At 36.4% G+C, this 72089-nt stretch overlaps 1 protein-coding gene across 1 annotated transcript; it reads right to left on the reverse strand.

The window, feature by feature from the left end:
* Positions 1 to 36760: 36760 nt before the first annotated feature.
* LOC114685848 (protein FAM131B-like) lies at positions 36761 to 37959 on the reverse strand. Its single transcript, XM_037211063.1, is given in 2 exon segments — positions 36761 to 36975; positions 36978 to 37959. Coding segments are annotated over 2 exon segments (1080 nt in total). The 5' UTR covers positions 37900 to 37959; the 3' UTR covers positions 36761 to 36817.
* Positions 37960 to 72089: the final 34130 nt, after the last annotated feature.

Genomic DNA, 72089 nt, shown 5'->3' on the forward strand with positions numbered 1-72089 from the left:
CATAACTGAGAAAATTATCTCACTAAAAACAGCTGGGGTCAAGTTTGTAATTCATTTTCTTGATTAACAATTGACGTCAATGAGTCCAGCACCCTAGGGGTAGTATAAATTTCTGCACAGAGTTTCCTGAATGGTAAAAGAATGCAGACTAAATGAACTGTGAGGAAAGTCAGTGAGCTGTATTCTCCGATGTCCTCTGCATCAGATCCTGCATCCAGGTTCCTGCCTTTAATATGAGTTCTGACTTCCCTTTGTGTTAGCACACAATCTGAGAGTTGTAAGATGAAATAAATCTGTACTTCCCCTTGTTGCTTTTGGCCATGGTCTTTATCATAGCAATAGAAACCTAACTAAGATAACCTACATCCTCAAAGGGCAAAAAAAAATCTTATATATTTCTGAAGGATATCTAAAAGAATAGTAGAAATTCCAGGTACTCTCAATAGTTGGTTAAGAAACCATGAGAAACAAAAAATCAGAATAGTGAAAGTAGCAGATACAGCCATTAATAAACATTAGCCAGACATTATTATTAAGATATCATGAGATAAATATAAAACTAAAGCAGTAAAAACTTTACTAATCACAAAATAGAAAAAAGCCCTGAATACTTTATGAAATAGATGGAAGATTTTAAAATAAGGAACAGGAAACTTGAATACAGACCAGTGGAAAGTACTCCTTTACAGCACAGAGTGAAGAACTCTAATAAATTACTCTTTTAATCACCCCAGTAGGATACTATCAGCTTTGTATTGTAAGTGGAGAGAGAAGATAAAAATTTCATGAAAATAAGATGGATGCGCAGCTCTATTTAGACTAAGAGAAACGGTCAATTTTCTAAATGTTTGGTAAGGTAAAAAAACAAACAAAAAGATAAGAAAAAGAAAGCAAGAGAATAGTTACTAATAAGATTTGAGACATATCAGGGCTACAAACTAGAGAGAAGAATTGCATTTTACAACTAGAGATTGTGACAAAAATCATCATTGGCTTGGCAGCAATGTATACTTAACCAAAACAGTTAAAAGTGTAAGTTTTGTACACAGAACTACAGTGTGTGTGCGTGTGTGTGTTGTGTTTGAACTTACTTAAAGATATAATGCAGTTCTTCTGGGTTCATCTTCAGGATGAAAGGAACATTCAATGAAATTGTGGATGCAAAAAGAAAAACTCTTCCTGAAATGTTTTACAGTTCGCTCTGTATAGTAAAGGGTTTATGGATTGACTATCATGTGCCTTAGCAAAGATAGAGAATAGCATCATTATGCAGGGAAAGTAAATTTTATAATAGAATTGCCGTGTTGTCTCTTTAAGTCCTACTTCTGTAAAGGTCACTATCCAAGAATACACCAGAGCTATGCCAGGAAATGTGCCAAGGGAAGCAATTGCTGGGAACTGAAGAAGTACACCTTAAGACAGTCACCTGTTTCTAACATTCCTGCCATCAAAACAAAAAAGGGAAACATGTTCCTCATGGGTCAATCTATCAGGATAATAATAACATCATTAAGGGTCAGTTTGTCATCTCAACAAGATGAGAATGAGATTATTAGTATTACATAACTTCACTTACAACCTTATATGGTAAGGAGTTGTGGCATTATAAGGGAAAAAGAACTGATATGTCTTGTTGTGAAAGAGGTAAAGTCTATTGTGCTCTTGATAAATGGTTCAGAAAAAAAAAGCATGCATAAATTGAGTGCATGACCTAGAGATGTTTAATTGCTTAAAACTATGTAAATGTTTACAATTTTAATTTATGTACAATGTATTGAGACATGTTGAAATATTTAATTTTGTTGTATTATATACTGGAGAAAAAAATTATTTTCTTATTTAGAATAAAATAATTACTTGTTTTTTTTTTGAGCCCATCAACTAATTTAGTATACATAAAATACAATATAATTAATAAAAATGACCAGAAAAGGGCTTTACAAAAATCACATGCATATATTAAAAATACCAAATATAAAGATATCATCTTAGTTCATTTTAATGGCTTATAAATTGTTAGTCATTGGACTGTTTATCTTCTGGGGAATATTTTGTGGAAAATCATCCTAAGAAAAATTTTAAATGACACCCCTCAAATTAACACTAAAATGGAAATCAATATAAGAATGAGCTATGAAATAAATTTGACACCTGGTCTATGGTTCTTTCCCTTATATTTGGGGATTCCAAAATAAATATCAGAACAAGATATACTCCCCTTGTAAATAAGAAAACATGATTAAAGAATAGAAATATAAGTTCTTATCAATAAATGCACTTGGACAAGAAATGACTTTTCTGTCTGCCCACCTTATTGCTAACAAATATACAGTTTAGTGTTTATAGACTACAGACAATAGGAAAATGAAAAACAGTCAAGTTCATGGGATAAATAATACAGAACGTCAAGTTTATTTGACTTTCAAATACACACAAAGCAAAATTTCCCTTTCTTACTTATGATAATGTGAGAAAGAACAAAAACCCTGCTTCTGATGGCTTTTGTCTCCACATAAAAATGCTAAGTTAAATGTTTTTAAGATGTTCAATCCCTCCAATAATTCCTGAAGTTTGATGTTTGTTGTTCTGAAATGATTTATGATTAATGTGGTTCTATTTGTTAAATCATTGTAGAGTACTATAGCCGTGCTCGATTAACATCTAAACCAAAAATTATCATTGTAAATACAATACAGACAGACTATTTGAGAAAAAAAAGATGATCAGTTTATCAGATAAATAGAATTCACACAACAAAACGATTGCGTATTGTACGTGTAGATGTTTATGTCACTACATACCCATGCATTGGTATTTATTTGTGCACATGTCTGTGCATGCATGTGATTGCCAGAGTTTAACTTCAGGTTTCATTCCTCAGGAGCTATCAACTTTAATTTTTGAAGAAGAGTCTCTCATTAAATCATGGGACTCACTGATTGAAGTAGGCTATACAGCTATTGTGTTCTGGGAATCTGTCTATTCCATCTTCCCAGTAACTGGATCACAAGCAAGCTCAACCACTTCTGCATTTTAGTGGACCCTAAGAGTAAACTTGGTTCTTGTATTTGCAAGTCAAGTATTTTAATATCTAAGCTATCTTTTTAGCCATCCATGATTCTTTTAAAATGAAAATGTTTATACATTGAAATAGTCATTAATGGCTTTTTGTCATTTTGAATATGTGCTGTACACCTGTCCATCTGCCTGAGTATATGAATGAGTGATCTGTGTGTGGTGAGTGTGTATGTGGCAGGGGGTAAGGACAACATCAGATTTTTTTGTTTTGTTTTGTTTTGTTGTTCTATTGCTTTTCACATTATTTATTGAAACATTGGAGCAAAGTCTCTAGTTATATCTGTAGCTCACTGAGTTGGCCATCCTTCTTGACCAGCAAGCTCCAAGGGTCTGTCTGCCTGTCTCATTCCTGCCCCCATCACTGGGATTACAGGCATGGCCACAACTAACTAACAGGTGAGAGCTGGGAATTTTCAGACAATTCGTGTTTGCCTAGCAAGACTATTACTAACTGAGTCATTTCTCCAATCTTATCAAGGAACTTTCTAAATAAAGTGAGAAATATATTCTAATACATACATATAATTCTACAATATACCTATGTATCTAATATGTATGATAAAACTATAAATAATCTGCTTACTGCTGAATCTTGAATCAAGATGTTTGATCTGACAACTGCTTTCAAAACTTTACTAGACCTCATAGCTAAAACAAAATAAAATAGCATATGTACAGTGATTGAAAGAAGGAATTTAAAATCTCTCTGCAAAATTTTTCAAAATTAGTAAGAAAATTTAACAATATTTTAGAATCAAGTCTGTCACTTGAAAATAATTACAACTCTACACTCTAAGAACTTTTATAATTAATATGATTATTTTAATATAATAATATATTATAATAAAAAATAAAATGATAAAGAAGTCATTGATATCAGCATTACTATACAAATACTTGAAAAATAGTGTAAAGTTTTTCATAAGATCTATCCTGGTAAGAAAAAAATATTAAAAGGAATTAAGCAAAATTAATAATATAAAAATATTATTAAATAATATTTAAATAAAATTACTCTTAGAATAAAGCTTTCAAATTTTGCCTATTATCAGTTCTTAACATAATATCTATAGGTTTAACATAAAATCTATAAAACGTAGGTTCAGAAGTATAATATTTTGCTTATATTATAATACAATGTATGAAAATCCATATGTCTAAAGAGCCAATAAAATGAGATTTCTGGATTGTAGTAACTAAACTACTATGAAGTTGGTATAGAAATGACAATAAGATTGATTTATAGAAAATGGATCCAAAGAGACCAGAGATCCAAACCAGACCTCTACAATACATCAAACAAATATAATGGGGCACAAATAAGTTTTAACAAATGCTAATACAAAACATATTTACCTTTACAATAAAGTAAGTACCTTATATTCTTTATCAAAAATCAAAAGAATTTGTTCAGGAATTATTCATAGATTCAAATATAAAGCAAATATCATAAAAGATACTACAACAAAACATTGTATTTTCATAACCTGCAGGTGGGGAATCATAGACAGAACATAAAAACTATTAAAACAAAATAAACTAAAGAAATAACCTAATAAATGGGCTCATTAAGCAGAGAAATTTGGAATTAAAAATTTAAGACTGTACAGATAAAAATAAAATATGTGTGATACACATTTGACATATTATTTCCATAGAGAACTGATTAACTATAATAGCAATATTAAAAAAAATGTGAGGTGGAGGAAGGGGTTGTAGGAGCCAGAGGGTCAAGGATGATAGACTACCGCCCACAGAGACAACTAAGCAGGGCTCATAGGGGCTCACAGAGACTGAAGTAGCCATCAAAGTGCCTGCAGGAGTCTGTTCCAAGTCGTGTGTGTGTGTGTGTGTGTGTGTGTGTGTGTGTGTGTGTGTGTGTATTTTGTAGTTGTTTAACTTGGTGTTTTTGTGAGACTCCTAACAGTGATAGTGTCTCTGACTCTTTTGCCTGCTCATGGGACCCTTTTCTTCCTACTAGATTGCCTTGGTATGATGGTATGTCCCTAGACTTATTGCATCTTGTTATGCAGGATTAGGTTGATATCCCTATGAGGGAAACCTGATCTTTTCTGAAGGGAAACAGAGGATCAGTGAGTCTGGGGGAGAGGGGAGGTGTGTGTATTGGGGCAACAAGGATGAGTGGAGAGAGGGGAGACTGCAGTCATGGTGTATTGTATGAGAAAAGTATATATATAATCTCTGTAGATTATTGTCACAGTTCTAGAGGTGGTGGGACCTGGGAGAATGGAGCCTAAAAATGAGGTGGATTAAAGTCTTATGCAATATCCAACTTTATTCAGAACATCAGACAATTTATACTCTGTGGGTTAAGAGGAGTCACATGGGTAAAGTGTACAATCACAAGGAAAAGCCATACCTGGCAGACAAGCTACAGTGGTAAAAAGCATGTTTTTTTTGATAGAGGCATGTAAATAAATAATAATAGTCAGAATAGGGAGTTGTAATCTGAAGGAAACTCACTCTGCTACACCTGGGAGGGGCACAAAAGCATCACTTCTGAATGATTCCACATTTCTGAAGAAATTAAAGTAACAAGACTCTTGTCTTGATTTCTTGGAGTTTTCTTACAAGCATTCAGAATTCTCCTTAACAAGACTCTATTTTGGGGCCTTGTTCAGACAATTAAGAGCATCCTGCGTTCTTCCTTCATGTACTCTTCATGTTTAACTTAATTAAACATAAAAATCTGAAAAATGACTTCAGCAAGAGAGATGGAGAAGAAAAATATCTACTAACTTTTTTTAAAAGTCTATGTTCTAATTATTCTAAACCAATTCACTTACCAAAATATATTAAAATGGTTTTATGAAAAAGAAATGAAATCATCAAAGTGTAACATTCATGCTAATGGAAAACACTTGCTTCATAGAGCGTGTATGTCCTCCAGTGATGACTAATAGGAGAATGGATGAAAAGACAGTGGTGTAAACATAAAATAAAGGTGTACCTACTTGTAATTTAGTGAAATGAAAAAGAGTCATGAAGAAATAAAAGTCAAGTCATCAATTGAAAAATACCATAACAACTAAATAATAATTCATTAAATAGTATAAGTAAAGCTAAAATACAAAATATTATATATCTAATATGACCACAACTTCAATTTTCATATAGGCAAAAGCTGCCTAAGCTGGAAATTATTCATAGCACATTTCCTTAGAGAGATAGGTTTCCTAAATGCAGGCTAATTAAAAATTCTTTTAGATTTATATGTCTGAACAGCAGTTGATTTAACACATATAAATGGCAAATCTCATAAAAAGTTAAGATAAGTTTCTAGAATTTCACTTCAGAAAAACATCCAGATATCAAACTACAAAGAAACATAAAATTCTAGCTGATAATGTTCATTCTGATGTTTGCGGTAATTTTTACTGAGCCCTTCTGCTTGTGCTGCAACAAAAAGGATCGATGGATGTATAACAGTCTGAGTAGGCAAAGACATTATAGAGTGATGACAAGATAAAATACCACAGTTTCTTAACAGCAGATTTATTGATAATCAGTGAAAACATTTTCAGGAACATTTTTACATATTATAACAAAATAAAAATAATAAAACAAGAGTGGCAAGATTCTAAAATGAAAATTGATATTATATCCAAGAACATAAGTAAATAGTAGTATATTCATTATTGTAATTCATTATTGCAATTTATATATTTCAGATTGATTCTGAATTTCATTAAACCTGTATGTGTAACAATCCTTCAATTAGAAGAGTATATACTTTTCAGTAGTCACAAATAGAACAATTGTAGTTCACATATTAACATGAATGGATCAGAATATTAAGCAAAAAGCACAAGATTACAATTCTTCTAAAGACAGTAGAAGAGAAAATCTCAGGATTTATCCACACACACATTCTTTCCTTCCATGGTGTGCAATGAACTGTTTTGCTCTCCTATGTCTTGTTATGAGGATAAGGCTTCTGCCTTAGCACTCACCTAAGACCAATGGAGCATGCAAACCCTAGACAACATTTCTGTAACTAGGAATGGAAATAAGTCTTTAATCAAAAGAAAAAACACAACAGTAATGACAACAAAATTCATATTATTGAAAAGTGTGCATGTCCAAAACAACCAAATGTTTTGTAAATTAAGAAAATAAAATGAAAAATTCTCACTGTGAAATATGCCAGTATAGATATGAAGTTCCAAGCTATGTGTTGGTAAACTGAAATTTCAAAATACATATTTAAAAACAACAAAAATAAAACAAAGAAACAAAATACACTGTAGAAAAATATAAATGAGCATTCCAAAATCCACAAGGAAAGAGAAACCCTGTTGACACAAACCCATAAAGGTGAAGAGCCATTTCATCAAAGTGTTTTATTTAATCCTCCCCCTTGTTGTGACGAGATACCTGACAAGAGCAGCTTAAGGAAGGATTGGTTCGTTGTGGCCAAGGGTTCAGGGGAAGTCAATCAAGGCATGTAAGGCACGAGAACAGGAGTTTAGCTGGTCACAGTGCATCCACATTTAGGAAGTGCACAGAGAAAACACTGTGCTCCAGCAGTTTTACTTTTTTATGCACTCTGAGCTCCTATCCCATAGAATGGTGACACATACATTTTGTGTGGATCTACTTACCTTAAACTCAGCTAGAAAATCCTTGACGAAGTGTCCAGGAATTTGTCTACAAGTAGATGCTACAACCTGTCAAGTTGGCAATAGTTGTAAAACACCACGGTAGTTAACAAAGAACACAGTGTTCAACATAATTTATCATAGGCAATTTCAAATTAAAACGCTGATAAGATATCCTCTTATGCAAATGAGAATGACTAACTTCCATACTGACAGCTGCAATTATTGGTGATGACAAGGAGCTATGGGATGTTGCTTTTTCTGGTAGAAGTACAGAAAGGGATCCTATTTTGAAAAGAGTTTAGCAGTTTCTAGCAAAGCTAAAAAAATCACATGCCTTAGTGTTTATATCAGGTCAATTATTTTACTCAAATTTCCTGCACATGAGTGTCTAAACCCTAAATGAGGAACAAACTAAGTTCATTTCAATAGACAAATGGTGACACTGTGATAAACCTATAATGTGGATTGTTACTAATCTCTTGAATCAAGGCATGGGAAGACACAGAAGAGTGCTTTTGACAGATAATAAAGCTTGCCTTTATAACTATAGTGTGATGCTTTGTTTGGTACCTTTATGCATGGAGGATTTATTAACATTGTCTACTTAGATTGTTCGTCATCTCAAGTTGGTATCACTTCTTTGAAAGAATCATGCAAAATTCTCTTTTATAGCTATTTTAAAACAGAAATACAATATCATTTATTGTGATATGCCCTTGTGTAAAAGAACATAAAGAGGTTTATTTCCAACCAGTGTAATATGTAAGAGGAGAGGAGCAGTAAGTACATTAAGAGAGAAAATGGTCATAGGCTGCTACATTCAGGTGGTCATGATTAATAACAGAGATAAGAAAATCTGGCCATAGTGACCACTGAAATGATATGATAGAGTCTTGTGACTTTTCTTTTACCAAATTCACATAATCATCAGAATCACAAACAAATAGCAGTTGCTGGTATTTTTAATATAGCTAATAGTCTTCCAAATGTCCAGGATTATAAAAGGTGAAGCAGAAGGGAGGACAGGTACTGTATAGAGTTTGGAATGTGGACTCAGAGAAAACATACCGGGTGCCAAATATCAAAAGGACGTATAGGTTCTTAATAAGGTTTGAACTGCAGTAATGATGTCATCAGTGTTAGCAAAGCAATACTGAGAATAGCACCATATCAAAACTTCAACAACAAAGCAAACGAGAGGGAGTAGGACCAGAGTTTCTTTGCATTACTGTGTATCTCATACAAATATGAATTTTTCTGAGTAAAATGGACTTTCAAATAAATAGAAGTATTATGATTCTTAGAGGAACCAAGTCCAAGTGTTTTGCAAACATCCTCTTTGTGTCTAAACTTTGTCATGATATCCTTTTCACTTTTTTTTAAACTCATGACCAAAAGTACTCATTTGATATTCCCACTGTTAATAATTACTTTTGCTGATTTAGTAAGTTGCCAAAGTTAGTGGTTTGAAATAACACATACATTATTTTACAGAAATAGATCAAAATTCTTTTTATTTCATTCAATGTTAGAAGATGGTTTACTACAGCCATGGTGAAGTGATCACTAGGAGAACTCAGTTCACTATGCAATTCTTCACATGGTTACTTAAAGCTCTGTAGCACTGGTCAGAGCATATCATTTCTATTCTATGAACAAATTCCATGGTCAATACATTTCTTGCAAATATGGTACTCATACTACATGTTACTCATCCTATATGTGCCATTTTACCTTGCAGCCACATCGTTCTGAGTATCATTCCAACTATCAAATATCTTCTGTGTTTGACCTCCTGTCTCACACCACCTTGCTACCTCCAGTCAGAATATTTCCATTTTCATATTATCACTTAGATGTTATCCAACATTCCATTTTTGCAAGTAAATCCATATGATGAATTTGGGGAATTAGGATGAAATATTGTCCAGAAATTGTGATTCTCAATTTCCAGTACATAAGTAAAGATGGGCATGGAATGGCTAACATGAAATGTTACATTGCTCGCCTTGTAGTGTAATTGCTCCAGGTTTGCAAATTACAATTATTAATATACTCAAGCGTTCATGCTCTTGGTTAGGGTTTCCATTGCTATGAAAAGACACTATGATCATGGCAACTCTTATAAAGAAGAATATTTAATTGGGTGGCATAAAGTTTCAGAAGTTTAGTATTGGTAGAAATATTAAGGCAACTCCACTTAGTTAAAAGGGAGGTTTATTAGGGGGTTTTACTTACAGGAAGTAAAGGCTACAGGGTCCAGGAGAGGTGAAGTGCAGTCCAACAGGGTTCTCCGGAGAACTCTGCTTGGTCTACCATTCAACCTCCAGGATCACCAGGAGCCAAGTGAGTTGGCACATCTGGAACTCGAGTCTTAAGGGCTCCCATCTTGGTTCCGCCTCAGGGGCAGGTCATAGGCCTCAGGGGCAGTCCATAGGTAGGTGTGACAGTTACTGGAAGCCTCAATGGGGGTAGTACTTCCAGGTCAAAGCTGGAAGAGCTGCCCACTACAGTTTAGTCTGTTATCATCATGGCAGGACATAGCAGAGTGCAGACAGAGAAATGTTGGAGAGAGGGAGCTGAGAATCTCATATTTTGATCCACAGGCAACAGGAAGTGAACTGAGATTCTGTGTGTGGCTTGAACATATATGAGACCCCAAAGCCTGCCTCCACAGTAACACACTTCTTCCAACAGTGCCATACATACTCCAACAAAGCCACACCTCCCAACAGTGCCATTCTCTATGAGCTTACTGGGGCCAATTACATTCAAACTACCACACTCAACGTAGATCCTGCTTTGTGTCTCATTATTATGTTATTTGCACCTACCCACACTCTAAGCAATATTTAAGCCCATGTATCTATAGGCTGTTATATTTTTCTGTGATTATATTTGTAATAATTACAATAGAACAAGCCATATTTTAATATTCAGTAAACTAATGAAGTACTTTATTATAATATTTATTATTTCTCTTTAGAAAATTATTCACATTTTCACATATACATTCATGTTTATTTATAGGCTAGGAATAATATAATAATAAATATAATTTCTTTTGTGAGTGATTGTTGGACTGCATGGCTTATAATTAGATTTTTTTCTTTCCTGTTATTTAGTCATAGTCAAATTACATAAACCCTTCACATTTTAAATACCTTCTCTCTAAATGCTCAGAGAAATGGTAATTAGTCAAACTAATCTTGTTAGGGTGTATTTTAAATTACATTTAAAACTCTTAGAATAGAGGCCACTTTTTTATACATTACAGAACTACAATGTAGGCAGTGAAACTAATTTCTTTTTTCTTATAAGCTTGCCATTTGACTTCCAGTAGTTGATAGATGGACCTTTTATTGAATTCTAACCTTGCCAAAGTAGTTACTTTAATAATTAAAAATAACTTGTTCCAAGTAGAATTTGATTTGTATATTTTCCTATAGATATGTTTTCAGCCCAAAGAAATTTTTAGAACATATGTTTTGATATCTCTTTTATTATCTTTTATTTTTTAAAGTAAATTTTAAATGTTATTACATGCTACTAATACTACTTTTTATTATTACACTAGTCTAATTATGAAGCATGTCCATTTTGATATCTACTTATTTTAAGAACAGTAATATGAACATAATTTTACAAAAAAATGTTAAGAATCTAAGAAAATAATAGCAAGTAATTTGAAATGTCTCTAAATGATCAAAAAATAAATAATCTCAACCTATGCTCATGTAGTCAACCTGAATTAAATGCAGGTGCAAGCAGACACACAGAAAGTCAAAATTTAGGAGGGAACTTGTCAGAAAGAATGGGTTTGTTGAGGGGGGAAAGAATAAGACAAGATAATGGGGGATTAGTAAAGCAGCATTATGTATGTGTATGAAGGTAGGAATGTTTTATTTCTTACATAAAACTACAAATACATGAATTAAAATTTCATATTATATGAAAATAAGAATGCACATGCACACACACATGTGCACATACACACACGTGCACACACACGTGCACACACACACACATATTACACTCTTTCCAACTCAAAGTCACAAATTAAAGGTCATAAATATAAAACAGGAAGTGTTGGTTATATAATGAAGTTTCATAATTTTTATCTACAAATACATGAATTTGACAAATATTTACTCAGTATCTTTCTTACCATTGTGGGATAAAATATAGGCAGAACTATGGTTACTTCTAAGTAACTGACTGCATTAGTTGCATAGAAAGAAACAGGTGATAGTTTGTAAATGAGAAAATAAAAATAGTACAATTATTTAAAGTAACAAAAAAATCAAGGGCTTATACTCTATTAAAGTTAATCATCAATGACACCCAATAATTGGTGATTAGTTATAAAAAATCACAAATCAATTGTTAATTTGCTGGGGTGAAATAATAAACAAATATAGAGTGGATGAGAATCATGCAATATATCCAGCATTTAAGTAAAATTTTGTATAAACTAATATAACTGGTTTTATGCATTCAAAAATACATATCAGAACACTGAGACAGGTAGTAAAAATAAAACATATATCAGATAAAATTCTTTAAAATTAGAAAAAATTCTAGTAAAATTAAAACACTAGAAATTGTCCAGAAATTTTTGCGGGCATATTATGAAAATCAGAAACCATAAATTCGTGTATAATTTATAGAGCACATACTTAAGGACTAGGTGTGAAGAACTGGCTATTTTTTGCCACTGTACAATAATGGTAGTAAACAATTTAAATTTGTATTTTGTTAAAAGACACACAAAAATAATTTCATTAACATTTTTCCAAAAGAAGGATCAGGAACTTTTGGGCAATGCCATTGATAAAATGTCAAGAAGAATACCAGTCAAATATTCATATCCACAAGTTACTTTAGGTAACATACAGGCTGAGATGGTTCCTCTGTTATATAAACCAAATTAAAAATGCCCAAATATACCAGATTTTATTTGACTGTTTACAAGGTGTACCCATACGCATTTCAGGAAGGTAAATCTGCTTATTGTTTTTGGGGAAGCCCAGCAGCATTGTTACCATAGAACCACTGTGGTGAAATTGATGGCATTAGTTACTATACTAACAAGTAAACTTAAGAAAGCAACTACTATTTATTTAAGGTGCATGCACTAAGCAGCCCTTTAAATATTTACTGAGTCACACACTACCATAATCTCCATTTCAGAGACCTGGAACCTGATTCACCAGCATCTAAAAATGTTTTTCCTAAAGTCATTGAGTTGTAAGTGACAGACATAAAATCTTAATCTAGACATCCCACCCAAAAGGTAAGAGTATGTTAAATCAAGAACCGTAACATGAGTCATGAAAGTACAGCTTTGTACATAAACCTGAATTGAACAGATACAACCAAGATGTTTACCATCATTTAAAATGATTGTTTCATAATATCTGAAATTTAGGTGTTTTTTTTTTTTAACATTTTTTCCTTTTATTTTATTTTATTTTACAATGCCATTCAGTTCTACATATCAGCCACAGATTCCCTTGTTCTCCCCGCCCCTCCTGCCTCCCTCCCCTTCCCTTCAGCCCACCCTCAATTCCCACCTTTTCCAGGGCAAAGCCTCCCCCAAGGATTGAGATCAACCTGGTAGACTCAGTCCAGGCAGGTCCAGTCCCCTCCTCCCAGATTGAGCCAAGCGTCCCTGCATAAGCCCCAGGTTTCAACAAGCCAACTCATGCAATAAGCACAGGACCTGGTACCACTGCCTAGATGCCTCCCAAACAGATCAAGCCAATCAACTGTCTCACCTATTCAGAGGGCCTGATCCAGTTGGGGGCCCCTCAGCCTTTGGTTCATAGTTCATGTGTTTCCGTTTATTTGGCTATTTGTCCCTGTGCTTTATCCCAACTTGGTTTCAACATTTCTCGCTCATATAAACCCTCCTCTTTGTAAGTAATTAGACTCCCGGTGCTCTACCCGGGGCCTAGCCATGGATCTCTGCATCCAGATTCCTCAGTCCTTGGATGGGGTTTCTGGCATGACTATTAGGGTGTTTGGTCATCCCATCACCAGAGTAGGTCAGTTCCGGCTGTCTCTCAACCATTGCCAGCAGTCTATTGTGGGGGGTATCTTTGTGGGATTTCTGTGGGACTCTCTAGCACTTTGTTTCTTCCTTTTCTCATGTGGTCTTCATTTACCATGGTCTCCTATTCCTTGTTCTCCCTCTCTGTTCTTGATCCAGCTGGGATCTCCCGCTCCCACAGGCTCTCTTTCCCTCGACCCTTGCCCTTCATTACTCCTACTCACGTCCAGGTTGTTCATGTAGATTTCAGCCATTTCTCCATCATTGGGCGATCCTCGTGTCTTTCTTGGTGTCCTGTTTTCCAGGTAGCCTCCCTGGTGATGTGAGTAGCAGTCCAGTCATCCTTGTTCCACATCTAGTATCCTCCTATGAGTGACTACATACCATATTTGTCTTTTTGAATCTGGGTTACCTCATCACCAGAACCTAGCCCACCTCCAACATCTAGACCTGAACATCACAGAAATTTATGTTTTGATACAAGTTAGTTTATTCTAAATGTTTGTAGTATGAGATTCCAGTACTCTTTTAAAAGTGTGACCATTTTCGGGATTTAAATGTAGGAATGTGAATATTCCCAGAAGGCTCCAGACACAAGGAACTGTCACACTTCATCTGCTAAGGTAATGAGGGAATTAAGAGATTTTTTTTTTGGAGAACAATGAACATATTAATTAAAATACATGATATATATTGTATGTTATATACTACATATAAAAGCCCTAACTTATTTGCCTTAAACTATATGTTACTTTATAGCACAAGTGCTTCATGGCAGATATTGATTATAGAGAATGGATTGTAATGTAAATAGAACTGTGAATTTTCAACATAAAAAATTACTTTTGAATATTCATAATGATCTTTTATATAAGCAAAAATAGCTTATGTAGAAAAAATATTACTAAGTAAAAATAGTAGCTTACACTATACAGGTGCTGGGAACTGAATCATAGTCTTCTATAATAGAAGTGAATGCTTTTAAATGCAGCCTTATCTCCAGACCTACAAAATCCAGAAGAATTTTAACAATGGAGAGAGTGTGTCCAAAAGGATAAAATGTAGGGTTGGCAATATGGTATAGTGTCAAAGACACATGTCACCAAGCCTGATGACACAAGCTGATAACCAGAAGCTACATGGAAGGAAAAGAAAAAATGTTCTCAGACCTCCACACATGAGCAATGACACATTTACTCATTTATTCATACACATATGCAAATACACACATATCTTATCTATACATATATGTATCTATATGTGTAGTATATACACATGTATATGTATATATGTATAGTGTGTGTGTGTGTGTGTGTGTATGTGTGTGTGTATACTAGGTACAGAAAATTTTGGTCAGAATAGGTTTATACACTTTAGACATTCAAGCTTTACAGGTTGGAAAATTTGTCATGACCAGAAGGAACCTAAGGGGTACAAGATGTAAATAGAATGTTATGCTGGAGCCATGACAATAGAATAGAAAAATGATATTAGATAATGATGCTAATCAATAAGCTATTGATTATAAGAATTATAACATTATATATTTGATACTGAGAAGAGAAACTGTTTTGAGTTCTTGCAAATATTTGTATTATCTTTACAATCTCCCATAAGAATAACCATATCAACAATTACAGACTTTATTATATGCAACTCATAACTAAATATAATATTTTAATCCTGGAATATATATGTTTATGATCGTGGTGGTTTGAATAAGAATGGATCAAATAGGTTCACAGATTTGAATGCTTGTTCATCAGGCAGTAGCACTATTTAAAGGTGTGGCCTTGATGGTTGAAGTGTGTCACTGGAGGTGGGATTTGAGATTTCAAAGGCCCAGCTAGATCCAGTCTTTCTCTCTTCCTTCTTCCTGTGAATCCAGATGTAGAATTCTTAGGTTCTTCTCCAGCATCATGTCTGCCTGCATGCAGCCATGCTTCTCGCCATGCAGATAATGGATTATACCTCTGAAACTGTAAGCAAGCACCAATTAAATGTTTTCCTTTATAAGCACTTCTGTGATCATGGTGTTGCTTTACTGAAGTAGAACACCAGCTAAGACAATGATATTACCTATGAAATCATTGGTAGAGGATATTGAATTATATTGGTATGTTTTAAAATATACATGTCCTCTCTGATAGGGAAATACTTTAACTAAATGAATAATTGCTTATGACTTGAACTAGAGTCAAGAAAAACAATGACTAGTTTGACAAAACAACTTCAGAGAAGATCTAGTTATGTAGCAAATATCTCCTAAGTGTAGAAACGAGGAGGTTGATGTTCAGAGTGGCAGGGAGAGCTCTTTAATTCTATACAATGCCCCTTAAGGGTTGTTTGTGAGAAAACAAAGAGTTGCATTTGTGTTTAAAAGGCTGGGTTTTTACACACACACACACACACACACACACACACACACACACACACACACACAAATACAATAATCAACACAGTATCTTTCCCCATGAAACATCCTTTAGATACTTATAGATATATTCTTAAATATCTATGTATATTTGAATGTATATATATATGTATGTATATATATATATGGCATGAATATGTGTGACATTTTCATAGGAAATAGGAGAAAATTAATAGTAAACACATTGGTTTGCATGTATATTAATTTTCTATCCTCTATCATCCAGTTCTTTAAAGCACTTATAATATTGAAATGATAATAGTTTTAGTTTGATATGTTAGAATGATAAAATTATTTTAGTTGCTAATTTTAGAGCTAGTTGCTTTAAAAATAAATATTATCATTTTGCCAAATAAGTACAAGAAAGGATTTTTAGTAACTTAATCATCAAGAAATGATAAATGTCTGATAATGCATGCTTATTCTAACTTGAATAATACGTAATATATACAGGCATTTATACACTACATATTACTGAATAAAAAAGAATGACTATTATGTAAATTAACAAAGGAACAATAGTAATTTGTGGGGCAAGGAAATTCATACCATCAAGATCTCAAAATTAAGTGTTTAGTCAATATACAAATGCAGTCTTTGTCAGGACACTGAAGAAATAATTGTTTTTTAAGAAAAAATGTTTTTTATGGAAAATTTGTTTCTAGATTACAAAGCAACAACTATTGAACATTAAACTTCAAGTAAACTTAAACAATTCTGATGAATTTATGTTTATCACATCTTTTGTATATTTTACATATCCAAATATATGATTCATTGATGCTTGCAATTCATTGTACCAGTAAATTTGAAATGCTTTTCTGAATATATATCCATGCCCATAATGCATAAATAAATAAATAAATAAATAAATAAATAAATAAATAAATAAATAAGCTATTATTTATAATAGATATTTTGTATTCATTTTCAACTTAAGGGTTTCTTTTTTACTTTATTTGAATCTGGAAAATTGGGACCTCATGCAGATTATATGCTGAATTAGACAGTCAAAGAGGCATATAACACTCATCATACAAAAATGTGTCTATTTAATAACCATTAAGAGTTCTTAACTTAGCCCATCATCTGGTATACTACATCCTTTCTCTGAATTAACTCATTCAAAGGCTTCTTCAACAGGAAAGCTTTTAGACTAATCAAAAGGATTCATGGAAGACTATTTAATCAACTGTGACTTTGGAAGTCAGAAGTCAGAAATGGCATCAAATCCCAACTTTATAAACGTGCTAAATATTGAATAAACCTGAATTTATAAATGCAGCTTCTTTTTGTCTCATCTGTGAAGTATGACTGCCAATGATTTTTCAATAGTCTTGCTTCTTCCAGGGAATTCAATCACAGGACCCTTCAGACATTCCTACAGTAATGTATATGTGGCACTGAACTGAGCTCTAACAGACACTAACCCAAAATGATGTTCAAAAATGAAAAGATCCACTCATTACAAAACACAAAAATATCCCCTAGGTCATCCTTCATTCTATTTTTCTTCCACAACTGAATTTCACAACCCAGGATAAACTTCAAATACACTCATTATAAACTGTAAGTGGCAGAAACCTCTACCACCAGCAATTGTTCATGAAGCTGTGTGTGTAGCTTTCTATTATGCAAGCTTCTCACAGCTTTAAATCATGTGGTCTGTTTACAAGATCAAGAAACACATTCATATTTTATTTGAATATGTCTATTTTTGTTTTATTTTTTCATAGCTCCTGGCATAACCCGAGATGCACAACCATGTGTAAGGATATTTTTAGGGTTGAATAAGAAAACAAAAATAAAGATTTTTGGCACTTCAACACTCAACAGAGACACTGAGCTTTCATACATATGATAGCTATAAGCATTTTGGATAGAAAGAATCAATTGCTCATACAAATAAGGAAAGATAACATTTTTTTTCTATACTTGACATTTGAGCTAGCAAGAGAACTTTGTCTTTTATAACTTCTTTAGATTTTAAAGGTTGAAGTACAGAAAGTATGCAACCTTGAGAATTTCTCTTAAACGTAACAAAAACCCAGAGAGTGTTAGGTATGTGAACAACAAAAAAGCTCAGGTCCTGAAATAAAATGATGACATGGTGGGCATGGATCATATGAGTTGAGAGAAGAAGTTCAAGAGATTAATCTAACATGTCAAAGTGTGGTAGAAATTAACATAAAGCAAACAAGATGCTGTTGAAGCATCCTAGTAATTGGTATCTGTGTTCAGAATACCTGAAATGATGTTTTTGATGATTCTGGAATTCAACAACTGAAGAAACACACCTTAATAAAACTGAAAGCACATTGAAAACAGAGTAAGATTTTCTTCATAAAGATACGTTGCAATAGAAATATTTCATCTAACTAGAAAATATGTGTTTTCCAAAGCCAGTAGTTATGGCCACAGTTTGAGAGAATGTCTTTGTCTGTTTGTTTGTTTCTTGCTTTTGTTTTTATTTTCATGAAAGTTTCATTACATGAAATAATGTAATCTTTATTAAAATAGTTTATCCTGAATTCTGTAGTAGTAAAAATATCTAAATCATGATTACACAACTAAATTAAGGTTTTAAAGTAAAAATATAGTCATGAAACCTAATTTTTAATATATGACAGAAATATGGTCACACAATAATGAATTAATGTAGAAGATTGTTTTAACTGCATTTGAGGAGTTTTATTGAATGTTGGCTGAAATACAGAAAATTCCCCATAGAAAAAGAAACTAGAAATCTAGTGGAGGATAAAATAAATAAAACAATAAATAAAATTTATAAAGCAGGAAAAACTTGAGGGAAATAGTTGTCCATGTACAACAAAGAATAATCCAGTCCTACTGGAGTTAAAAATGTCTGTGTAAGTTATATAGAATATTGATCAAAATGCTAGTTTGGAAAATAACAGAGTTTTACTACACACTTTAATTTCTGGATGCAGATTCGCTGCTCTTGACAGGTCAAGAGCATCTTGGACATTATGTATTTTTCATGTCCAAGAAGGAATTTTCATAAGTTCCCCCCCCCTTACATGATCAGCTGTAGACTAACCAGTCTGATATATGTCATTACCATTATGTGTGTCACACACAAGATAATGTTTTCAGGCCCTGTCTTAATTGTCTTGCCTACAAAATAACAAGTAATAATCATATTTACCTCTTACAAGTGTAGGGTGAGAAAAGAACCATGTTCTGTGTCTCACTTTCAACCCTTCCCCAGTTAGGTTGTTTTTTGGATTCTTATGATTGATGGTAAAATTCATCTAATTGCACTGACTGCTAGCATGTGGGAAATTGTCTAACCATCTGTTTTATGCTCTGCAATTCAGTATAACAAAATGATACCTTTTGTAAGTACACTGCAGTGTTTCTGAATTGATGCCAGCAATGTTACCCATGATCATAGCATTTGGCTTATATGAGCTCTCTGCATGTCACTATTGTTCAATTGGTATTGGTAAAAGACTTTTTTCAAAGTTGAAGATTTTATTTATCTGTATGAGTGTTTCTGCCTACATGTATGTCTCTGTGCCACTGGCATGTGAGTGCTGGAATTTGAATCCAGATCCTCTGCAGTAGTAAACACATGCTTTTAAACTGCTGAACCATTTTTATAGCACTTTATTGGAGGCTGCCACTTTGTCCAAATGGCTGTGTAATTTGTCTTATTGAAGCTTTGCAACTTCATAAGGTCCCATTTATTAATTGTTGTTCTTAAAGTCTGGATGATTTATAGATTAATAGAAATGGGCTGAGTTTAGATTTAAGAGCTAGCTAGCAAGAAAATTGAGTCATAGGCCATGGCCATACAATTCATAATTGATATAAGTCTCTGTGTGTTTACTTGGGTCTGAGCAGCTGCAAGACTGGGCAAGACACAGAAAAAAATATCCAGCTACAAACAAGTTTGGGACTATTCTTTCCTTTCTTTTTTAACAGGTTCAGTGTATCTATTGTTCTGTTGAGGTCTTTGATTCATTTGGACTTGAGTTTATACAGGAGGATAAGCATCTATTTGTATTCTTCTACATGGAGCCATTTTTTATGACCAGCACGATTTGTTGAAGATGGAATTTTTTCAGTGTTTATTTCTGGTTTCTTTATCAAAAATTGGGTATCCATAGATGTGTGAGTTTTATGACTGGATCTGCAATATGATTCCATTGATAAACATGTCTGTTTTATGCCAATATCATACTGTTTTAATTACAACAGGTTTGTAGAACAACTTGAGTTCAGGAATAGTGAGACCTCCTGTAGTTCTTTTATTTTTCAGGATGTCATTTTATAATGACATTTTTTTTGCCTGTTAAAAATAAAAGAGACTATTGGCATCTGATTTTTAATAGAGAATCCAGAAATGCACAATGGAAAAAGAAAGCATCTTCAACAAATGGTGGTGGTCTAACTGGATGTCAGCATGTAGGTAATGCAAATTGATCCATATCTATTACCCTGCACAAAACTCAAGTCCAAGTGGATTAAAGATCTCAGCATAAAACCAGATACATTGAACCTGACAGAAGAGAAAGCCAGGAATAGCCTTTAACTTATTGGCACAGGAGACAACTTCCTGAACAGAACACCATTAGCCCAGGTATGAAGAACAACAATTAATAAATGGGACCTCATGAAACTGAAAAGCTTCTGTAAGCCAAAGGACCAAAGTGGATTCTACAATATGGCAGAGGCTTTTCACCAACCTCACATCTGACAGGGTGCTAAGATGCAAAATATGTAAAGACCTCAAGAAGTTAGACATCAACAAACTAAATAATCCACTTAAAAATGGAGTATAGATCTAAACAGAGAATTCTCAACAGAAGAATGTCAAGTGGCTGAGAAGCACATAAAGAAATGTTCAACATCCTTAGCCACTTAAACCTCCCTGAACCCTGCTGGGGACCAACTGCTCCAATGTATGATCACATGGGGATCATTTCTTATTCAAACCACCACATATACCAGTTGTGCTAGATAAGCAAAACCAATTTCTGAACTGAGCTTAAATACAGCAACTAATGGAATACTTTTTAGATGGATTTTTCAAGTCAAAGTATTATTTTTATAAAGATCTTCCAAAAACTTTTGTAGCTCTGATCCTTTGGTGAATAATATATTGTGGTTTCAATATGGCTTTCATTTTAACTTGTCTTGTTGAACTACTAAGCCCCTGAAAATAATGGTTGATATAGAATGACTCACAATAACAGGAGTTATAAATGAGAGAATCTACCAACTTTGGTGTCTTTAGATATCTCCCATTCACCTTTAGCAAATGAGATAAGTCTATCTACAAAGAGGGCTGAGGTGTCAAAATGTAGCAGCAGTTCTTTTGCTTTACCAACTTTTTACTTGTTTCTTGAGCAGTTCAACTAGTCTTAAGATTTACTTATCTAGCACAATTAGTATACATGGTGGCTTGCATGTGAGCAGTTGATCCCCAGTTGGTGGCAGTGTTTAGAGAGATGTAGTCCCCACAGTCTTGTAGGCATAAGTGCATCACTGGAGACTGGCTCTGGGATTAAAACCCTTATGAGAGCAAGGAAAGAGATGCCTTGATAGAGGGAGACATTATGTGGTTAGGGAGAAACCTGGTGCTAGGGACATTCCCAGGGATCCACAAACATGACCCCAGCTAACAAGACTCCTAGCAACAGTGGAGAGGGTGCCTGAACTGGCCTTCCCCTGTACTCAGATTGGTGACTACCTTAATTGTCATCATAGAACCTTCATCCAGTAACTGATGGAAGCAGATGCAGAGATCCAAACACTGGGCTGAGCTCCTGGAGAGCACTGGAGAGAGAAAGGAGGTATTATATGAGCAAGGGCTTCAAGATATTGATGGGGAAAACCACAGAGACAGGTGACCTGAACTAGTGGGAGCTCACAGACTCAGGACTGACAGCTGGGGATCCCGCATGGGACCGAATTAGGCCCTCTGAATGTGGGTGACATTTGGGTGGTTTGATCTGTTTGTGGGGCCCCTGGCAGTGGGACCAGGTGCATGAATTGGGTTTTTGGAGCCCATTCTCTATAGCGGGATATCTTGCTGAGCCTTGATGCAGGAGGGAAGGGCTAAGCCCTGCCTCAATTTGGTATGCCAGACTTTGTTTCCTACTCAAGGGAGTCCCTAATCCCTCTGAGGAGTGGATGGGGGGTCAGGATGGGGAGAGGGTGGGGTGAACTGGGGTTAGTATGTAAAATGAAAAAAATATATAAATAAGAAAGGAAAAATGATAAATCAAAATAAATAAATAAACAAACAAATAAATGAATAAAACACATGTCCCTTTTGCACTTCAGTCTCTTTTGATTATCCTGGGTTTCAGAATTTCACTCCCTAGCTTTAGCTCTTGTTTCCATGCCTGTCACTTGTTGCTGTTGCCTCTCTGCCTTGTGGGAATCTCATTTCTCTGAAAATACAGAGCAAAGTTGTTTTTGGTCATGGTGTTTTTCATAACAACAGAAAAGAAATACAGTAGTCAAAATATCATTTTTACCAAAATGCCATAATAATTCTCTGACATTAGGCCATAAATATATTGATTAGTATTTCTTTCAAAGTAAATATTAATATAGAGCATAATAAAATTCAAAGACTACATTTTTTATGGCATGAAGCTAACATTGTATATGATATGGATAACATCTATAACTTATTTTTGGCAATTAAGTTTTGAAATTTTATTTCAAACTATGAAATAATTAGGACTCACTAGAAATTAAGTACTTTATTCAAGAGATATTTTTCATCTATAGTTCCTTTTAATAGATCTTAAATTTCTTCCCTGACCTTTGAAAAAAAATGCCTGAAGTATTCTGTTATTTTTAGTTCAATTATGAGGCAGAACTGATAGGCAGCGTGTTCAATCATATAAATACAGAGGGTGAATCACTGATTGTCAGAAATAGCCATTCTAGAGAACAATAAAACAAAACAATTGAGATTCCTAAGCTAATAAAACTGTCACATGTTATTAAGTTAATGGCAGTATAGATAAAAGTACTTCTTATTGATTTCTATTTTAATCCTTAAGCTCATTATTGTATATTAAAATGTCACATCAACATGCTCATCTGCTTTGTGTGAAATCCTGGAGTTACTGATCATTTAACAATGCCTCTAAGAACCTATTTCTGAATATGCATTTTACATATTAATAAAGAAGGTAAAATATTCAGAAAATCTTTTATGAGACAAGTATTGTCTAAAGTTTGACTTGAGCTTTAAAAATTTATCGGTAGATATCAAAATGATGGTTCATAGTTTGTTGGAATATTAGGGATTCATTCCACTGTGATACTGGCCATTTGCTCACTAAAATGAGACAGAAAAGCTACTTTGCAATTATTGAATAGTATCTTATGATCTAGACTAAATCATCTATATTAATGGAGTTTGCAATTGCCTTAGTGAATATTGATTCACTCATATACAATCAATTTGAATTAAGTAATTGATATTCTGCACACACACACACACACACACACACACACACAGAGAGAGAGAGAGAGAGAGAGAGAGAGAGAGAGAGAGAGAGAGAGATTAAGAGAGTGGCTGGTGGCTGTATCTAGGATACCAGAATTCCTTTGTAGAATTTCAGTGTGGAAATATAAACATGTGATGCTGTATGTTTTAGAATAGAAAAATAAATTCACTGATGTATGATATAAAAAGGAAGAGCCACTGAAATTTTGAATAAACTAAAAATGTATATTATAAAATACAATTAAACTATTGTTTATATTTTGTACTATTGAAAATAGTTTTGTTTCATACATTCTGATAATGGTGTTGCCTCCCACAACTTCAGATTCTCCCCACTGCAGGGCCTGTGGATGTATCTGAATGGCATTGCTTAATATGAACTAGGTCCTATATTAGAATGGCAGAATTGGAAACAAAAGAGAACAGATAAAATCGAACTTATTTATGTTAATTGCTATACTTTTAATGTTTAATGTCTGTCCTTTTGCAACAATCATTATTCAAATGATGATTATTGATGTTACTCAAGTATAGATGGAAGGAATTTACTGAACTACAGTTTTAGGACTTAAAGTGTTACTGGGCAGGAAAGTCTTTAGAGAATAGTGGAGGACTGGATGTCTCTGGGGAGAAGAAATGCTGACCCGGTGGTGGGTGTATGGCATTATCCTTCAACCCTAACTACTCCTGGTCTTATTTCTATATGATTTCAGTTCCTAGAAAAGAAATGTATTGATGTCTTTATCCTTTGAGAGGTAGTAACAAGATAGACACAAAGAGTTGAAATCAGAAACATGGTACTATTCTGAAACTGGGGGCAGAGTAAAGTCAAGTCTTACTCAGAATTAGAGTCAGTGATTTGGGACACATTTTGTTAATATGTGGGAATATAAAAATTGTATTGTTAAGGCTTGAGCAACTTTATCATGTCCTTTACTGTGAAGTAAATATACTAATTTAATGTCACTAAAATGAGTGGACATTTCTTCACAATTTCTACTTTTGTGTATGTGTGTGTACTACTATAAAACCTTGGAATTAAATATTGAGTTAAAAAGTCTATCATACCCTGTGCTGTCTGTACTCAGAAACGACAATTCATTAAGAAACTTAACTATCTGTTGCAATTGCAGATTAGATATAACCATAGAGTGTGGTGTTTAAAGGTGCTATCTGTAGCTACAGTACAAAAAATAATGATATGGTTATTTGTTCATTAAAGTTGGTTACTGAGAATATGCTACTCTCCTGTTTCTAGGAACACATTGTAGAAGAACTGGGACTATGTTATGCTTGTCTAGTCTATATGGAGTTTATATTGTGTAGAAACGGACAGAAAAGAAAAGGCAATTTTTTATTCTTCTCTGATATAATACATGCTGAGCACAGTGTTCCATCCCTCCACTCCTCTCAGCACTTCCCTACTCCCATCCCCCATATCCACTCCTCCTCTGTCTCCCCATGGAAAAGAGCAGGCCTCCCAGAGTTATCAACTGGATGAACATGGAATAACAACTTAGAATAAGACAGCTTTTAAAGTGAGAAAAGAGCAAGATACATTGAATAATTTTTTTTGGGGGGGATAAAGATAAATTATTCAAGAGACAAAAACTTATAGTTTTAAAAAATACTAGGAATAATTAGTTTCTGGGACTATTGGGGTCCAGCCCCTAATAGTCTCCTTTCCAGGGTCCGCGGAAGAATCTATCAACCAGCTGAGAATCTATTCTTTATTTTTTTTATTTTACAACACCATTCAGTTCAACATAATAGCCACAGATTCCCATGCTCTCCCCCCCGCCTTCTCCCCCTCCCCCAGCCCACCCCCATTCCCACTTCCTCCAGATCAAGGTCTCCCCCGAGGACCGGAATCGACCTGATAGACTCAGTCCAGGCAGGTCCAGTCCCCCCCACCCAGACTGAGCCAAGCGTCCCTGTGTAAGTCCCAGGATTCAAACAGCCAACTCATGCAATGAGCACAGGACCTGGCACCACCACCCAGCTGCCTCCGAAACAGATCAAGCCAAATGACTGTCTCACCCATTCAGAGGGCCTGACCCAGTTGGGGGCCCCTCAGCCTTTGGTTCATAGTTCATGTGCTTCCATTCATTTGGTTATTTGTCCCTGTGCTTTATCCAACCTTGGCTTCAACAATTCTTGCTCATATAAACCCTCCTCTTTCTCACTAATTAGACTCCCAGCGCTCCACCAGGGGCCCAGCCATGGATGTCTGCATCCAGATTCCTCAGTCCTTGGATGGGGTTTATGGCACAACTATCAGGGTGTTTGGCCATCCCATCACCAGGGTAGGTCAGTCCCGGCCGTCTCTCGACCTTTGCCAGCAGTCTTTTGCGGGGTTATCTTTGTGGATCTCCGTGGGCTGCCCTAGCTCTCTGCTTCCTCCCCTTCTCATGTGGTCTTCATTTACCATGGTCTCCTACATCATGAGGTTTGCAGGCAAATGGATGGATCTTGAAAAAAATCATCCTGAGTGAGGTAACCCAGACTCAGAAAGACAAATATGGTATGTACTCCGTCATAGGAAGATGCTTGATGTGGAACAAGGATGACTGGACTGCTACTCACATCACATCACCAGTGAGGCTACCTGGAAAACGGGACCCCAAGAAAGACACCAAGAAAGACACGGAGAAATGGATGAGATCTACATGAACAGCCTGGACATGTGTGGGACCAATGAAGAGCGACGGTCGAGGGAAAGAGAGCGGGAGATCCTAGCTGGATCAAGAAAAGAGAGGGAGAACGAGAATCTATTCTTTAAGGCCAGCAAATCAATCTACGCACGCAGAGTTCTTTGGTCCATTCGCTTTAATTCGTCCCCTTGTCCCTTGCTTTACAGTTATATATCCCCCCCCCAAAATCACAATCCTCCCCTCCACCCAAGACACTCAGCCTGAACTTCCTCAGGCAGTGATTGTCTGCTATCAGGATCAAATGGAGGGGTGAGTAAGAATCACAAAGAGGGGCACTAGTTGTTAATTACCATTTGCAACCCAAAGGGGAAGTGACTAATGAATTAACTAAAGGCTAAATATGGGTAATATCTAAGAAGAGGGATCTTATGTGCACAACTATAATCTTAAATGTGTTTGGTAAAAGATGTTAAAAATCTATAAGTTGCTAGGTCAATGGGAGAAAATAAAACTGTCTTCTTTTTTTCCTTTGGCTCCAATCTGTCCAAGCTGTCTGCCTTTTTTCTGCAGGGTGGGGGAAAGTGTGCTCAGTCTCTGGGCAACCTGTGTACAGGTAGATGCCTCTGGTGATAGTTAAAGGGAGATCTGGAACTGGAGGTAAGATTTGGAAAAGGTGTAGCTAGAGTTTTCCTGCCTTGCCCACAGTCAGGACAAATCTTTGTCACCCCGCCAGTAACTCAAAACGGCAGCTGCTGCTCATTTGAGAGAGACAATTAGAAAGCTGTTTTTAGCTCCATTTTAGAATCTTTTCTCAGGTTTTAGGTAGAAACTCTTGCCAACACGTTGGGCGCCATTTGTTCGGCCATACAGTTTGAAAGCAAAAAAAAAAATATTGTCTTTGGGATTTTTAACTGCAGAAAAACATTTGATCGTAAAAGATGTTGAGTTAAACCAATATGTATATATTAAAGATATCTTGACTTTAAAATTTGGATATAAGGATGTGTTACTTTGGAAAGGAGACTCTGCTTTTGTTTTCACAGAAAGCCAGAGGCTATGGATTTGTTCCAGATTAAGATACATCAGGTTTGACCAGCCAAGACCACCTGAAAGGTCTCTGATGACACCATGGCCCAGATGATCCAACATCCAGAATCGTTTCAAGGCAACTGGCTCAGACGATACAGCCTCACGGACTACTCCATGATCCTTAAATATTCTTTGCGTCCCATAAGGTACAGCGCCCCCCTCCAGCAGGAAGTAGTTAAGAGAAGCTACGCCCAAATTCCCAAATATACCAAGCTGGCTTTGGAGATGTGTAAAAGTTAAAACCTTCCTTTTTAAAAAAATTAAAAATAAAGAAAAGGGGAAGTGCTGTGGGATGATTTGTATGTCCTGTGGGAGCCCTTCTTGGGTTCTTTGTGGCGTTACCAGCAGGTCCGCATAGAAGATGATTAGGACAATGGGCCTGAGTGCAGGTGTTTGAGATGGTCTGCACTTGGCTGTGCTGGGGGATGGTCTGTATGTCAAGTTGTTCTGATTGGTTAATAAATAAAACCTGATCGGCCGTGGCTAGGCAGGAAAGATAGGCGGGACTAGCAGAGAGGAGAAATAAAAGGACAGAAAGGCAGAAGGAGCCGCTGCAGCCGCCGCAATGACCAGAGAGGCTGCAGCCGCCACCAAGACCAGAGACACAGCAGCCGCCGCCATGACCAGCAGCATGTGAAGATGCTGATAAGCCACCAGCCACGTGGGGAGGTATAGATTTGTAGAAATGGATTACTTTAAGATAAAAGAAAATGGTTAATTTAAGATAAAAGAACAGTTAGCAAGAAGCCTGCCACGGCCATACAGTTTGAAAGCAAAATAAGTCTCTGTGTTTACTTGGTTGGGTCTGAGCGGCTGTGGGACTGGCGGGTGGCAGAGGTTTGTCCTGACTGTGGGCCAGGCAGGAAAACACAAGCTACAAATGGCGCCCAACGTGGGGCTAAAGAAAAAAGGGGCTAAAGAAAAAAAGGGAAGAAAAAAAAAGAGGGACTAAAAAAAAAGGACAAATGAACAGGGATAAAGGCCGGTGTTATGAAAAAAAAAAATACTAAAGACAAAGTCCCTTAACCAAGAGGCGCTCCAATAAAGTGTGATCTGAGGATTCAGAACTCAACACACGGAGCAGTGACGTTGGTAAGTTCTCCAGGAAAGGTGACGTCGGTAAACGCCCCACAGTTCCTAATTCTCTCTCTCAAATGAGCGGCAGCCGCCGGTTTGAGTTACTGGCGGGTTCCTGGCATGTGTGCTTGACCTGTAGTATGGCGGGAATGAGGCTTCTGCAAGTGGCACATTAAGCGGCGTGGTGGATTTAGCCTTTGCTAGTTACAAAACAAAAAAGGTTTCTGGGCTACACGCTGCTTGGATAAAAGCACAGACCCACGATGTCTCCCAGAGCTGGTGGAAAACGTACCACCGACATGTTGGGAAGCTGAAGGGGGTGGAGCCAGCAGCCACAGAGCTGTTTCAGGCTTAGAAGGCTACAGTTTAAAGCAATAAGTTTGCAATAAGATAGATTCAGATGGAACAAGACTTTAAATGCTTTACAATGTGTGTAAAAATGTACATAGGCTTGGAAGAGAGAGGAAAAGGAACATAGACAGTTATATAAAGAAATAGAAAGTTTTAAAATAATAAAGTCTTTAAAGAGAAAGTAAAAGTAATATAAAAAATAAGCCATGTAAAGATGGATATCACACAGAGAGTTTGGAACAGAAAGGAGGAAGTTAAGCTTAATTGGCACATCCGCCAAGCCTTCTCAAACAGGTAGCCTGGATGCTTAAGTCTGTACTTAGAGAGTACAGAGGTATCTCTGATAAGCTACTTTCCTCCATCTGGTGATGGACCTGGCCGGATGCTACCAATAATGATAATTACAGGGAGGCTTGAACTGGGAGTTCTGGCTGAGCATAGCTGTTAGCACAGAAGATTATCTAAATATTCCTAGAAGTGGTTAGGTAAGGAGTTAGAAGTCTATAAATTTAGTAAGGTTGTAAGAAAGGAGGGGTCTGAGCTAAATTGTATAAAGCTATTACTTAATGTCTACCTGACCTAGGCTGTGTCCCCTTGTGGAATTTACCTTAAGTCAGGAGACTCGCCTGTGGGTTGTTATCACTGTTAGTCCTCAGAAATTGGGTGACCACCTGGGTGGTGTCTCCTTTAGTCCTTGAAAGTGGCTAGGGGAGATACCTGATTCCAGAGAAAGCCTTTCCTGAGGCTGTTCTCCAAATACCCGGAATGTGTATGTCTAGAGAGTGATCAGTCCACATTGTTAGCCCTTCTTAAGGAAAAACCAATTGGGAAAACTATGAAGGCACACATGATTTTCATAACAGAATACAGCTGATATATAACAAGCCAACTAACACCAAAAACTCCTTGGGATTTGGCTTCCTCTGAAGGAATTCCCTGATCCCTCCAGGTAGTGACTTTGCCATAACCAGCTGAGTTCTTATGTTATATTCCTGTGGCCTGCAGCAAATTAAAATATTGACATTTACTCACTGAAATGTTCACAAGGATATAACATAGAGAAAAGATCCTTTAGCCTGAGGTCACATTGATGTAGATATCATTTGACAAAAGAGCGACTGGATTATTTAAAAACATAGAGGAAGTCACATGGCCTTACTGAAATTAAGCACTTGATTTAATAAGCAATTAGGCAGTCTGGCACTTGTTATGCCATTTAAGTCTTTTGCCTTTTGTTCTAAGGAAATTATGGACGAAATGCTGTAATCTGAGAAGATCTTATACTACTACACCTAGATAGCAATAGCTCATATTCACATATTGAGGAGGGCATCACATGTAACTGGAAGCATTTGGACTACAGGGAAATTGTGGCATTACCTGAGCTGGGGAAATCTGTGAAGTCTTGGAGGCAAGATTAGATAGTCAGTATGACATGTAGTTGTAAATGTCTTGTGAATATTCAAGTGAATATATACATAAAATTGTCAACCAGTAGGTCAACCAATCACATAAGTTATTAAACCCGGGCTCTGAATAACATCACCAGCCATATTCTCAGATGAACTGTAGAAGCTGAGCAAACACACACACACACACACACACACACACACACACACACACACACACACGAGAGAGAGAGAGAGAGAGAGAGAGAGACAGAGAGACAGAGAGAGAGAGACAGAGAGACAGAGAGACACACACAGAGAGAGAGAGAGAGAGAGAGAGAGAGAGAGAGAGAGAGAGAGAGAGAGAGAGAAGGAAAAAATTGACAAATTGTTGCAAACACTTGGTTGAGGAGACAGAAATGTGGGTGTCGTTGGTCTCCTCTAGGTTTTCACTAGGTTAAAAAGCTGTGAGGTGAAACGAAAGAAGGGATAAAGGCTACAAAACACATTCCCTGAAAAAATGCATTTCTATGTTTATGAGATGTGGTAGTTTGAATGAGAAGAGCCCCTAATAGACTCATATACTTGAATTCTTAGTCACCAAGGATTAGAAGGATTGGGAAATGTTGTCTGTGAAAGTAGATGTGGCCTTATTGCAGAAAATATGTCACTGGGGATGAGATTTGAGGCTTCAAAAGTCAATGACAGGCCCATTAGTATCTCTCTCTCTCTCTGTCTCTCTCTCTGTCTCTCTCTCTCTCTCTCTCTCTCTCTCTCTCTCCTCTTTACCTCTACCTCTATCTCTATGTTATCTTTCTCTGCATTCAAATTAGGATATAAATGTCTGGCACCACAGCTGCCTGCCACCATATTCTCTTCCTTTATGTAATGGACTGACCTTCTGATGCTGCAATAAAACCTTCAAGTAAATGCTTTCTTCCCTAAGCATTGCTTTGGTCATGGAGTCTCTTCATAGTAATAGAAGAGTGATGACTAACACACAGGACATTTTCAATTATATTTTTGATTTAATAGTTTCATCTCTTCTTTTGCTAATTTAAATACTACTTAGTGGAGGCTCAAGGATGATTAAAAATAATGTTTAAAGTAAACAACCACTATCTGATCACAATTAAGATGAAATGGAACTCATACCCAACATTATTCAGAAATCAAGACCTTGGGACTAGCTAGACCAGGGATGTAGAGAAAAACCGAATACTGTAATTCTGGTAAAGGAGTATGATATTAAAATGACTGCTAATGACATTCTGCTATACTTACAGATCAGTGCTTTGCTCAGCCAGCATCAGAGATGCTTCTTCCTTCATTGGATGAGAAGAAAAATAGACATCCACAGATAGATTATGTGTAGAGAGTGAGAGACCTTGAAACTCTCAGTCCTAAATGGATGTCTCCATCAAATCACTCCCACAGGGTTCAGGAGACTATGTGTAAGAGGATGCCTAAAGATTTTAAGAGCTAGATGGGATTGAAGACACCAAGAAAACATTAGACACACAGAAGAAACAACGCACATATGAACACACAGATACTGTGTCAGCATGCATATGGTCCGAGAAGTCTATGCCAAATGGAGTCCTAGTGCTGAGAGGGCAAGTGGACACACAACCCTAACCTTGTATCTGTCTCCAATTGATGACATCTGGTAAAGGAAAAGTAGTCTTTTCCAAGAGTCTCCCTGGGTGTGGTGATTTGAATATGAATGCCCCCCATGGACTCATGTGTGTGTATGCTTGGCCTTGTTGGAGAGAGTATGTCACTGGGGATATAGGCTTTAAGGTCTCATATGCTCAAGCATTTGCCCAATGTGGTATAAAGACTCATTCTGTTGCCTGTGGATCAAGATGTAGAACTCTCATCTTCTCCAGCACCATGTCTGCCTATACACCACCATGTTCAGCCATGAAGATAATGGACTAAATTCTGAAACTGTAAGTTATCCTCAATCAAATGTTTTCCTTCATAAGAGTTGCCATGGTCATGGTGTCTCCTCACAGCAATAGAAAGCCTAAGACACTGGATATACAAACCATACATTTAAGAACAGGCCTGATGCCCAGCAATACATGGCCAGAACAAAATCTGTATTTGTGTGTGTGTGTGTGTGTGTGTGTGTGTGTGTGTGTGTGTGTGTGTGTGTTTCATGGTGCTTTGCCTTGGTATTTTTTTCCTTACAGATTTTTTGCTTATATATTAGGGTTTCCTATTTTTATGGGTTTTCTGTGTATGTGTCATAGTGTCTGTATATATTTCTAGTGCTTTTTCTTTGGCTCTTTTTTTCCTGTTTGTTTTCCATATTCTGGTTAGTTTGTTTTTATTTTCTATTATTATTATTATTATTATTATTTAGATGTAAGCTTGTATTCTAATGAGAAAGAAAAAAAGAGTGAGGATTTGGGCAAGCAGGAATGTGGGGAGGATCTCAGAAGGTTTGGGTGAGAGAAAATTATAATCAGAATATATTTTATGAAAAAAAATCCATTTTCAGTCCTAAGAAAACAAAGGTTTCATTCTTTATAAATGTGGGGAAGAATTATTTTTACAAACGTTTTGGGAAAATCTCAGGAAAAGCGTGAAGAGTAAGCTAAAAATGAAAGTGCTGAGACCAAGAGACAGATAATTATTTGGGTGTTTTAATACAAGGGAAAAAATACATAAATAAAGATTCTAAGAATAAAAAAATGACTTTTGGTCAGAAATGAGACATCAAACTTATTAATTTCATATATTCTGATTGATATCATCAGGTAATAAAAAAAACAAAGAAGAAAAAGCAAAGAATAATGATTAGGGTGATCTACTAGGCATAAGAGAAAGGAATGTACCAACAAGTAAATGATGTGGTCATGTGTAGAGGAAAGGAATTCAACACATAACAGAAGAGGTGTGGTTTGCATTTGTCCTCTGAAACTCAGACAGAACTCTGATTTAATTTGTAACAATGTTAACAAGTATTAATCATCTACAGGAGGTGCTTAAGTAAGGAGAGCTTTCCTCTCAGGAATGAATTATTGCCCTTGTAAGAATGCTTTATAATAAATAACTCTCTTTGGATCCTCTGTCTGTCTCTGTCTCTATCTCTGTCTCTCACTCTCTCTCTCCCAGATAATCAGTGGTTCTCATGCCTTTTTAATTCTGTCATGGGACTACAGAGCAAATGACTCCTGCCACATTTCTTTCACTAGTTTTATAAACCTTAGATACTTATAAAGAGGACTACATTTACATCATTTAAAGTTATAAACATTGTACAGGTACTCAGTCTCACTTATATTGATATAAAATAAGTTAGTAAGTTAAGGTGAAGGTTTATGATTTTTTGTTTTTGTTTTGTTTTGTTTTCTCTTGCTTTTTTTCTCAAATTATAAACAAGTGCTCCTTTCAGAGTAAGTAGGCCATAATGCTAAAGAACCCATAAGGCTAGAGAGAGTAACAGCTAATGAGTAGATCAGGAGAATGAAAGTATTTAAGATATTAATTAGTGACTTCAGTGGTCCTATGGAAATGCAAGGTAACATAAAAAATTAAGTAACATTCTAGAGCGGAAAAAAATACAGACTTGCTCAGATATGAAAACTGAAACTTGGTTATCCCTGACTACTTTATTGAGGAAGTAAGTAGTGTGATCAGAAGAAGGAAAAAAGTGCTGCCATGATTGATCACTTTTGTATATATATATATATTTTTTTTTGCCACCACATTCTGTTTAGTGTCATTGAACACAGCCTCTGGCCTTCTCCAACATGGGTTCCCTCCACCTTCCCAGGCCAAGAAAGACACTGAGGCCTAGGTAGGAGAATTAGCAAGGGGCATCCAAGCCCATGCCCATGTGTATATAATCTATAATACTTATATATATTTATATAGAATTCTCTCTGTAATATATGTCATAGAATCCTTCCTGGGCTTGGGGTGAGTTTCACATTAAGAAAACATGCTAAGACTGACCATAAAAATGGGTATGTCTCAGACCTGGAAGACAGAGTGTGGGATATAAAGGGTTAAGAACTCATCCTTCAAGATTCCCTCCTTAACACAAGGAAAAGAAGGGAGGTGTGTGAACTGGGGGAGGGCAATGGAAGGGAAGGAATGGAAGGTTTGGATTTTCATTTAATAAAGTCAATTGAAAATTAAAGTGTACCCCCCCTAAAAAAATCATTCCGCAAGAGCAGTTCCATTCACAAGAATATAAAAAACAGCCCTGCTCCCCAGCTGCTGTAAAACGTGCTGCACAGCCTTTAACCCCAAAGGAAAAGCAACCCTTCCCACCCACCCCTAACAGCCTCTTCCTGAACATGCCCCACCCCTCCCTTAAAGTAGGCTAGAAGCAAACCCCCATGCACCCTGCCCCAGCACCAGAGAGGTGGTCCCTCCCTCCAAAAAAGTTCAAAATGGTCCTGGCCAGCTCCTTGAGTCTTCTCTCTTCAGAGTGGGGTGGGGCTCACCTGCCTTTGTGGCAGTCTGCCAGCAGCCTGGGGAAACCAAGCCCTGCTCAGGTACAAACCCTACTAAGTTCCTTCAGGTCCTTTGTAGTCTTTCATAGGGGACCATTTGGCTTCCTTGAGGAACGGAAGGAGGAAGGAAAGCTGTTTTTGTTTAGTCTTCCTAACTCTCCAGGGCCCTGAGCAAAAGGGGATCAATGTGAATAAACCTGCTCACTGGACTCGATGTCCACCGTCACCTCGGGGAAGACTGCGGGGGCACTGAGATGAGACAAAAACGTTGATAGAGCAGGATAGACAAGGCAGAGAGACCCTGGGAGTAGTTTAGCTTGAACATGCAAATTCCCAGGGAGCTAGGACAGGAGACCAGGGGTTAGGGGCAGTTGCCAGGGTTGGCAGGCTAGCCCTTCCTAGTCCTAGAAATGAGGTCCTGATAGGCTAAGCCGCAACACACTGGCACACACGAGGTATCCTCTCCCATTCAGGCAGCGTCAGATGGGCTAAGTGACTGTTCACCTCTCTTGGCTCTCCGGGTCTACTCCCATGTTTCCTACATGAACAGAGCCCAGGATCCCATGCTTCCCCCTCCCCTGGAGGATGCGGGACACCGACTCTGGTTACACGTCGGTGTATGAATGAGGTGCAGGACAGAGTCACGGATGAATCACTCCAGCTCTGAGTCTCATCGTTCCTGTGGGTGAGGGAGTAGTTGAGGACCCCTGACAGTTAGAGTAGGACACAAAGCCTTGGAACTGGAGCCATGGACAGACAGGAGGCAGAAGAAAAACGGGGCGACAAGCTTGGGCATCTCCTATCGAAACTCTGTTTGTGCCAAGGGCCAGACTGAGTCTGCGGCTGCTCCAGCACCCTCATAGCAATACTGTACTGACTTGCTGCTGTTCCCTGTCCCCATGGTCCACTCCACATGGCAAAGGAGGTGTGGGAGGGCAAGCTTATGTCTCGCCACCACCAGTCCCGTAAGGAACAATGGGCAGAGGAGCACTGGGAACAGCTGGCAGGAACGCAGAAGCAGCCAGTGTCCGCCCTGGCCCTCAGCCATCAGTCCAGCCCAGCCAAGGCAGTGACAGCACCAGACTCCCCACTCCTCTCTGCTCAACCCTGAATCCCCAAGAAGTTATAAAAATGTAGAAAAGGCAAAGAGAAAAGTGTAAACAGCTCCAGAGAATTAGGGGAAGGTCGAGGGAGGCCCAGCCCTCACGGTACCCTCCCTGACGGGGACAATGCATCCTAGGTCAACAATCTGAGGGTGAGGGTGCCCGCTCACCCTCCTAGGGTCTGGGCTCCAAGTGGAAGAAGGTATAAAGGGAAGCCAGAATTGGAGTAACCAACCCTACTGGGCCTTCTTCCATATCCTAAAGGTCCTCCTTCCAGCCACAGGACATTCAAGTGGCTGTGTTTATTCTTTGTCTCATCGGTGACCCTCTTGCTTCTGCGTGGGCTTTGGGATAAAGAATCATACTGTGACCTCTGTCAATCCCAGCTGCTACGTCCATCTCATCTTGGCTCCTGATCCCAGAAGCCAAAGATTGCCTGAATTGGGCACACTATCTATGCTAAACACAGAAGGGCCGTTCAGGCCACTCTCCTGTCACCGCCAAGCCATGTCCAACAGCCCCGAGGCTTGCTTTCCCACAGTGGGGATGCACTGATGCCATAGCCAGAGAAAACAGAATCAGAAAAGCAGGAGTGAAATGGAGAAAGGAGGCATTCAGACAGCACAGCCAAGGCTCCTGGAAGACGGAATCAGGGGTGTAAGAACTGAGATTCAGTGTTCAACACGGCGCACCTGGGCATGGACCCAAGAACCAGAGCTACGGCTCATCTCCCACCACCACGCCAGGTTCATAGCCACCTAATTGCCTGGGTCTCAGTTCCTGGAATGATGGTTTCTGGAGTACAAGCCTAGATAAAACCCCCTGCTGATCCTTCACTTTCCAGGGCTGCTAGCGGGCTGGTGAAGGCTGGAAACTCCAGTTCCCCCGCTGTCTTCTGCCCGGGTTTCATCTGTGCTGCTGGAGCTTGGGAGGGTATGGGCTGCAGCCATGCCCCTCAGGTCAGAGTGGGGCGGGAAGAAGCTAGTTGTTGGCATCCCCCTCCTCCTCATCAAAGGACTGCACACCTGAGGACGTGACATCAGACACCTTCCGGCTAAGAGCAGTGGACATCTCCGGGTCTTCTCGTGGAGAAAGCGACTCCAGGTCCCGGCATCCTGCATCCTCTTCCTCCTCGGGGCCAGTGGTCTCTTCTCTTCTTCTACAGATCCCCTGGCCAGGTCCACCCCACCAACCTCTGGTGCCCAGTCAGTGTCCACCCCCAAGAAAGGCGGAGGCTCCTTGGCAGAATATCTTGAAGCGGGTTGGGAAGGTCCCATGTCATGCAGGCTAGGCTGTGAGTCATCAAATGCAGGACCAAGATAGGATCCTGTAGCTGGAGATGCAATGAGGGACTGATCACTCGCTTCCCAGGCATCTGATGACCCCAGACAGTACATCCCCTGTGATACGTAGGAGTGAGGCCATCCATCCATGGGGGCTTGAGCCAGTGCATCTTGACTCTCAATCAGCTCCTGGTAGTTGTCACTGTAGTTGCAGTCCAGTGGCTCCTGGGTCGAATTGACACTCATGTCCTCGCCATCCATGGAAGACCAGGCCATAAGTGTAGCCTCAGAAATAGCAAACTGTTCCATGACTCCTGCTAGGAAGCGCGCCTCCTTCTCACCATCGCTGAGGTCGGAGTAAGCATCTGTATCCCTGCGCACAGCCTCGTGGCTGTGCTGCGGCTGAATTGTCGGTGCCTTCCCCCAGCCCTGCCACTCAATCATGTGGGCCACCCGGCCTTGCCCCATGGCTGTAGGCTTTGTCACGTGGTCCTTCATGCTTCTAGAGATCCCTGAGAAGGATGACTTGGCCAGGGCTCCAATGCCATAGGCATTCGAGTTTCGCTTCAGCTTCGGGAGGATGGAAGTGGTGTCCTCCATGGAGAGATTGATGCCGTCCCAGGAGAAATCTGTTCGTGTTTGCTCTGTAGAAGGCCGATGGAGGCTGCTGCCGTGCAATGAGCTGGTGCTGTCCATGTTGATCTGATCGACATCCTTGAGGCCTTTCCAATCCACTGCAATCACTTCGTTCCCCACAGTCCGCGAGCCGATGCAGCCCATGACTCCGGGGGCCGCCGGGGCCCGGCCCTCACCGACTCGGGGCGCGCGCCGGGGGAGCACCGGGAGCCGCGCCGCCGCCCCAGCCGCTCTGCAGCGCCGCGGCTGTCTCCTGTATATATTTTTAGGTTATAATATAATTAATCATTCCACTCCTTCCTCTTCCTTCATCCAACCCTTCCTATATATTATACTATAGGTTGTACCTTTGTATACTTTTTTCTTTAACATGTGATACAAATATATAAATAAAACCTGCTCAATTGGTCTAATGTTACTTGTGTATATATGATTTCGGGGCTGACTGCTTGTTATAGGAGAAACAATTGATGAACTCTTTTCTGAGAAAGACTATTTCTCCTGCTCTCAGAATTTCTTAGTAAGTTGCAATCCTTTTGCTGTGGATATCACTCTGTATAAATAAAACACTGATTGACTAGTAGTAGCCAGGCAGGATGTATAGGTGGGACTAGCAGAGAGGAGAGAGGAAAAGGAGAGGAAGGCAGAGGAAAGAGACTCCAGCTGCCATTCAGGGAGCATCATGTAGAGGCAACAGGTAAAGCCACGGAACACATGGCAACATATAGATTAACGGAAATGGGCTCAGTATAAGAGTAAGAGCTAGACAATGGTAGGCCTGAACTAATGGCCGAGCAGTTTAAATAATATAAAAGTCGGTGCACTTATTTTATAAGTGGACTCCGGGACTGGCAGGGATTAGGGGGAGCTGGAGAGAAATTCTCCAGCTACATCCTTTTTACAGGGTTGAGACATCATGAGCTTTATTTCTTCCATGATAGTCTTCTATTGATATTATACTTGTCAGGTCTTGCTTACGTAGCTGTGTTGATGGACCATCATGATTGTAACTTATTGACATTTGTGGTAGATGGAATTCCACAGCAAATTTCTTATTATTTTTGTTCACCTTCCTAAATTTTGTCACCTTCCTATATTTTAGGAAGGACCCCTCTTCCACAATGATCCCTAAGCCTTAACTTTAAAAATTGTATTGTAAATGTAGACATTGTGACTGGGGACCACTCTATCTTTGCCCCCGCTTTTTCCTTTTGATCAGCTGATTTTTCTGTAATGTTCTCCATTTGTTGGAAAGAGGGCCTTCTTTTATGAGGTGTAAGAACTACACTTTTCTGTTGGAATAATGATAAGTATTTCAAGAATAGGGTTATGTTGTTTTAGTAAATGGGGTAGCTGTAGATTCTTCAAGATACATGAGTTCACTATCTCTGACTAGTTGGCTAGTTTCCAGTACCAGGCATGATTTCCTTTTTATCAAGTAGGCCATAGTCCAATTGGAGAGTTCTTGATTACCATCAGGATAAGTGTGTAGTGATCCTATAGCCTTAAGTATACGGTTGAATATTGTTAAAGTTTTGAGTAAATTTGCTCACCTACCTCATCTGCCAAGAAGATAAATTGCTTAGCTAAATGAAAGATGCCATGCTCTAGAAAAACAACCAAAGAGTCTGGGTTTATAAAAGGCCTGAGGAACATTAAGAAGACAATCAGCAAAAATAATTTCATGGAAGATTTTCTTTTCTATTTTTTTAAACCAGTAATCTCCAAAAAGGAAAATTGGTCAGATGTGTAGAATTTTAAGTCACAGGATCATGGACATGAGTGCATATTAGGTTTTCTTCACGCTGTTTCCTGTTCTGTGCAGCAGGGTAGTCATCCGCTATTCCATTACAACAATGACTTTCTTAGGTGTACTGGGTTTTCATGGTGTGAAGGAGTGTGAAAGGAGTGTGCTGTGGTGGTATTGTGTTCCCCAAAATATTGTGTACCTTAATAAACTTATCTGGGGTCAGAGAACAGAAAAGCCACTAGTTAGGCAGTGATAGCACACGCCTTTAATCCTAGCATTCCAGAGACAGAAATCCCTCTGGATCTCTGTGAGTTCAAGGCCACATTGGAAACAGCCAGGCATGGTGACTCACGCCTTTAATCCCAGATAGTGGTGGTAGAAAGCAGAAAGATATATAAGGCGTGAGGACTATATATAACCAGCATTTGGCTGGTTAAGCATTCGGCTGGTTAAGCTTTCAGGCTTTGTAGCAAAACAGTTCAGCTGAGATTCATTCTGGATGAGGACTCAGAAACTTCCAGTCTGAGGAAACAGGACCAGCTGAGGAACTGGCAAGGTGAGATAGCTGTGGCTTATTCTGTCTCTCTGATTTACCAGCATTGACCCCAATAACTGGCCTCGGGTTTGATTTTATTAATAAGAACTTTTAAGAATCCTGCTACAGTGTGCCAGTGAGATAGTAATTCCAAACTCTGAATTGAGGAGCTGCCTTGCTTTTTTTCAGTCTCCTTTATCTTTCACCATCAACTCATTGATCACAAAAGGGAAATATGATTGGAATGTTTTCTGGAAGGAAAGAAAGTATTTCCTGTTCAGTTCTCACATAAAAGTAATCTTCTACTGATCTCCCAAGAGCATGGAATGTGATCAGATTGCGGTATCAGGAAACAGGGTAGAAAATTTAGGAAGGTGACATAGAGGACGCTACACACACTGACCAGCTGAAGTGCAGATTGTTCCTTCTTGGTTTATTTATGGCTAATAAGCAGAAAGAAAAAAAAAACTAAAGTTGTGGCTATTTTCAGTTCTATAAATTAATGAAGCACTTTACTTTGTCTTCTTTATCATTACCTCTTTGAACATTAAGGCACTTTTTTTGTCATGATCGTCTACATTAAAGGATAAAATGGGAAAGAGTAAAAAGTGAGTTTCAGGTCAAGCAATTCTGTTAGAAACTTTCTGATTTAGTTTTTTTGAGTAGTAATTATTACCGTGGGGTATGGCAAAATCTTTAGTGACCCAAACGTATAAAGGTAGCTACTAAAGAAGCCTGATTTATAATGCTTTGTACAATATAGATCTTAAGTAGTATATATGGAATTATCTAATTTTGTCTATAAATTACGTCTTTGAAGTAAGCAGTAACAATTATAGGAAGCATTTGTTAGGGCAGAATGGTCCTCTTGATACTCCACTAACAATCTAACAGAAAGGACACTATAATCAGACTTGTGTGAAAATACAGGTGGTACTTGGATGATCTGATTATCAATCTATGAAATTATTTTGATTATAGTTTTATCAAATTCTGGATTTCAACATTTTTAAATATCAAAATATTTTGGCTTAAAAATTATTTATAATCAGGCATGGGGAGATGACAGTCAATGCAGTGAGTAAATTAGAACAGAATAAAAATGTGGTTATATTTAACATGAAGTTAATGAAAGGTGTATCTTGTGGGGTTTTTTTTTGATAATTTAAATGCAATATTTTTTACTTTCCAAGAAAAATCTAGCTCCAAAAATATTGGCATCAGTAACTGTTGTGCTTTTCTCATTGTCATCAATTTAGTTATTGTTTTATGAATTTCATTCTATAACTTTGCTAGCTTTAATAATAAATTCTATTTTATTTCATCTTCTCAAGAAAAAAAATCTGGCTGCATTTCATCTGTCTTTTGTGAAGCCATTGTGTAAATTAATATAAAAAAGATTAAAACCTGAATACAGCAGAAAATAAACTGAGGTCATCTCCAGCATATGATACCTGAGCTTTAAACAACATAGGTGTTAGTATAAGGCCCAACAAATTTTAATTCATTGAAAGAGAAAATTGATATTAGAACAATCAAAAAAGAAGAATTTTGTTTACAAAAATGGGATTGCCAAATCCTGTAGATCATGTATAATTTGTAGAAAATGAGAAGTCCTTATCACCGCTGCTATCCCATTGTAAGTTACACACATTATAATTTAATTTTGACCATTAAGTACATATTGTTTCTAGAATTATTGAGCACAGTGCAGCTGGAGCTTTTCCAAAGCTTTAGCACCTTTCAATTTTAAAGTGGTTTGGAGTCACATTGTGTATTAAATAAGTAGTCCTTACAAACCTTCATTCAGCTTCTTTCAAGGATAATAATTTACTATGTAATTAAACTGTATTATGTAAACAAAGAAATGTGTTTGTATGATACTATTTGTATGTTTGTCCAAGGTATCAGTTTTATTCAGTTTGGGTAATTTTTTTATTTGCTTTTCTGTAGTTTTAACTAGTTTGGGTTATATCATTATATGACAGTTCAGAAATGTACAGATTCAAGACACAAAACTATTCTATGATGACTAAGAAATTCATCTCAGATTTCTTAAGAGCCCTAGTATCTCCTCATATCTTTTGAAAGACTTGCCTAACAATCACTAAGTCTTTCACTAAGAAATCAATATATGCCGGGCGGTGGTGGAGCACACCTTTAATCCCAGCACTTAGGAGGCAGAGGCAGGTGAAATTCTGTGAGTTTGAGGCCAGCCTGGGCTATAGAGTGAGTTCCAGGAAAGGCACAAAGCTACATGGAGAAACTCTGTCTCAAAAAACCAAAAAAAAAAAAAAAAAAAAAAGAAAAGAAAAAAGAAATTAATATATATGCAATGTGTATAATAAGCAGCTGGGACAGATATGTTTTATTTAGTATAATTATTGAGCTCTATCCACTTTGCTATGGATCCTGTTCTTATTATTCAATTGATATAGGGTATTCCTTTATATTAAAATACCATAGTGCACCAGAATTGTTTTGTCTGGTATGTGAATCATACCCCCTTCCCCATGAAAGTACAAAGTATTGAATGATTGCTCTTCAACTGGAAAGCTACGTTGGTTGGTTCTGAAAATTTTAGTAAGCAGAGCCTAGTAGAGGAAGTAGGTCATTGGGTTTTGCCTTTGTGGGCTATGCTTTCAAATAGACCTATCTTATTCTCTCTTTCTTCATGAAGAGGTTGGCAGCTAATGCTCATGCTAGAAAATTGTTCTGGCACTGAAGTATGATTACTTAGCCCTTTGTAACTTACTTTTGGGATAGGGTGTCACTAAGCCTGGCTGGCCTTGATCTCATAAACTTTCCATTTTCCTTCACAGACCTATACCAAAGGACTAATTACTTCCTCTATCCTCCTTCTGCTCCTCTTCCCTAACCTTCCTCCTCCTTATACACCACGAAATGAGTTGATTTGCCAGGCCTCATGAACTTGTTCTGCATCAGAAGAACCCCAGAAGCAAGGGAGGCCAGAACTGACTAAATCTCTGGAACCTTGAGCTAAGGTCAAATTTTAATTTCTTCAGTTCACATCATGTATTGTTGTCACAGAGATGAATGTGTGGCTGCAAAGGTTTTGAATACTTACAGCTGGAAAACTGTTAACACTAAAGGGAAATTCAGGGATCTCATTACTCTATTACATGGAATTGAAAATATACACTCACATCATATATCATAAAATAGAAGAGATAAGACCAGAAAACAGAGAAGTGTTAAAGTTAAAAATGCGCAGACACAGCTAAGATGTATTAACCTCACACAGAGTGGCAATGAGTCCATCTGTTAATTGTTATCTCTGTTCATTTTCAGTTTCTTCTACAATACTTAATGAAATAATTGTCTTTAAAGGTAACTACCAGGAAAATTTCTTATGAATAATTATATCATAAAACATTTTTTGTAAATTCAGATCAAGGTGTTAGTTTTGTATGGCTTATCTTAATTAGCCTACAACTCAAATAACATTTAGCAAAAAAAAAAAATGTAATTTTGAGCACTAAATTCGGAAATATACGAAACATTTTATTTTACAATTTAACATGATAATGTCTTTCAAGACACATTGCTACTTTTTTTATTTTTATTTTGGCAACTTGGTTCAGAAAATTTCAAATAAGATCTATAACTAATTCTAACAAGATCAGTGTTCCTTAAATTGTAAACATATTTGGAAAATAATTTCTATTTCTTTATGAATGCATGTTTATTTCTATCTTCTTGATTCCAATTTAGCCTGTGACTAGCCTTCATGAACATTATTTGAAAAGTGGTATGCATATTATCTAAAGATTGTTTGAACTATAACTCTATTTATATAATATAATATATTAGCTGCCAAATAATCTGAATATACAACAGAATATATTTGATATTTAATAACTTAAATTTAAAATTTGCATATAAATTTGATTCCAAGGTATTAATTCTGTTATTTTATAGTAGTACTTGTAAAAGTTCCATTGGCTGTGTCAGATCCATTATATGGACTTCATCATAAATAATGGTGCTGGGTTTTAATTGAAATATAATTAAATTCATATAGTTGCCTCTGTGTTCACTTCATGAATCATATTATATCAAAATGTCAAATTGACAAGATTAAATAACAGTTGGGCTTATAACTATTAACTTAAAAATAAAATTGCTTAAAACTTTACAAATATACTTGTAAGAATTAACTAATATTTAAAAAATTACATTATCTCTTTACATATTGTAATTTTAAAATAATTCATCCTCATTGAAAAAAGAATTTGCTATATCAACACACAAAAATGCCTTAATGCAAAAGTAAAGCCAGTTGATATTATATTCCAGTATTGAAAACAATCCTCCTACTACAGGAATAAAGGAAGAGTGATTAACTTTCAAACTAATAAATTATTGACAAAATGAAGGAAATGTGAGATACAAGTTCCTGAGATTTTAAAAAGATAGCTGTCATAAACAAAATCTCCCTAAACAAAGTACTACTTGATATTGTAATATCAAGAATATTTAAAGTAAAATCATTTACTAATGACAGAAAGTTTATAGTCCTTAATACATGAGGAAAGATAAACTTCCCTTTAACTTTTTGGATTTATGTAGGCCATTTAGAAATATGAACAATATTAGGGCTAGAAGGAAAGTTCCTAAGCTTTTACTAAGTATAATGCCCATGATTATATAGAGATTTGCATAAAAAGATCAAAATGATGAGGTGATTATGCACAGATTCAAAATTTCAATCATGCCATCTGTAGGTGGTCTCAATAATGAGATCCTTTTTGTCTAGAGGGAATGAAAAAAATCAGCAGGCTGGTTTCTTGAAAATTAGGGGAAATTGTACATCTAAGGACTGTATCGCCAATCATGAAATTTCCTTTTATTGTCATATCTCTTAAATAATTAGCTCCTTTATACATGAAAATAGACATTTTATATATACTGAGTTTATTTTCAATTTTAATACAAATATAAAAATGTGTATAGAATAGTTCAAATTATACACACCTTTCACCTGATAAATTTAATTTTGCTTTGCAAATAAATTTAAAATTAGACATGTTTTAAAATAGGTATTTAAAAAAGAGCTAAACTGTGCATTTTTTTCAGTTTCTTACTGTGCTATTCAGTCAGCAGAAAGCACCCGAGGAACTGATCATTAGATACTGAGAAAGAAGCAGCAGACCTCATGATGCAGGATAAGTCAGCTGTGGAGAAAAAAAATACAGTCATGAGACAGGCCATCATGAGATCAACCCAAGGATCAGTAAGAAGTCTCCAAAAAGAATTTAAAATATACAATCTGAAATATCTAAGCAAACATGATAGAGGGGTTTCTATAAGGATGCCCAGCAGATGATGCAAAGGACAGTTGATATGGACACGAAGAAGCAAAACAGCTGAGTACCATTTGCAAGCCGGAGCTTGTGGATAGCAGATCAGCATTGGATCCCATGGAAATGGAGTTACAGATGGCTGTGACTCACCATGTGGGGGTTGATTGCAGAAGTGCTTGCTGTGATCCTCTCCATGCATCACAATTTTGTCAGAAAGTTATGGCCTTTCTGGAGCTCACTGGTAGGCTCGAACTCACAAGATCCGCTCTCGCCTCCGAGTGCTGGATGCATGCCCCATCACAATTTTTAATCAAAAATGGAAACTAAGAACTCAGTGTGTATATTTTTCTTCATAAAACAGATTTATTTTTATTATTGTTATTTATGTGTGTGCTTGTTTCTGAGTGAGTGAATCCCCTGTAGAGGCCAGAAAAAAGTGTCAGGATTCTTGGAACTGCAGTTGTGGGTGACTCTTAGAGCAAGTGTGATCACAAATCAATGTTTTTATTTATATTATGTTACTTAGAGAAAAATTATGAAGACAATTCAAATGTCTCAGTGTTTGCAAGGAAAAAAAAACTACTATTAAGTAGAACAGCATTGGTTAAAGATTAACAATAATACTAAGGGATCTGTGATAACAAATTTCAAAAACTTTTGGACAACACTTCTAACAGATAGTTTAAACAAAAACCCTGAAGAAAATAAACACATATTGCATTGAGCATAACTTGTATAAACTAGAAATAGCAATTATGGGCAATTATAAAAGAAGAACGGTGAAAAGACCAAGAGATTGGTATGAGGTCTTGGGAAACATTTGCTGAAACATGTTTGTCATTTGTGAAATGGTAAATATGAGTTGAAGAACTCAGGTTATAAATTTTGGAAATCATTACTAAAAGGCAATTGGCACACCAGAAAGAATGGGGGTAGGGGGAATCATATAAAACAACCAGAGAAAATCAGTGAGGGAAGAAACAAAAATGATGACTGTGAAATGAACACAAAATGAATACAAACTTGGCTAAGGTTATCTACACATGAATGGTCAAAAATATATAATTTAAAAGAGATTTAGAGAAAAAATTATCCTTTCATGTAAGGTTGGCATTAACCAAACTCCATTTCAAATTCTAATATCCAAATGAAATGTAAAGTTCTGCTTTTGAATTAATGTCATACTTCTCCCTGGTTTATCCCTATAATTACAGAAGCAATCTTTAATATGAAAGAAAGAAGCTCTTAATGGTGGAAACTAATAAAGACCATCTAGACATGTTAAAGACCATGGAATGGTGCAATCATGAGTTATTTAGGTTTTTCTTCTTACCTCAAGTATTCTAGAATTGAAATAGTATATTGATTTGTTTTGGAATAGCGTACTAGTTAGGTTTTCAATTGCTGCAATGAAACAACATGAACAAAAAACATGTTGGGGGAAAGGATTTATTTGGCTTACATCCTAGTCCATCACTGAAGAGAGTGGGGACAGGAACTCAAACAGTGCCAGGACCTGGAGACAGGAGCGGATACAGAGGCCATAGAGTCCTGCTGCTTGATGCCTTGCACAGTTTGCTTTTATAGAGCCTAGGGCGACCAGCCCAGGGATAACATCAGCCACAATGGTCTGGGCCCTCCTTCATCAATCATTAATTAAGAAAATGCCTCATAGCTGAATCTTATGAAGGCATATTCTCTATTACATTTCCTTTCCTTCAGATGACTCTAGCTTGTATCAATTTGATATAAAACTAGTCAGGACAACTGACCCCATGTCAACTTGACACACAAACATCACTGTTAAGCCATAACATTTCCTTCCTTGTTCTTCTATGGGATCACATATTATCAACATCACAATATACAACATTTTACAAATTGGAAAAGCCCCATCATTCTAACAAATTCAGTCTTTAAATACACAAGTTTAGTCTTTAAATTACAAAATCAGCCTCCAAGTCTACTAATTAACTTTAAAATTCAATCTCTTTCAGAACCTAAACTGTCTTATAAATTCAGTCTCCCAACTGTGGACTCCCATGAAATCAAAAATAATTTTAATATGTTTGTACTTTTTAGAGGGAAGAATCAGAACATAGTCACAATCTGAACAGAGCAAAATTAAATTCCAAAAGTGTAAATAATTCAATAATTATCTGGGATTCACTCATGATCCTTTGGACTCCCACCAAAGGCTTGAGTCACGTCTCTGGCTCCACCTCCTGCAGCACACAGATTGTCTTCTAGGTTCAGGCTGGCTCCACTCCATACCACTTGCTGTTCTTGGTGATCATCCCATGACATTGGCATCTCCAAAATGCTGAGGTTTTCTGCTGCAACTAGGCTGCACTTGCACCAATAAACTCTCAGTTATTGCCCATGCCCCTTCATGTCTTAAAATCAGTCCCACCTGTGTAGTTGGAATGTTACTTTGGTCCCTCCAGGCCCCAACGGTCCTGTGGCCCACTTATAAAATAATCACTTAGAAACTTATAATAATTATAACTGCTTGGCCATTAGCTCAGGCTTATTACTAATTAGCATAATTCTTATCTATGTTTAGTCACATGACTTGACATCTTTTCTCAGTTCTGCCTTGTCATTTTGCTTGCTCTGTGTCTGGGTGGCCATTCCTGACTCAGCTTTCCTCTTCCCAGAATTCTCCTTGTCTTGACTATACTTACTGTCTGGCTACTGTCCAATTAGCATTTTATTTATTAACCAATCAGAGCTACACACATTCACAGCATACAGAAATACATCCCACAGCATACCTGTGTGACTTTTACACTACCAAATTTAGCTGCTAACAGAAGCTACAAGAAAAACTCCCCAGAATATTTTTCAGTGATGCTGATCTCTTCTTTATTACAGATGATTATTCAACCACAGACTGGCATCCATTATGCCATCAAAGAAAGGTTTTACTTTAATGTTTCTGATAGCATGTTAATCACAGATGTTTCTTCAGCCCAAGCTAACAAGAACCATAGATTCTTAACTTAGATGTTCCAGTACTTTGAATAAGAATGTTTTTGATAGGCTCTTATATTTGAAATTTTACAAACTGGGGAGTATGAAAAGAATTAGAAAGATTAGGGAGCATGACATTATTGGAGGAAGTATATCACTGAGAGTGGACTGCCTGTTTCAAAAGCCTGTACCATGCCCAGTGTCTCTCTTCCTGCTTGCAGATCAGAATGTAGCACGCAGCTACTGCTCCAGCACCACGTTTACTTCCAAGCTCTCTGCTATGATGATAATGACTGACCCTCTGAAACTGCAAGCAAAGCCACAATTAAGTGATTTCTTTTTAAGAGTTGCTGTGATCATAGTGTCTCTTCACAGAAATAGAACAGTGACTTAGTTGGAACTTGATACTAGGGAGTAGAGTACTGCTGTGATAGGCCTGACCATGCTACTTGATGGCAGAATGTGGACCTTAGGACTTTGCAGTAGAAAAGCAGTTGAACACATAGGAACATGGAAGGCAGGAGAACTGAGAACTATGTATATTATGACTGCCTGGCTCAAGAGTTTTCAGAGGCTAAGAATGTTATTACATGGCCTAGTGACTAGGCTGAGAATGTAACTGTTTTCTACCCTAGTCCAAAAAAAAATATGCCAGAGGGTAATATGAAGAGTTTGGGATTAACATGAATTAAAAGAGGATATTTCAAGGTATCCTAGAATTAACTATGTCCTATGATTATTAGTAAATCACTCTTATGCAGATGTATAATGAAAAGGAGAGAGCTGGACAAATGGAAAATATGAAATGCACAAGTAAAGATAAAGAAGAACCAGGAAATGTAATGGAGCTAAGTCTAGTGCTCAAGGAGAAAAAAGGTTTAAAGGAAAGCCTGATGCTAAATGGAAAAAGAGGGTGGCAAAATCAGGGCAAGAACCCACCCAGCTAACCTTTCAAATTTTTGGAAAAGGAATTAAAGAAAAGCTTAAGTAGTGAAGGAAACCATGAACAACAGAAATCTGATGTAAGTATAATTGGACAGGAGTGGGGGGCATGTTCTAGCCCCATAAGGTGGCAGAATTTGGTAGCTTCAGGCAAGTGGTTCTGGTTAAACAATCAATGATACAGGAAAGGGGTTGTAGACTCTTACTCTATGGTTAAGGAAAGAGAGTAAAGCCAGGCATGTGCCAGAGGCTCAAGAGACTGCTGTGAGAAGCTGTGAAGGTAAAGCCTGGATTGTGTTAGAGACCCAAAGATGATGGAAGTGCCAGAATTGTGGGACAAGCTCCAAAAAAACTGAGATTGAGTGTAGAACCAGCCCAAGAGAAAGATGTGCATTACAGTCAATAAAGCTGAAAGGAGTTGGAGATCTGAAAATCTCTGAAATTAGTCATGGAGGTGCAGAATTTGAATTTTGCCATGCTGGGTTTCAGATTTACTTTGGTCCAGTGTTTCCTCAGTAAGCTTGTTTCCTCCCTTCTGGAATGGTAATATATATTCTGTGTCATTATATTGTGGTTTTATTTTAACTGTGTCCCCAGTAAAGTTTTTCTGAGGATCAGAGGAAAAAGCCAGCCACTATATAAACATACAAGTCAGGTAGTGGTAGCACACACCTTTAATCCTATCACTCGGGAGACAGGGATCTGTCTGGAATTCTGTGAGTTCAAGGCCACACTGGGAACGGAGCCAGACATGCTGGCATACCTCTTACATACCAACACTAATCATAAAGGTCTGGAGGTCTTTACAGATAGACAGGAAGTGACAAAGCTGGGCTGGAAGAGTGAGTGATGTAACTGGACAGAGAGGAAATGATATGGCAGAACAGAAAGGCATATAGATGTGGGTATACAGGAAGTAGTTCTCTTTGGTGGAGGATCTCCAAGCTTGTAAGAATGCAGCTGGCTTCTTTCTGCTTTTCTGATCTCTCAGCTTTTTACCGCAATATTTGGCTCCAAGTTTTCATTAATAAGACCATTTAACACTTTGTCCTACATTATATGTTGGAAGTATGTGATCTGTTAACATTTATATAATTTGTCCTAAAAGGAGGGTATAGAAATAGAAAATGTCCTCTTCTAAAGAGAAATGTCTTCAAAATCTATAGAAAAAAATATGACATTTCCATGGAAAAACAGTTATCAAAGATAGTAGATGTGTAAACAAGGAACATGAAGGATAGATACATTATTTTCAAGTCTAGAAAGAAAATAAGTACAACAGAATACTAAATTCTTAAAAAATGTACCTCTGGGAAAAAAAGGACAAATCACATTTTCTTTGGAAGAAAAGCTAAAAGAATTTGTTATCAATAGATAAAACACTTTGATATTGAGCAGAACAATTCAGGAAAAGACAATGGAAAGCACAGGAAAAGACAACTTAAATACTAACACATTAATAAGGATATTCGATAGAAATGGAATGTGTATATTGATTAAAAACTGATTTGTGGTGCGAGTTACAGATAAAAATCTTGAAAAAAAAAAAAAAAAAAAAAAAAAAAAAAAAAAAAAAAAAAAAAACTGATTTGTGGTACAGTAGATTAAAAATCTGACCACTATATTCTGCCTTCAAAATACCACTTCAAACTTGAAAGCATGAAAAATCTAAGGTAGAGCAAATGAACCAAAAAAAATGAAAAAAGATATATTGTTATTAAATAAATTTGACTAAAGAACAAAGGTTAGAAAGGGACTAAGAGGCAGAGACACAAAAAGAATAATCTGTGTCAAAAAAACCAGAAAGACACAGACAACTTACAGATGTGTAGCATCATATGTATGTAGATTTTCCTACTTGTATAAGGTCTAAAGAAAGCATTAATATTATTTGTCCTATTTATAAATATTTGTGATGATATATGCATATGCCATCAACCCAAACATGGGTCTGCTCTAAAATCATTCCTAGAAATTTAGGTAGATTTTAAAAACAAAACAATAAAATAACAACAGAAAACCTCTAATTCTTAGCTCACAAACAACTCAGGAGAATCTATCTGTAAATGGGAAAGACTGGTGAACAATTCTTCAAGTCAGTCTTCGGAATCAAGCATCCAAAGACATACACCAAGAACTCCATGAACTGTAAGGTTTATGTGTCTGTCTTTCTTTTTGAACTCAGGATGATGTAGTTTAATGGAAATACTTGGTATGTGAATTGCACTTGGAATTAGAAAAAGAAAGACATCTCATTTTTCTAATCTTTGATCTACTTTGTATTTGTATATTGAGTATAAGTAACACCAGCATCTCTATTAAGTACAAGCTTTGCAGCTGTGAGATAACTCTTGGTGACATTTTTCATGAAGAATCCCACCTTGCTTTTCTTTCCCGAAGTTCAGTCTCACCTTCATGCCCCTGTCTGATGGTTCTAGCTTGTCTTTCTTCAGTCTGTCACCACTTTTTTTCATCATCTTTCTGTGATCAATTTCGATGAGACTTGTCTAAGCATGGTGTTTTCTGTTTATATATTCTTTTGGTTTTGTTTATTATTTTTTTTCACTAGCTTCTCACCAGAGTTTCAGGAGTTACACTGTCTTATCAGAGTTTCAGGAGTTATACCGTTTTTGACTTTTCAAGCTGTGAAATGGCTTTTTGTACTTGGCACACAGGGGTGAAGAGCTGATTCCAGAATGCCTTCTGCAGGCGTAGACTGTCTGAGAAGAGCGCCAGGCAGTGACATCATCTGCAGATGCGTCCCCAGCAGTCTTGGACTACAAGCTGCAGAGCCAGGCAGTGCTGTTGCAGAGGAGATCTGTCAAAGCTAAGTGTGGCCACTGCAGGAAATGGCAGCTGGCATGGAGAAAGCATGAGTCTGTTGCAGTAAACTGAAGCATTTTTATTTCATGATGCTGTAAATAGTGAGAAAGGAAGATCCCAGTGAGAACAGAAGAAATTGTTTTCTTCTTAGCCCTTTATTATTTAGTCAGTTTACATATGGCACCTTCAGTAGCAATAATGTTAACACACTTAGGTGGCACTAACTAGAGGGTATGCATTGACATTTAGAATAAGCCATGCCCAAACACCTTGTTTCTCTTACACTCAATCTATTTTTACAATATTACCTTAGGTACATTGCTTTAACCTTTAAGTATTATTGATATCTCCTTCAGAAAGCAAGAATAGCCAAAATATATGGCAGTTTCACATATTTATTGTTAAAATTGAATTAAATTAGATAATATCAGTCTGATGAATATCAATTGCTCTAGTTGATGCACTTGGGAAGATTTCATTATAAACAGTGAAGTCAAAATGCGTATAAAATATAGCTGTTATATACATATATGTATACACACACACATATATATGCATACTTAACTAGCCTGTGACCTGGACAGCTGTGTGTTTTACTCTGCAGGATTGAACCCAAGGTGCAATTTGAAGCATTTCCACACAGTATAGAGTTTACGTCATTACTTAATTAAAACATGGAAACCAACTAGTCAGAGCTTAAGCAAACCCCTCAAACCTAATGTAAAGCCCTTTGTTAATTACCCTTCCTTTTTGGTAACAAGCTTCCTGACATTGGGAAACTGTGCTTGGTTCCCAGACATAAAGGACGTAGATGGTGGTGTTTGAACACATCGGAAGAGAGCACAGATTGATACTGAGCATAGGGCAGAACTAACCTCCTCGTTTTATGGCAGCTGGGAACAAAAAAGGAAAGATTCCAAGCACACCTTCTGTGACCTGATTTCCTCACTCTGTGCCTAGCTGCCAAAAGTTTTCACCATCTCCTGATTTCTCTATGCTGAATACACACGTTTAACACAGGAGGCTTTTGAAGATATTCTAGAGACAAACGAGAAGTTTTACAGCTTGACATTCAGGACACAGACTATTTTTCCATATCTTGCATGTTTCCCTAAACAGTTCTCCAGCCCTGTCCCTTTACTGCTTCTTTCTCCTCTGATCTCTGAGGTACTGCCTCGCCCAGACCTCCCTGTACCCACAACAAGGAAGTTCCAGGTGAAGGTTCAGTGAGAACAAACAACCACTGAATTGCTCCATTGTCAGATCTGCAAGTATGCTTAACAATTAAATTCTTCACAATAGATATTTCCAGTACTCTCAAGTTTATAATGGCAGAATAGATGTCTTAAATCTCAAGGAAAATAATCTAGACAACAAATAATAATCAGAGCGCTGATCCAGAAATAAGCCTCTCTAGGGGCATATTTTTACAATAAATCAATTTCTATTTACTCCCTTATAATTCCACATACTAATAATATATTTCTAAGTTCTCTTATTTTTCACAATAGATCCACTAAGTCTAAACAGATATTTCCTCTAGCTACTTTAATTCATGAGAATGTGTTGATTAAAACAGGAAATATTCCTGGTAGATTTTGCTTTCTGATGTCTCAATATCTTCCCACCAAGAGGTATTAAACACGTTTTTCATTCCCTAGGGATATTTACACAGTTAAATTTTAATTAAGGGGTTAGCATAAACAATACCTCATCTTTAGTGAAACTGAATGAGGCAGCATCCATTACAAATGATATCTTGCTATGTTTTCACGTATCTAATTGTTTTATTTAAAGGTTATATTTTCAAATTTTACTAAATGTTAAAATAACAAGATATTTTATAATAAAGAATATTTACTACATTTTAAAGTGTTATATCTCTAATCAAGGCATAAACATCATTTTATTTTAGTCTAATCCTCATTATCATCACGCAATTAATTATAAAAATAAAAACTACTTAAAAATCTAAACTTCAAAATAAATACACGAATCATATTCTGTATCATGAATGTTGAAATTTTATATTTGCTGATATTTAATTAGGTAATCACTATTGAATGGATGAGCCCAGTGTTTACAAACAGTTATAATTACCCAGATGCTTCAATAAGAACCAAGCTACTTAAATGAATTAGAAATAAACCTTGTCTTGAAGAGACCCTATTCCTGTTACTGAGAAGGCCACCTGAGATAATTACAATCCTTTGTGTTAAACGATGTGATTAATTAAAAAATAAAAAGTTCTGTTGGAAGACCAAGATGGAGTTGATTGAATAATTATGAGTTAGTCATTCTGTTAGATAATTAGGTCTCTTTTAAGCAGACAAAAGAAGTCATCTCCAAGTGGAGAACAGGATGGATAGAAACATACAAAATGATAGATCCATATTTGTTGGAAACATTCATGAGAACATAGGAAAGCCTGAGTGGTAAGGACAGTGCAGTAACAAATGCAATAGTTGGCTGGGTTTCTGTTTTGTGAGAAAAAGTAATGAAAGACAGATAAAGCATGTTGGAGCTTGTTAACAAGTGTCATATCCCAACGATGCTGTGAGATACCTATCACAGTTCAGACAGAAGCCTTTACTGAGCTATTCCACAGTGATTTGAATAGCTACTTGAGCTAAGAGGGAGGAAAAACAGATGCTTTTGTTAGATAAGAAAATACAGTGTTTCTACAGCAAAGTTAAATAATAAGAAAGAGTTGTCATAATTTATTATGACTTGTTTACTTCTACCAGCCTAATAGACTGAGAAATCCTGATAGTATCTTTCAATAATAATCACAAGATTCTAAAGTCACCTGCCTTTTTCATTTTATTTTTTATTTATTTATTTATTTATTTTTGAGGATAGAGGTTTAGTTTCTTAAAAATATGGAATGGAGATTTTACCCTGACAATATGAGTGTGCCTGATGTATACATAAGAGAATTTAATGAGAGAGAACATGAACTGACAATAACAAGGAGCATATTATTTACTAAGTTGTGTAGCCATTTATCTAGGCTAATGGCAGTTCACATATTCTCTGCTCTATGAACTTCAGACATTGTTATAATTTCTGTTATGGTTACCACTTCTAATAATGTGTACTCTTAGGAACATTGTTTTAATACTAGTAACAACATAGATACTACTAGTAGTAACAATAATAATAAATCATTCAAAATACTTTGAAGAGTATTTTATGCACAGAAAACTGCAAATGTTTGCTGTTATTATCATTATAATTTTATTAAAATTATTGTTAAATGAATAACAATTTTAGTTTTGCTTATCTGTAGGTATCTTATGTTTTTCATTAAAATTACAAAGTAATTTGAAATGTAAATTGGTTAGATACAGATACTATTGTGTCTTTGGGCATTATCCTATAATGGAATACACATACCAGTTTTAATTACAGGAAGATAACTACTGACAGCCTGCATGGAATCATACATATGAATAAGTACAGGCAGGTACTCTATTCAGAACAGTATAACAATTAAGGTAGAACACACCCCAAATTAAGGCAATGGGGCAAAGAGAGACTTGCTTGAGTAGATTTCTCAAATATCTTGAACTCAACTCTCACAAAGAGATAATTGTAGACAAATTTTCTGATGGCTCCTTGCTAAGAGGTAAATACTCTGAAACTAAGGACAGTCTCTGTCTTTATCCAATGCATCTGAGGCTTTAAATATTGCCTAGGGGATGATATGGATTGAATTTATTCAATGGATTCAAAATTTCATGAATTCCTTTACTTTAAATAAAAGACAGACTAAAGATAATTTGAATGAAGAGGTATTGAATTATATTTTGAGTGATTGCAATATAGACTGATTTTTCAAACATTAAACAGTAGAATACATAAAATAATTTACAGAATACATATAATTAATGATATGTCTTGAAGCAATATATAACTGGGTTCCAAAGTGTTAAGAGTAGACAATATGAAAATCCAGTTTCTTCAAATTCAGATGAGAGATTTCAGCATTTTTTTTAAGGAACACACTGTATAAAGTCTAGGAAAAGTTTCTCTATATTATTCACATGTGGAAGAACTGGGATTCATTTCTCTGTAGGATTAGAAAAGGATTTGTGAATCATTTTATTTGAAGTATGTTATTTAAGTAGTGTAGGACTAATTTTGTTCATTTGATATATAATATCCTTTCTAACTCATGCATATTGTAAAGATGAGCTAAGATGAGCTTTAGGGAAAATAGTTCAAGAAATAAAGTTTAAAGCTAAAATTTAAAATTTAAATATGAATAAGTAATGATGATATGGGATTTGATATTAACATTTAGCAGGATATCATGGAGTATTGATTTGCAGTGAGGGACTTCCCTATGCAAACATCCTCAGTTATTTTTGTTTCCTGTTCTTATGCCCATGCTCAGCTCAAAATTAAATACATGTTAAATCCAGTTACTTCATAATAGATAACTCTCTTACATGTTTAATCAGTGTTGTATCTGCTGTGTTCTAGTAATGAAGAATTCGAAATGTTTTCTCCTTTTAAGGCTCTAACCATAATTATTGTATTTGTGTTCTGATACTGTCTTTCATACAAGTAGGAAATCATTTCTGTTTCATTGGTGGTGGAGGAAGAACTAAAAAACATTTGAGATATTCATGTGACTTTAATCCTGATGACAAATTGAACATCTTGCACGTCGGCATGCATGCATGTCATTTGGGATCAGTCGAATGCTTGCACATAGAATGAATGAATAGGGAAAATGGCTGATTATGGTGTAGACTACTTTAAATGATATCACTTCATTCTTCAAGGTCATATTTTGTCAGTTACAATAAAAAAAATCAAGATCTTTTATTAAGGTTTGTCTAGTGCCACACATCTTTAATACCATCTATTCTTCAGAGGATGTCATATGAAGATCTTATGTCACATCTGAGCTACAGAGTGAGTTCAAAAATCATGCTAAATAATTTAGTAAGACTTTATGTCAATAATTTTAAAAAAACTAGAACTGTAGCACTGTAATAGAATACTTGTGTGGCATGGACCAAGCAAGAGGATTTCTAATTCAAGGACAGGCTTAACTACTTAAGAGAAACAGTGTAAGAAGCCAATGGCTAAGGAGGCCGCTGTATGGTAGCATGTTTATCTGGCATGTGAAACACATCCTCCCACCACACACATACAAACAAGATTAACATGTAGTGAAAACAAATCTGGTTGTAACTGATTTGTTTTATATTGGTACTCTGTTTAGTCATCTTATTTTTATACCGAACTATAGTTTTATATGATGTTATTAGTAGAGAAAACAAAAAAAAGTTATTGAGAACTTCTTGATATTATTTAATATAATTCTATATGAATACAGACTTGTATTAAAATAAAAGTTAATCTGAAATACTGGTCCTGGAAGCTTCGTGTGATGAAAAGAGATGGACAGTTGGGATTCATCTTCCTCACTATTTGGAGACTTCATTAGGATTGCCTTCATCTATGTTAGGAAGTTTCCACTGCACTATATTTCCTTACTACCCTCAATTCCAGCTGTCTCTCCTTGCACTCCGACCCTTAGTCCCATCATGCATTAGGTAGAGATTTTCAGCAAAATCTCAAAAAAAAAAATACTACTAATCATTATGAATAATTCAGCCCTCTCCTTGAAAGCCTTCAAATATCTACATTATATCCAAAGTCATATCATACTTTTCATTAATGAAATCAAATGGCAATTTGAAACAGATGGGAACATTATATTTCAATATTCTTCAATTTGGACACTGACTGATGCAATATGAGTAAAGGGCAATGAGGTCCATCTGTTTAGAGAGTGCCTTAGAATAACAGAATCTAGTCCAGAAATGACAGTGTTCCCTGAGCCATCAACAGAATCATTTCTGCCCACTCAGTGTAATGACTTATATAATTAGTCTCCTTAAAAATATCTTTATTTCCAACATCATTTGTCTTACACAGTGTCAAATGAATTTACTTTATGTGTTTGAAAATCCATATTAAAGTCAGTGACAAGTTGAGCTATTGCTATTTGTTCAAATCACAGTAAAGCCAGGAGCACAGAGTGTTATGACACTTTTCTTCATATGCACACAAGAGCTGTATAATTGCAATGTACAACTGGTTTAACTTCAGTAGATAATGGCTTTTAGTCAGATTATCTACCCTGTTTCACACTGTGGATGTTTAAAGAGTAATGGAAATTGCAGTGCTGGTTTAAGTGGACAAATAACAACCACCCACTTTTCCTATCAAATACGTGATGTAATGTAACGTCTATATTCCTAATATGCATATTGTAATCATGCATTTTGTTTTAAACTGAAGAAGAATATGAAGTGCGTGGCATAGCACACCTATGTCCGGGACCTAGAAGCAGGAGCATCAGAGTTCAATATCAGCTTCGGACACAAAGTGAATTCCTTCCTAACCTCTGTTACAGGATGACTAGTTCTTTAAAAAAAAATGAACAAAAGGAGCAAAGGGAAATTGATGGAGGAAGAGTAGAAAGAATGAAGAAAAGTACAGCTTTAAAACCAAAACAGCTAGAAAAATATGTTTTCACAATGACATTAATCATTGATATAGTTTTGACAATTGTGACTTTTAAACTATTTCCCATAGGGAAGATAATGAGTCTTTATTAGGGTAGTATCTGTGCAATGAGAACTCACAGGTAGATTCTATTGTCTGTAGTTGTTCAATGGCTGCAAAGAGAAACAAAATGAACATTAGTTGCTGTAAATGAATGCTAAACAATGTTTGAGCTTTCTAACATGAACAAATGAGAGGATGATTTTAGTAAGAATAATTCTGAAGCACCTTCCCCTCCTCTTAGAATGTGCAGGAACAAATATAATTTTACTATTGATTTTAATGTGGTGATATTTTATTTGTGCTGAAATGTGGCAATATATTATTTGTGCTTTAATAAAGCTTGCCTGGAGATCACGGGAAAAGGCCAGCCATTTTAAGTAAACAAGAAGTCAGGCAGAATACACCCTTAATCTGATCACTTATCAGGCAAGGTCTCTGTGTGTTCAAGGCCATCCTAGGGAACAGAGCCAAGCATGGTGACACATGCCTTTAATCCCAGTACCAACCATAGAGAGCTGGAGGTCTGTACAGACAGTGACAAGGAAGTTAGGTAGCTTGGCTAAAATAGCCAATGAGAGGGCAGAACAGCAATAACCGTGTGGGTAGACAGGAAGTAGCTCACATTTGGAAGCTGCAGAGTTGGTGAGGTAAGGTTGTCTTCTGGCTTCCCCTATGTCCTGATCCAAAGCTTTCACCCCTATATTTGGCTCCATGTATTTTTATTTAATAAGATCATTTAGATATTCATCTACATTTTAATGAAATGAATATTCCTACTTTCTCAACTAAAATGACTATGAAAGAGGTATCTCATTCTTGACCTTTATTATTTCCTGAGAACATTGTTGAAGTAGCTCTGAAAGTGTTTTGTAGGGTTTCCTTCACTTTTTTCCTGTCAGGAAAGATGACACTAAGTTTCTAAATTCTGTGTCTCCTTTTTAAAAAAGAAACATTAAAAATTGTCTATAGATATCCTTGGGTTTTTTTAAATTCTGTCTTCATCAAAAGGCGTCATTTTCTCCATAAGTCCAAAGAGTTAAAATGAAATAAGTTTATGCTTAATATATGTGTTGGTGTGTATGCTGTCCTCTACTTGGCATGGTTTAGTGACAGTCTGAAGAAATAATGCCTGGATATCTGGTGCCCCTGATGATTCCATTGTAATTCTAGAGTACTGCCAAGGTCTTTGAATTGCAATGCAGTCATGTATGAATAAAACAATACACCTAATTTATTGCATATAGGAAGAAAGTTTAAAAACAAGTGTGGAAATTCATGATATATTTGCAAATATTCTCCAGGCTGAGAGGGTTAGTGAGTAATATCAGGAGGCTAGCGTTAAATATAGATAAAGGTAATTGAACCTGTACATGGAAAACTTACCGTTGAGAGCAGAATTGTTGTAAGAAGCTGTCAAATCAAGGGCACAGGAACCAGAATAATGGTATCAATTATCCTTTTTGTTTTGTTTATGGTTTTCACTCATACTTATTCAAGATGCAGAAAAAAGAATCTTTCTGGCTGTTTCCTTTGTTGATTTGAATGTTTACCATGGCTTCACATAAATTATAATACACATGTTATAGAACAATATGATTACTTTTAATATATATTTTATATATACCATTATGTATGCTTATATATATGCTTATATATTTTATACTTTTAATAACCTAAAACAGTCTGATCATTGCAGAAAGTATAAGCATTAAAATCTTTTTAGGGCTGGGACGTAGCTCAGGAAGTAAGGGACTTCCCACACAAGAATGAGGGTTAGAGTTCATATCCTTAGAAACCATATTAAGAATCATAAGGTTTTGATGTCCTCCTCTAATATCAGCATGAGGAAGAGAGGAATACCCAGAGCAAGCTCAGTAAACAGAGTAGCTGAAATGGTGAAATCTGAGTTCAATGAGAAATTGACTCACTACATAGTGTGACACAGTAACTGAGCATTTCAGTACATGCCAAGTATTGGCTACACAAGGAGGTACATGCTTACACACATGAGCCTCTAGGCACACATATGCCACACTCACACAAACGTACATGCAGTCATGCAATCACATACAATCATGTGCATATACAAAAATGATGTTCAGTGAATACCCACTATCTGTGTGTGATTTCTAATATATTTTAGAAGCTCATTCAGTGGGTTCTTTTCTTACTTAAGGAACATGAACAAATATTCTGGGGAGTTTTCTCTGTAATTCTGAGTAAAACTATATCATACAACACTCATTGTGAAGACATACCCTTAAAGTTACAGTAGATTCCAAACTATAGTGTCTAGAATTAGTACAGTACATAACAAACTCTAAGTCTGTAAAAGGAATGAATTGTTCCCAAGTCTCTCTAAAGAATTGTCCTCCATCTCACTAGAAGAGTTTATGTGTAACTTCTCAATATATTTAATACTAGCACTTTATCTAGTCATCATTTGTATAGAGAATAAACACTTCAAATAGATTCATCTCTTCCATTCCTTTTTGCAAATACAGAGATTTATCAACCATAAATATAAAGTTTATCAGGAAAAAAGTTTAACTTTTGTCTAATAATAAGCTTATTCTTTATTCATGCTCCATTTTTTTTTATTGAAAATAGATTCTTTTCTCATACAATATATCTTGATGATGGTTACCCATTCCTCTACTCCCAGCTCCTCTCCACCTCCATTTCCCTTTGGATCCACTCCCTTTCTGCATCTCATTAGCAAAGAACATATATAGCAACCAAAGAGATAACAACCAGATATGACAAAATGAAATAACAAGATGAAGCAAAACGTTAACATAAAAGATAAACATGGCAAACCAACAAGAGAAAGAGTCCCAAGAGCAAACAATAGAGTCAGAGACCAACTCATTCTCATAGTCAGAAGTATCATAACAATACTAAGCTAATAGATATAATATATACTCAGATGATCTGGTGTAGGCCCATATAGGTCCTGTGCCTGTGGCTTTAATCTGTGAATTCATATGAGCTTTGCTTAATTGATTCAGAGGTCCCTGTTCTCCTAGTGTCCTCCATCCCCTCTGACTCATAAAGTCTTTTCACTTCAGCTTCTACTAGATTCCCTGAGCTCTGAGGGGAGGGACTTGACAGATACTTCCAACTTAGACTCTTTCTTCATGATTTCTGGTTGTGAATCTCTGCATATTTTCCCATCAGCTGCTAGAGGAAGCATCACTAATAATAATTATATAAGACACTGATTTATGAATACAGCAGAATATCATTATGAATCATTTTATTGACTTTTTTCAGACCTGTCATGTTTTCTTTTACCTTAGATCACTGGGCTACCTCATCTCTGGTTCTTGGTTACCCAAGCAGTGTCAGGTATGGGTTCCTTCTCATGGAGTTAGCTGTAGATCAAATCAGATATTTGTTTTCTACTTCTACATGTTCCCTGCCACCATTGCCCTGGCCTATTTTGCAGGCAGGACAGATTATGAGGTCAAACATTTTATGGTACCTACCAGCACCAAGAGACCAGAACATAAGAATTAAAGTTCCATGTAGGCACCGGCTTGACTTCCTCATGTTCAGGGAGTTATGTGGATGTTGTCCTAAGAAATAGGGCCCAAATATCAGTTTGCATATGGTAAACCTTTCTCTTATATTCAATCTGGGATGTTCAGGAATTACCATTGGGACATCCTTGGCCAACAACTCAATTGAATGCTCCCATGTCCCTCCATTGGAAGCCTTGCATGATTAAAAGACATGGCCAGATAAGACTCTTTATCCCCCTTTACTAAGAGTACTCATTATAATCCCCTTCATATGCTCCAGTAAGTTTACACACCACCCCTCAAATGCAATCCAATTCCAGCCATCTCTCCTTCAACTCCCTCACTCAATCCTATCTCCTGCTGGACCTTATCCCTTCCACTCCTATCCCCATCTGCCTTCAATCTACTTGAAAAATCTATTCTCCTCCCCATCCCAAGGAGATCTGTGTGTAGCTGAAAGTTTTTCTGTGTCCCGCCAGGCCCTCGATCAGGACAAATCTTTCTCACCTGCCAGTTCTGCAGCTGCTCAGACCCAAATTATCTAATAAGATAATCATTTCTTTTATATTCAGTTTGTTTATATGGTGAACTTCATTTGCTGATTGCCATATATAGAACCATCCCTGCATCTGTCAGAGGATGCCTATTTGATCATGGTGGACTATGTTTTTGATGTGTTCTTGAATTTAATTTGCAACTATTTTATTAAGTATTTTTCATCTATGCTTATAAAGAAAATTGGCTGTAATTCTCTTTCCTTGTGTAATCTTTATGTGATTTGGATATCAGAATAACTGTGAACTCATGAAATAAATTTAAGAATGTTTCTTCTGTTTCTGTTTTGTGGAATAATTTGAGGAGCATTGGTGTTAACATCTTGTTTGAAAGTCTGGTAAAATTCTGAGCTAAAACCATCTGACCCTGGGCTTTTTTTTTTCTTTCTTTATTTGAAGATTTCAAAGACATCTTCTATTTACTAGGGGTTATAAATCTATTTAAATTTTTTTTCTGACTTGGATTTAATTTTTGTAAGAGGTACATAGTGAGAAAATTAACCATTTCTTTTGGGCTGAATGCAGGTTATTAAATCATTTCCTTATGATTCTCTGGATTTCCTTGGTGTCTGTTGATATTAACCCTACTTTTTCATTTTTTATTTGATAATTTTGAAAATTCTTTCTTTGTTTTTTAGTAAGTTTGAATAAGGTTTTATCTATCTTGTTGATTTTCTCAAAGAATGAACTCTTTGATTCATCAGTTCATTTGTTTTCTTTGTTTCCATTTTATTGATTTCAACCCTTATTTTGATTATTTCTTGCTTTCTATATCTCTTATGTGTATTTACTTCTTTTTGTGCTAGAGCTATTCGGTGTTCTGATAAGTTGCTTGTATGAGCTCTTTTCTTTACATAGCCTGTTAGTGCTATGAAATTCCCTCTTAGCACCACTTTTATTATGTCCCTTAAGTTTGGGTCTGCTGTGCATTCATTTTCATTGAATTTTAGAAAGTCTATAATTTCTTTATTTCTGCCTTGACCCATTTTTTTTTTTTTTTTTTTTTTTTTTTTTTTTTTTTTTTTTTTTTTTTTTTTTTTTTTTTTTAGCAGAGAGTTGTTCTGTTTCCTTCAGTTTGTAAGCTTTCTGTTGCTGATATCCAGCTGTAATCCTTGGTGGTCCTATTGGATGCAGGAAGTTATTTCAATTTTCTTGTTTCTGTTGAGATTTGTATTTGTGACTATGCATATAGTCAATTTTGGAGAAATTCCATGAGGTTCTTAGAAGAAGGTATATTCTTTTGTGTTTGGATGAAATGTTCTGTAAGTATCTGTTAGTTTTATTTGATTTATAATGTCAATTAGCTCCAGCATTTCTCTGCTTAGTTTTACTTTGAATGACCTTGTAGTTGATGAAAATGGGGTATTAAAGTCCTGTACTATCAGTTCATGAGGATCAGTAAGTGACTTAAGCTGCAATAGTATTTCTTTTACAAAAGTCTCTGCCCTTGTGTTGAGGTATAGACATTAAGAACTGAAACATCACCTTGCTGGATTCTTCCTTTAATTAGTATATAGTGATTTTCCCCATAACTTTTTTTATTAGTTTTTATTTGAAATCCATTTTGTTAGATATTAAAATGGCTATCCCAGCTTGCTTCTTAGGTTCATGTGTCTGGTATATCTTTTTCTAACTGTTTACTCTGGCATACTGCCTATTTTTGATGTCGAGATACTTTTCTTGAATGCAGCAAAAGGATGAGTCCTGTTTTTGCATCCATTCCATTAGCCTGTGTCTTTTCACTAGGGATTTGAGTTCATGATATTGAGAGATATCAATTACCAATGATAGTTGACTCCTGTTATTTTATTGGTGATGGTGCTTGTAGTGTGGTGGCAGAGTGGTGTGTGTGTGTGTGTGTGTGTGTGTGTGTGTGTGTGTATGTATGTGTATGTATGTGTGTGTGTGTACTTCCCTACTTTTGGTTTTGCTGGTGTAAAATGTTTGTATTTATTCTGTTTTCATGGTTGTAATTTATATCCTTAGGTTGAAGTTTTCCTTCTAGCACCTTCTTAAAGGCTGGAATTGTAGATATACATTATATATGTTTTACTTTATTATGGAATTGTATATATATATATGTGTGTGTGTGTGTGTGTGTGTGTGTGTGTGTGTGTGTATGATAGAAAGTTTTTCTGGGTATAATAGTATGGGTATGTAACTGTGGTCTCTTAGCCTCTGTAGCACATTTGTCTAGGCCTTTCTGAATTTCAACCTCCAGTGAGAATTTAGATGGAATTCTAATAGGTCTTCATTTTTATGTTGGTTGTTCTTTTTCCATTCAGCTTTTAATAGTCTTACTTTGTTCTGTTTGATTAGTGTTTTGATTATTATGTGTCAACAGTACTTTCCTTTCTGGGTCAATCTGTTTGATGTATTTTATACTTCTTGTATCTTTATACTTTATATTTTAGGAAAATTGTCTTCTATGATGTTGAAAATGTTTTCTGGGCCTTTGAGCTGGATTCTATTGATTTCTCTATTTTTATTATTCTTAGGTTTGGCTTTTTTTTATTGAGTCCCAGATTTCCTGGATTTTTGTGTTAGGAATTTTTTTATATTTAACATTTTCCTTGACTGATATATCCATTTCATCTATAATTTCTTCATTGCCTGAGATTCTCTTTTCCATCTTGCCTTAGTTTTGTTTTTTATTGCTGTGAAGAGACACCATGACCACAACAACTCTTATAAAGAAAGCATTTTTTTTCTGTAAGTGGGGTGGCTCATTTACAGCATCAGAGGTTCAGTCCATTATCATCATGATGGGGATCATGACAACATGTGACAGACACATTGCCAGAGGAATAACTGAGTGTGCTGTGTCTTGTAGGCAACTGGAAGTCAACTGAGACACTGGGCAGAATTCTGAGCTTAGGAGACCTCAAAGCCTGCTCCCACAGTGGCACACTTCCTCCAACAAGGCTGTACCAACTCCAACACAGCCACACCTGCTGATACAGCCTCTACCTATGAAAATGTGTGAGCTAATTACAACCAAACTACCACTTATCTCTTGTATTCTGTTAGTGAATCTTTCCCTTCAGTCTGTTCATGATTCATTCTCCTGTTCTAATCCCTTATTATTTTCTTTCCAGAATTCCCTCAGCTTGTGTTTTCTTTATTGTTTCTCTTTCCATTTTCAGATCTTGAACAGTTTTATGTGTTTCCTTCAACTGTGTTTTCTTGGCTCTCTTTAATGGAATTATTCATTTCCTCTTTAATGACATCTTTCATCTTCATATAATTGGTTTTAAGGTCTTTTCCTTGTGCTTCAGATACATTGGAATATTCAGGGCCTGCTGTGGTAGGCTAGCTGGGCTCTAGTGGACACATAGTGCCCTGGTTGTTCTTGATTGTGTTCTCATGTTTGGGTCTAGGCATCTTAGTTTTAGATGATTATCGATCTAGATGCTGATTTTTGGGTTTGTCTTTGTTGGGTAGATGTTCTGTTTATTGGTTTCTGTTTCCTTTCTGGATTTTCAGAGAGTGTGATGGCTGTTTGTTACCAGTTTTACTGGCCTGCACAGGTTGTGTGTTCAACATGGAATACTTGCGGTAGTGTTGGAGGCTGGGATGCAGCGATAAGGCAGGTGAGGGAGGTTAGGAGGGGATGGTCTATGGGATCTAGAGGGGATGTAGGAAGTAGGCAGGGAGACTACAGATGGTGTTCTGATACAGTGCTAGAAAGAAGACAGTAGGATTGATCTTAGGGGAATGGAGAGGAGAAGGTCTGCAAGCAGTCTTTCTGATTTTCTGGCAGGCATGGCCTCTGTTTAGCAGCAGATGCGTGTTGGAATTGAGGGCTGGGATACCCTGATGAATGTAGGCAGGGAGGTTAGGAGTGGATGGTCACTTGGGTTCAGGGTAGACAGGGAGTTAGGATGGCTGCACCTATCTATTGATATGTTGAAGCACTACGGAGGAGACTGAGGGGATTGGGTCTATGGGAAGAGAGAATGAGAAGGTCATTTTCCTGAAAAATACGATGGGAATAAATTGCATTTACTCACACAAATTTATTTTTATATAAGTGCATTCTTATGAATATATTACCACACTCAAATAAGTAAACATATTAATCATTTTAAAATTTTCTATATGACAATTTCTGAACACAAATCTTACATCCTAGACTCTATAACAGACTGCCTGAAAACTTTTGGTCTGCTTACTATGCAGCATAATGACTTTAGTCATCTTTACCACTCTGATCTAGTCACCAAAAATCACTTCTTAGTATGCTTTTAATTACTAACACTCACTTTGGGATTTTAAACACTCACCTGAGGATCTGAATGGTGTGTCTAGTCTACAAATATCTAGTGTTCTTTTTCTTTTTTTAATTTCTCTCTGTCTAGAAATCTGTAAGACTTTCCCTCTTCCATTTCACATACTCAGTTCAGTGTTTTTTACTTAGGATGAAACTGCCCTTTAGGGAGGTTTCCCCAAGCATGAGCCCATACTGGGTAATATAGCATACCATAGCCAGCAGCACTATTAGAGTTAGTCCTGTCAGTAAGGATTATTGCCTGTGATGGTGTGAACAAAAGATATCCCAGCAGGCTTACATATTTGAAGATTTGATTCCCAGATGTGGCAATAAGAAAGAAGGCATGGAGCCTACAGTCTTCCTAGAGAAACTATATCAAAGGCAGTGGACTTTGAGGTTTTATACCTTTCCTCCACTTCTATTTCATTCTCTGCTACCTGCTTGTGGAAGGAAATCAGACCTTTCAATTTTCTGCTCCAAATGCTGCTGTTATGCTTTCCTCATCATTATGGACACCTATATAGAAAGATAAGCCAAGAATAAACTCTTTCATGTGTAAGGTGCTTTCTCTTGTGGTGTTTTAGGCTAGCATTAACAAATATATGTATATATATTTATATAATATTAACAGAGTTGGTACCTGAGAGTGGGCTGTTTTGAAGACACTGAACTTGTCATTTTGGAGGGATGCAGAAAGCTTTGGAACTTTTGACTGGAAGATCAATTGAATACTGATGTAAGGTACCGGTAAGCCACAAGCCACGTGACAACTTATAGATTAATAGAAATGGGTTAATTTAAGATGTAAGAACAGTTAGCAAGAAGCCTGCCACAGCCATACAGTTTGTAAGAAATACAAGTCTCTGTGTGTTTACTTGGTTGGGTCTGAGCAGCTGTGGGACTGGTGGGTGAGAGAGATTTGTCCTGACCGTGGGCCAGGCAAGACCAGGAAAACTCTAGCTACAAATGGCACCCAACAGGTTGGCAAGAGTTTCCACCTAAAACCTGAAAATGGAGCTAAAAAACAGCTTCCTAGTTGTTTAGTGGAAACTCAAAGCAATTCCACTAAAATCAGAAACAAGGCAAGGCTGTCCACTCTCCCCATACATATTCAATATAGTACTTGGAGTTTTAGCCAGAGCAATAAGACAACATAAGGAAATTAAGGGGATACAGATTGGAAATGAAGAAGTCAAGCTTTCCCTATTTGAAGATGACATGATAGTATACATGAGTGACCCCAAAAATTCAACCAAGGAACTTATACAGCTTATAAACACCCTCAGCAACATAGCAGGATACAAGATCAACTCAAAATAATCAGTAGCCCTCCTATATACAATTGACAAACAGGCTGAAAAGGAAATCAACAATACATCACACTTTACAATAGCCACAAATGATGTAAAATACCTTGGAGTAACTCTAACTAACCAAGTGAAGGACCTATATGAGTCTCTTCTTCTTACATGTGGGTATTGAACTCTGCTCATGAAAATTGGGTGCAAGTGCTTTTGCATTTACTTGCATTTATTTACTTTAATTTTTTTTTATTTTATAGATAGTGTAGTATATATATATATATATATATATATATATATATACATATATATATATGCTTTAAATTTTAAAATACACACACACACATAGCATTGTAGCCTCAAAAAAATTCCTTGAGTCAAATAAAATACTTCTTTAAAAAGAGAACAATATTCATAATATGTAATGTTTGATTTTTATTGAATAAGGCAAATAATATGTTGCAGCATATAGTAAGCTATTATTCTGATATATTTTTTGATTTAAGTTATTTTAGAGTTTACTTTCCTGTGTCTTTGCCTCTGTGGCACCTGACAGCTGATTTGTAAGTTTGTGCTGCACTTGGATGGTGTGCACTCATCTACGAAATGACAGACATTGGAACCTCTTGCAACAGATGGAAGGCACCCACGGATGGTTTTCTCTACTTGGGGAATTTGCAAATTAACGGAGGCTTTTCGGTTCTGATATTGAAATAGTTATTTGCTAGCATCACTGTAGAAGTTGGGGATGACAGCTGCTGTGTTTACATACTTCATACTCTTAGTGACATTCAAGTTCTTGGGACTCTTCATTCTACATTCAATCACTGCAGTTACGTCCGACCACCTACATGCTTTTATTTTTACATTAAAAAATTAAGTTTGTTTTAGACTAAAGACAAACTATGTGTGCAGTTAGGGAGAATGTATCGGTGATGAATGAAACAAAAACAAAACTTCAACATGAAAATTTCAAAAACACATTGTGCACAAAAGTTTTTGTTAGTATAAGGGGCTTATGAAAAACAGTAAAATCTCAACTAAGAGACACCTGCCTCATTCATGTTTCTAATTTTAAGAATTCTGGTGAAGGCAATTGTAGATGTCATTATTTCATACCATTCTTTTCCTCCTGTGGGGGGACCCTCCCCCACTCCCCCCCAGGGTACTCTTGAGGAGTGAGGGATAAGACATTTAGATAGAAATATAGAGGGAAGAAAGAGACAGATAGAAACACAGGATAGCCTCGGGAGGGCCTGGCTGTTAATCCAATGGCCTCTTCCGTCTCATCTAAAGGGCTATTTATAGAAGTGCCAAGGGGTGGAGCAAAAGACCTCCCCCTAGTACAAGTGCAGGCCCTTCCAAACACCTAGTAACCATGTATGTGGTCAATCCACCTCCTTATGCAGTCTTGCTCTGTAGAGCAAGCTCAGATCTCACTTAAGAAACTTCTGTGAGCTCCCACATCCCCTTTACTCATAATGTTAATTATTTTAATTTTTGAACAGAAGAATGACTTGACAGACTATTATCTATCCTTACTCAATTTATAAAACTTTCTTATCTCTGTGATCCTGTCCTGGTTTTCTTCTTTTGTTACTCTACCTTTTGTTTCAAATCAGATTGTAGTATATGATAACTGCCTTAATTGCAGAATACAGTCTTTATAAATTATGTACATAAGTTACAATATTTTATCAATATTTCTGCCTCCTCTTCTGCAATGTTCCCTGAGCCTAGGGTGCAGGAATGTTTGTTTTGTAGATGTATCCATTGCAACTAAGCTCCACAGCTCTACATTTTGAGAGCTTATGGTTATCCATAGTGGTCTCTGTATGTTGCAAAATGTCATGTCTTTGATGAAGATTGAAGACTACAATTATCTGTGGATATAAGGATAAATGTTTAGAAGGTTGTTAGGGGTTATGCTAGTTTAGTAAAGTAGTGGTTGTAGATTCTCCAATATCCATGACTTCATTAGCACTGAGGAGTTAGCTAGGTCTCCACTACCAAGCAGGTTTTTCATCTTGTTGAGTGGGTCTTAAGTCCAATTAGAGAGCAGCTGGTTACTACTGAAGTATGTGTGGTGCTACTGCACCCATATAGTGATCAGACCATGATGGTCACTGATGTGGTCCCTTGGCTTCATAGCTGGGTAGGACTGTTGGTTGCCTCATACCTTTGGAAGCTTGCATGATGTCTTCTGGTACTATTAAAGCTAGCCTTCAGGCAGGAGCCTTCACTTCAGTTCCGGTAATTGAGAGGCCAAAGTGGACAGGGAAAACAATACAAGGCTTCAATCAGACAGAAAGAACTACAGGAAACTGTGGAGTCTGAGAACAGAGGAAATAATATTCCCCAGAGAAGTGACATTCAAGTTCTTGGGACTCTTCATTCTACATTCCATCACTGCAGTTATGTCTGACCACCTACATGCTTTTATTTTTACATTAAAAAATCAGTTTGTTTTATACTAAAGACAAACTATGTGTGCAGTTAGGGAGAATGTATTGGTGATTAATGAAACAAATCCAAAACTTCAACATGAAAATTTCAAAAACACATTGTGCACAAAACACAGCTATGAAGCCAAGGGACCACATCAGAGCACACCAATTGGTTATCCAATATCAAATACTGAACCCTGAAAACATAAATACAATTAATGGAAGGGTAGATGAGAGGGTTTGGATAGAAAAAAATGAAGAGATAAATTTTATAATCATATTACAACATTTAAATACAAAGTAAAACCAAAAACTTTAACAGCTACAATAATTAATATTTTCTTACCAACATAGTAATAACAGTGTCTATTCATTTAATCAATATACAGAAATTTATGGCAAGTTTACATAATATTTCTCAGTATCCTTCCGATCAGTTTTGTGAATAGAGCTTGGACTTTTGCCACTGTTTGCCAGCCAAATTAATAACATTATTGTTATTATATTACATTTTTTTACATTATTCAAATTCATGGATCATACTACATTGAGTATAGTTATTTATTAAATAAGAAGTAATACAAATGTCATAAAAATAAAGAAATGGCAAAGAAAGAGGTTTAAAAATGTTTGACGTGACAAAATGTGATTTCTTAGATCAAGAGTGTGAATGGTCTTTTGCCTGCCTCTGCCAGAGGTAAAAATGTTTGGTCTCATGTTTTTTCTGATTAGGACCCTACAGATTAATGAACAGGTAATGATTATTTACATGAGCTTTGGAAAATAGGGAGACTTTCACTGTGAGTACATAATGTCTTATCTACATAAGACCACATGGGATTGATTACAGCTGTACTTTGCTACACTGATTGCTTGTTTTGTCTTAGATTTCATTTCAGTAATGTTATCTCAAGATACCACTCTATTGGAAGAACACATAAGATTAGAAATCTTTTGCTCACTGACTCTGAAACAAACAATTTGTACTAAAGCTAACATTTATTTGCCTCAATTTCTTTACGATTAATTAAAAATAGTATGATAATTCATTTTATTTTTGTTTCCAGTCATATTTATCTGTTGAGTTTCAAAAATTACATGAATAAACAACATAATTTTCTAAAATTAATAAGATAAAATAAACAATGTTACCTGGAAACAAATAATATCTTGTTAAATAATAAAATTGAGTGAAAGAGATAAAGTATAATGCATATATTGATCACATACATATGAATTGGTATTATTGAGACATTCTTCATTTAAGTATAAATAAAAGCCA

This window comes from Peromyscus leucopus, chromosome 15 (assembly GCF_004664715.2).
Source record: "Peromyscus leucopus breed LL Stock chromosome 15, UCI_PerLeu_2.1, whole genome shotgun sequence".
NCBI classification, from domain to species: domain Eukaryota; kingdom Metazoa; phylum Chordata; class Mammalia; order Rodentia; family Cricetidae; genus Peromyscus; species Peromyscus leucopus.